At 43.0% G+C, this 65,360-nt stretch overlaps 2 protein-coding genes across 2 annotated transcripts; both read right to left on the bottom strand.

Moving 5' to 3' along the window:
- Positions 1-13,602: 13,602 nt before the first annotated feature.
- umps (uridine monophosphate synthetase) lies at positions 13,603-19,206 on the bottom strand. Its single transcript, XM_004566020.6, has 10 exons — positions 18,751-19,206; positions 17,960-18,113; positions 17,488-17,612; positions 17,191-17,378; positions 17,008-17,099; positions 16,712-16,872; positions 16,515-16,632; positions 16,244-16,419; positions 16,040-16,154; positions 13,603-15,579 (listed from the first exon to the last, which is right to left on the bottom strand). Exons 1-10 carry the CDS (start codon positions 18,898-18,900, stop codon positions 15,401-15,403), a joined length of 1,458 nt encoding a protein of 485 aa, XP_004566077.3. The 5' UTR covers positions 18,901-19,206; the 3' UTR covers positions 13,603-15,400.
- Positions 19,207-20,907: 1,701 nt separating this feature from the next.
- On the bottom strand, positions 20,908-47,313 carry fn1a (fibronectin 1a). The gene is made up of 49 exons (XM_004566019.4): positions 46,999-47,313; positions 46,233-46,358; positions 45,984-46,118; positions 45,605-45,736; positions 45,358-45,495; positions 44,348-44,506; positions 43,712-43,909; positions 43,386-43,568; positions 42,244-42,420; positions 40,002-40,157; positions 38,765-38,893; positions 38,356-38,499; positions 35,709-35,830; positions 35,419-35,587; positions 35,151-35,336; positions 34,895-35,023; positions 34,670-34,759; positions 34,391-34,585; positions 33,057-33,335; positions 32,242-32,505; positions 31,934-32,028; positions 31,441-31,609; positions 31,251-31,337; positions 30,973-31,164; positions 30,154-30,426; positions 29,513-29,627; positions 29,360-29,436; positions 29,178-29,267; positions 28,809-29,075; positions 28,598-28,714; positions 28,303-28,467; positions 28,064-28,219; positions 27,865-27,978; positions 27,498-27,767; positions 27,134-27,345; positions 26,654-26,741; positions 26,371-26,556; positions 26,206-26,295; positions 25,923-26,114; positions 25,746-25,835; positions 24,990-25,098; positions 24,651-24,867; positions 24,271-24,441; positions 24,041-24,179; positions 23,719-23,880; positions 22,895-23,020; positions 22,629-22,735; positions 22,400-22,519; positions 20,908-22,270 (listed from the first exon to the last, which is right to left on the bottom strand). The coding sequence occupies exons 1-49, from the start codon at positions 47,126-47,128 to the stop codon at positions 22,202-22,204; spliced, it is 7,506 nt and encodes a 2,501-aa protein (XP_004566076.3). The 5' UTR covers positions 47,129-47,313; the 3' UTR covers positions 20,908-22,201.
- Positions 47,314-65,360: the final 18,047 nt, after the last annotated feature.

The following is a 65,360-nucleotide window of genomic DNA, read 5'->3' as shown; positions in this document are numbered from 1 at the left end:
TACACTGAAGAACAAACATGATCTAAACGGTTATGTTGTACGTTTTGTTGAAAAAAGAAGCTTATTCAGGTTTATTCTACTTTTAAATGTCATCTGGCTTTTTAACAATACTGATCAAAGCTGTATTACAGATGTAGTAATTATATTTGCATGTTTTGCCCCATTTTTCCTATTTTTATTTTTATTCTTTGAAGCTCCAAAAATGTGTATGAATGGCCTTTGACATTTAATGTTATAAATAAAACAAGCTCAACGTACTTTGTATACCTTTTTCACCTCTTATTAACAGAACAGGCTTTATTGTCTGTCTGTCTTTATTTGTCTAACAGCTCCACTGCTGACTGAAAACTGTTGAACAGTTCATCACATGCGGACCACGTTAAACCTACAGGCATCACCTGTCCATGTGCATCTCTTACATTTACATTTTTGCAGGTTTGAACACCTGATCATAACAACAATGATTAAAGAAGCGGTTGAGTTTTCCTTCATCATTGGTGACATCTAGTGGCTAAAATGGTTATTACACAGAAGCTGGCAAACATAATAAAGTGAACATCATGAATTAAGGTTGACAGTTAGTTGAGTCCGTTTCTCCGGTTAATTCAGTGAAAACTTTCCAGTTTGTGTGGGAAGAGGAGGAGTAAATATTCCTCTTTTCTCACTAAACATACAGTAAAGAGCTCATTTTGCTATGACTGGGTACACGCTGTGTGTCTGTGCTGCTTACTTGTACAAACAGCTCTCTCATTGTCTGCTGATAGCCCATTCATTGCCCCTCACTCCACATGTGTGTGTGCATTAGCCTGTGTCACCCAGCCTGCCTTCAGAGCAGGTGATGGCAGGTGAAAGGAAAGGCTTATAAAGACACAGATGCTCTGTGTGCAGGCGCACATACTACATCATGAACTGTTTACACAGACATGTTGTGGGGACCTGCCTCCCTTTTGGGCACAAAATCCATATGAATTGTTCAGTTTTGTTTGAAGCATAATGACCCGGTGTACCCGAACACGCTAAAACCGAGGTAAAATAAATGATATATCCTTACCTATGAACACAAACCTGACACTGACACACACCTTATTTCCCTGTTAAATGCAGCTGGTGGGGATTTGCATACATGAGGGGCAGTGTAGTCCAGCTCAGAGCCAGTACAGTACAGTTCTACTTTGAATCCTTATCTGTCTGTATAACAAATCCATTCATTTCTTCCTGCTGGTCATACGATAGCTCTGCTCTGCTGACCGGCTGTGGGTCAAGTTTAATAATAGTTCGTCAAGCAAATTCCCTCTCCTCTGTAGCTTCAGCGCTGCCTCTGCTAACTTATAAATGGTTTGTCTAAGCGGCTACGAGCTGCACCAGCTACACAGCACACAGTGATGTCGTTTAACCGCTTTAACTCATCTTTCCTCAAATGATATTTTCACACTGGCAACACAGAAAGAAAGTTTAACATGAAGCTTAGTTTAGAGTGAAAGACAAACACAATTATCATAAAATAACCGTCATGAAATTAGTTAAGACGATGAGTCACGATATGCACAGTACTGTAGTACACAGAGGATATATTTATTTTATTTTCTCCTCCTCTTTTATCAAAGGAAACGCTTGCTTCTTCCAGATCCCACAATGACCCGTGATTGGCAGAGGTCACAAGTTCACCCCTTCATTCATTCACCCAGTCAAATGCAAAATATCGGTGGCAAATACACTGAGAGCTATTATCTGATGACCGCTCTGCATTGCTGGCTAAAGGTCATGGAACATTTGATTATTTCACAGGACTCGGTGCCAGCTACCACCCCCACGTACGCTTTCCTGAGGCTTAAATTTGGTATTACACAATATTAACACACATCCACGTGTGTTTTTTTATTTAACAATAATTAAATAAATAACAAAATAATAATAAATAATAAATAATAACAATAATTATTTAAATAATTGAAGTAGATTCTGGTGGTAATTTTTATGCACCAGCAAACTGCTTGGTATAACGGTCCTTTTTACTATTAAACAGAGGCACCGAGGGGCGTGATGGAGCGAGGAGTAGTATTTACTGGGAAAGTGTAAATAAATGTTTCAGTGTTGTTTACCAGCCCTGTCCTTCCAATTCTGCATTCTGCATTGGGATAAAAGTGACGTTTGTGAAACTAATGGCAAAAATAGATATTAAACACATAGTTTAATATTTAAATACAACTTCTCAAACATATCTACATTTAAATAGATCAGTACCTATATTTTGGAGTATAATGTTATATTCCAGATGTCTGTCCCTGAGTGTATTAACACTGCTTGTTTTCTGGGTCAATTTGAGTATGGACTATTTGAATAGTGAGTGAACGCACCTGCGCACACACGCACACACACACACTGCCCTGAATAAATGCCCTCCTTCAGGTGGAACGTTACCCTGGAGACTAATCCAGGTGAGGATGATGTGAACAGGACATCTGCTGTAACGCCTCCTCTTGCCCCCGCTGCTCTGACAGGAGGGACATCCAAGTAGTTGATTTACACAGTAAAATAAAAAAAAAAATAAAAAAATACATATATATATATAGTAATTGTTTTCTGTAGACAATTACGATTAAATTGTGACGACAGGCTCACGCGCGCACGCTGCTGTTATCATTCAGGTGTCTGAGCAGACAGATCAAACACAAAAGAAGCAAGTTTGCCTGAGGGAGTTAGACAAAGTGCCGAGATAAAACTCATTTTCTTTTATTTGAGTTCAAAATAGAAACCCAGCAGCTTGTTCAGCCAACTCTTCAGAGACTGAGGACTTAAAATATTAACACTCACCCTGCCACGACAGAGCCGAGGCAAGGACCAGCCGAGGGAGCGAGAGAACAGGCCTTGGGCATTTGCATGAGTTTTCATTATCAGTAACTGTCAGAGGAAACAGCACATAGCCTACAGGCAGCACATACACGCAGCCCCTCACTCCGCTCATCCATTTACAGATAGTACTGAGCAGTTTGGCAGACGGCACAAATGTAATCATGTTCCTGCTGAACAGACACAAACGCTTGTCTTAATAGCACTAATACAGTATAACCCTGCAGAGGGTCACAGCAGAGGCAGCTAGGAAACAGACAAGCCCAGTGAAGTTTTATTCATAAAGTCAATATAAAATGTTGTAGCTGCCCCTTTTTTTCTATATGCAGCACTTACTGCGCTGTGGATCAGGACAAAACATGAGGAAGAGCAAAACAGGATGTAACTGTAACAACAGGATGACTCCAGAACAGCCTAAAAATAAACAATATGCTAATGATACATGTGCTTGGGCATTTCACTCGGGCATTTGCATGAGCGGATCAATACTGGAAAACAGTGAATGAGTTAGTAACATTTACAGAGAATAACTCACGCACGTGTTTAAATACACTGCAAAGTAAATTGCAAAGGTATAAACAGCAGCTCCAGCAGACATGCTGAGTACCATTCAAATACTATGTTTGCTGTGCGCTAATGTTTGCTTCCTCTCACACAGACTCTGCAGATGAGGTGGCCTGAAAACGGTGTATTTTAAAGGAAATTGTATGTTCAGATAAGAAAATATGACCCATGTCTGGTAGGCAGGGCTTTTTCAAGCAAGAAGGCCTGAAAGTTTCCACCATAAGCTGCGATTACAAGCAGAGTTTCAGATTGCTTTGACCTTTGTTTGCTTGCATTAGTGTAAGCCACTTGAATTAAGTATGAAATATAGGAATGTCATACAGTGGAGGTGTGAGGTGTAGAGATCTACAGGTTGAGAAGTAAGCTCGTTACCAACATGGTAACTTTCTCAGCAGGTAAAATACATTTCATTTATTTATTTCTAACAGTTTAAGTGAGATACAGAGTGGCATAATGTAGATACTAATGTTAGCATATTTGCATGTTATCTGTGTTACTCTGATTGGGCAGACAAACTTACCCAGGTGGACGGTAACCAGTCAGCTTAACCAACAATGATACAGCAAGCAGGTACAAGGAGAGCCCCAGAGTAAGTCAAGGAAGTAATGTAGTAAGGTGTGCCAGGTTGGCACATGCACCAACTCTCCAAGACACCCTGACATTCAGACCCAGCAAGCTGTACGTTGAAAAGATGATATGAAAGAAGGAGGGACTTACAAAGATGCCACAGTGGGCTCGAGGTGAAAAAATGTGAGACACAGTTAGTAATGCTGACAGGTAGCCTAGCTCCACAGCTGTTTTAGTCGATGACATCGTTCTTGTAACTTTGCTTCTGCACAGCACACCACGTTTTATATCAGATAATCAAGCTGTGATTGAAGTGCAGCCTTCCAGGTTTAGCCAAAATCATTTCATCAAGTCTTCCAAAATAAAGCCTGTTTATGTGTAGAGGCTCAAGAGTAATTGGACAAACTTCATCCTTTGCATGAATGCAGGAATTCTTAAACCCATGAACGTTACTATATGCCTACTTCAGTTGCTGCTTATTTGCGTGTGTCTCCATGTCTTCAGATTTGTCTTCAGTTTCTGTAAAGCACTGATGAACTCTAGGGTTGGATCATTGTCCAGCTGCACTATGAAGTGCTGTCCTATCAGCAGGTATTTCTCTCCTCCTCCAACCTTTTCCAGTTATTCTGGTACAAGTGAATCTTTCATTTATTTAGGTTTTTTAGTCAAATGAAAGCCTCCATTTGCAACAGTCGCTGTTTGAAACTGAGTGAACTGCTACCATATTCCCTTTCTCTCCTACAGTAACTGCTCACTGTTCAGCAGGACAGCGTGGTCAGTACGTATCTGTTTGAGCCAGATGTTTCATAAGAGACTGGTGCTGAATTTTGGATCATTGTCCTGCTGCATAACCCAAGTGCTCTTGAGCTTCAGGGCACAAACTGGTGGCCCACTCCTCTGGCAGAGAGCAGAATCCATGTTGTCCCGGTCCTGAAGCAGCAAAGCAGCCACAGACCATCTCACAACCACCACCATGTTCAACTGTTGCTCTGATGTTCTTGTTATGAAATTCTGTTGATTTGATCCAGTTGTAACGGAACTCAAACCTTCTAGAAAGTTCAGCCTTTCTCGTCAGTCCACAGAATATTTTCCCAGGAGTCTCGGGGATTATCCAGATGTTTTTTGGCAGAAAAATCAGCAGTGCTTTTCTCCTTGGACTCTCCCACGGAGGATATTTTTTCCCGGTCCCTTTCTGAGCCAAGTGAGGCCTGAAGTTCTTTAGATGTTGTTCTGGGCTCTTCTCTGAGCTCCTGGAAAGCTTCAGCACTGTTCACTGGAGCCACAAAGCCTTATTACTTCCAGGCTGGACGACTGCAATTCATTATTATCAGGATGTCCAAAAAACTCACTGAAAAGCCTTCAGCTAATCCAAAGTGCTGCAGCAAGAGTCGTGACAGGGACTAGAAAGAGAGCAGATTTCTCCTGTTTTGGCTTCCTGCTAAATCCAGAATTCAAAATCCTGCTCCTCACATACAAGGTCTTAAATAATCAGGCCCCATCTTATCTCAATGACCTTGTAGTACCATATCACCCTATTAGAGCACTTCGCTCTCGCTCTGCAGGCCTACTTGTTGTTCCTAGAGTATTTAAAAGTAGAATGGGAGGCAGAGCCTTCAGTTTTCAGGCCCCTCTTCTGTGGAACCAGCTTCCAGTTTGGATTCAGGAGACAGACACTATCTCTACTTTCAAGATTAGGCTTCAAACTTTCCTTTTTGCTAAAGCATATAGTTAGGGCTGGACCAGGTGACCCTGAATCCTCCCTTAGTTATGCTGCAATAGGTGTAGGCTGCTGGGGATTCCCATGATGCATTGAGTTTTTCCTTTCCAGTCACCTTTCTCACTCACTATGTGTTAACAGACCTCTCTGCACTGAATCATATCTGTTATTAATCTCTGTCTCTCTTCCACAGCATGTCTTTATCCTGTCTTCCTTCTCTCACCCCAACCAATCACAGCAGATGGCCCCGCCCCTCCCTGAGCCTGGTGCTGCTGGAGGTTTCTTCCTGTTAAAAGGGAGTTTTTCCTTCCCACTGTCGCCAAAGTGCTGCTCATAGGGGGTCATATGATTGTTGGGTTTTTCTCTGTATCTATGAAGCGCCTTGAGGCGACTTTTATTGTGATTTGGCGCTATATAAATAAAATTGAATTGAATTAGACTGGCTTTGTGACTCTTCCCAGACCGACAGGTGTCAGTGACTTTGTTTCTCAGCTGTTTCTTTAGATTGTGGCATGATGTGCTGCTCTTTGAGTTCTTATGGCCTACTTCACTTTGTTAGACAGCTTCTGTTTAAGTGATTTCTTGATTTAATGGGGACTCATTAAGCTAATAACTAATAATTATATTACAAATTATTTGATCTGAAACTTGTAAATGTGACAAATATGCAAAATTAAATTATCAGTGGGGAAAAGAGCAAATACTTTTTCACAGTACTGTTTCTAACTGCTAGCAACATGAGTGAGGGGCTACATGATATACGAACATGCTTTAAATCTTCAGTAAAAAACTAAATTCATCGTGAGGAGCAATAACAGGACTGAGCTACTGAGTAACGTACACAATATGCATTTGTGATACAAATAAAATTCTCCTTCATCTTCTGTGGAGGAAATATGTTAGTGAGGGAGCCGCTGGTGATAAAACCAACAGGTCCAAACTCATGACTGTGGCATTATGTTTATTTCAACTCGTTCCAGCCAGGTGGCCCGGCCTCCACGGTGACTCCTAAACAAATTACCTGCAACTAATGCAGCTGCTGGAGCTGCTTGGAAGGGTGCAGCAGCAGCAGGACCAGTCGGGACAAGGTAACCAGGATACTGAGGAGTGTGAGCTTACCCTTCCTCTGGTTTTAAACAAATATTGACTGGCGATTCGAGCTGAGGCAAATAGGCTCTCAGGTAAAGAATGACATGCAGGACAGGCTTTCTCATGATGTTGCTCACAAGCCATCCTGCAAAAATGAGGTATTTTTGGAGTTTATTAGGAGTGTGTGCTATTTAGCAGGGACAATATAGCAAAAGGAGCACAAAAGAGCTTAATTACAAAATTATACAGTCTTTAACATTTGAGCCACAAGGAAGTCCTAGAAATCCTAGAAAGAATATACAACTGTATCTGTATAATTAAGGTTCAATGCATTTTTCTCTGATGTTAAACAAAGTTTGTATGTTTTAATTAAGTGTTTGGTAGATTTAGGGGTTTTTTTTGGGGGGGGGGGGGGGTACTATAGTTGAACTAGATGTGTAAACTTTTTTTTTAAAATATGTAATAAAAATTTGTGTTTTTAGCTCTTTATTCGTCACCCAGGGCACAGCTTATAGCTCTGCCTTCAGGCTAGTGGATCAAAACAGCACTTTATGCTACAAAGGTGTAAATAATGTTCAGTGTAAGACAAAATAACGAAAACATGAATATTAGGATTGGGGTGGCTTAATAATGCATCACAGTTTCTAAATAACAGATGGCTTCTATCAGATGTCTGCCATGTGTGTGTGTGTGTGTGTGTGTGGTTAATGTTTAGTCAATGGCTAACATAACGTCCCATTAAGCCCATCTCTCTGCTCTCTGGTGCTTGCCTGCAGTCTCTCTTTATGACGTAAGAGATGGATGGTGACATACAGACCCCCAGTGGAAAACACGTTCTGTCATCATGAATGTGCCAGTAGGAAAATGATTATCAAAAAAAGCACTAAAGGGAATTACGGATCCCTGCCGCTGTAAATGTCAGCCTTCTCCGTGCGTACTCGTGTCACTCTGAGGCAGTTTAGGCAAACACACAAAGACAGGTTCAACCACTGACTGACCCCCCCCCCCTCCCCCCGCCAAAAAAACAAAAAAAACAGTGAGTGATTATTACTTGGACCCAGTCCCAGTGTCAGTTACCCACGTTTGCAGCAGTGATAGCGTGTGTCACTGACGCTGTTACTGCTGCTGTGAGCAGACAGGTGTGTCTGTTTAAGGCGGCTGCTTTTGACAGAACATGTGGATTGAGTTGAGTCTGGGATACATAGTCTTACTTAGATATCTTTACTTTTTCAGTAAAAAAAAAATAAAAGACATATACAGTACATGTCAGATTTAAACTGCAACATCTATTATAGCATCAGAGCACCTTTGTTCCTTTCTAAACAAACACAGAGGCAACAAAAGAGTCTTTGCCCGTCAGACTTTGAATGATTGTTACTTGTTCAGTCAGGTAGTGAGCTGCTTCTGCTGCCACTGCTTTCTTTAGAGCGTTGCCTGCTGCCAGCTGTATGCAAATGAGACAATCTACCTGTTCAGTGATATGTACAACACCCTGGAGTTACTAAAACAAAGGCCACACTTTGACTCAGCTACCTGTCCTTACCCCTTTGGGACATTCAATGAAAACACCTTGAACTGGTTGCAGGAAACAACATTATCATTCGTCTCATTTAAAGGCTTCCCAGTGATCTTCCCTAACTAAAAGTCATCCTTGTGCCTTTTCCGGTTGCCAACCCGTACCTGCGTAACGCGAGCCGAACGAACAAAACTTCATCTTCAGGTATTGTACGTGAGGCTCAACGTGAAGCAAATACGGACAAACGGGGAAAGGTCACAGCGTAAGTCGGTCCAGAGAGGGATGTGATGGGCATAAATCAGCTGGCTTCTTCATGTTCAGCCTTTAGGAGAAGATTTTAAAAAGTTACAGCACCAAGCAAAAGTTGTCAGAATGGATTCTCTGAAAGGGAACGAGTGAGGAGCTTCAAAGCTTACCTTTAGAAGAAGCAAAGAAATAATAGCAGGCGCAGCCTCAGACCTCACCTTTTATACCTCTACACGCTCTCTCTCTCCACTGGCTCACTCTTTTCCTTTCTCCACCCCTCAAAGTGGATCCTCGGGGCAGGCACAGACACCTGTCGCATGGTGCGTTACTCTGATCCAATATTGACATAAAGGGGGAGGGTTGTCTCTACGTGTGTGTGTGTGTGTGTTGATGGGAGGTCACACCAAACACCCACACAAAATGAATTATTCTTACTAACGCCTTTTCTCCATCCAAAGCCCCCCCTCCCTCCTCTTCTCCGTGCCGGGCAACGACCTTTGTGCCTGCACTGAACTGTAAAAGGGCTCATTGTAACGTAGCTACCTGCCAACCTGCTCGTTTTGTCTCATTCAGCGTCCGTGTGGGAATCATTTTCATATTATCTGCCTTGCAAATAACTTTCTGCTGCAGAGCGACACACCTTGCTCTGTAACTCTGAGGGAAAATCGTCTCAGAGTTAGTGGAGGAAAAGTTTGGTGTTTAAATTTGGTGGGAAATCCACCAGGAAACATATCTTCATACACATTTACCCAAAGAGAACACTGGAAAGGATATTAGTGTTTAGATGTATTCATTCATTCAGATATTTCAGTGAGTCCAGTATATCTAAATCTGAAAACTACAACGTCAGGAAAAAAATAGATACAAATGATTTTGGATTATTGTACTAAAGCTCCCGCTCATCTATATCGCTGAACTGTCCCTACCAGCCCACCCACCTGTTTATTCTCATGTTGTTGTCTCTCAGTGCTCTTCTATTCACACGGCTTTCTTCTCACTCCACTGGAAAGGCAGATGGCTACCCTTCAGAGGCTTCCTGTTCAAAGGGACCTTTTTCTACCCTCTGTAGCCAAGTTCTTCCTCATAGGTAATCATCCAGGTTCTCTGAATAATATTATAGGCTCTCACCTGTACAATACAAAGTGCACTGATATAAATTTATGATATAAAAAGTGAGGAAGTGTGTAGTGAAGTGTGTGTTTGGGTGATGATTTCTTTGCTGTAACTGCTTCTTGGCAGTAAATCTTGTACTGTTGGAAGGTCTGTTTGTTTCCCCTTTAATGGAGCTACATTTGTGGGAAAATGCATTTGTGGGTTGAGCAGCAGAGCTGCGTATGTAGGTTGTGCCCATGAAAACCTCGTTAAATCTTCTCTGCCAATGTCAAACAGCTTATTCTGCTGTGGACTCTAGTTTTAACTCCTTGTTATGATCTTGTGATAAACTTGTTTTCCTATTTTCATGTTTCTATAGGTTAAAAGGAGAGATCCTTGGAAAGACTTTTATCTTTTGTGGCTGTTATAGAGAAAATTTGACACCACAAGGCTTTTCTTTAATAAGGCTGCTTCACACTGATAAGCAATTTGCTTTAGAAAGTATTAAAAAGGTATTACTAACAAAACACATTAAGTTGTGTTATGGGTTTGTAAGATTCAGTGGTTGATGAGGACTGCTTGTATACTTGCCACTACTCTCAGAAACATTATGGTTCTTAAATGGTTCTTCAGATGTCTTCGTGGTTCTTTAAAGAACCATCCTACGTCAAAGAACCTTTTTATTTTGTAGATGGTTCTTCAGCTATTACAAATGGTTCTTTAAAGAACCAAAGGTTCTTCATCCTTAGCTGTCTAAGTTTGATGGTGTAAAATGGCATAAATATTTATTCACTATAATGAGGCTGTGAATTCTACTGTGTTTTGTTTGTGTGCATGTGTGTGCGAAGGGGGAGGGTGGGTTACCTCCCTCAGGTTACCCTTTAAGAGCAGATGGTAGGAAACTGAATATTCAATTAAAAGTTAGAAATACTTGCTTAAAAATATACTGGTGGCAGGTGTGGGGGCCAAAGCCTAAAGACCCCCCCCCCACACACACACACACACACACACACACACACACACACACACACACACACCCCTAACCCCGCCAACCCATTGATCACAAATAATGTGGTAATAGAATATGGAATTTGTTATTAAGATGTTTATGAATATTGTCAGTTAACAAACAGTAGACACAATGCACACATTCAAATACTGTACTTTAGTTTGAAATTTTAATAAAATATTACTATTTACTATACTATTTGCATGCGCAAAAGAAGACGTCACACACAACGCGCTCAGTTTAGACCCAGAACAACAGTTTGACTGATGCACCTTAATATGAAGACTTGTTTCGGACTTTACGTTTCCCAATTTTGCTTTAAGTTATAAAGTTATTTTGTTATTTACATTTGGCCTAATAATGACCCTTGTTGCTGTTTTAGAGGAGCGCTGCTTCAAAGGATAGCTGCAGATTATACAGTACAAAGAAAATGTTCACGTTTCTCCAACGTCGTCTTCTCAACAGTTTCACTGGATGGACAGGAAGCGTTCACGTCGTCTTCTCTGGCGCTGATAGTTGGCGTCTGTCTTGTGTCAGTGACATAAAAGACGGATTTAATGCGACCTGACCATCAAACAGCAGTCGCTTTCTAAAACATCAGATATGTGTCGGATTCAGGACCACATACGAAAGTGACCCAGATCGGATTTAAAACTATCGAACTTGTACAGTTGACACTGTCATAGCATGATCGGATATGGGTCGCATAGGGTCAGAAAAGTCGGATTTGATGCGCTTTCGCCTGCAGTGTGAACGTAGCCTTTGATTAAATTACAGTGGGATGGAAGTCGAGGACAAGGAGAAGGAAGCTTAGGATGAGGAGGAAGAAAAGCAGCAGGAGCATCTTTAGTGATCTCTATGGTGTCATTGGGGTTGGTTTCATTAATATGGTCCTCTCACAGAGAAAGATGACTTGTTTTAGTTCACCTACTTCCTGTATTAGATAGTGATGTGCAAAACGTTGTGGAAAGCGGAGCAGTCAGGTAAAGTGCACCTGCAGGCGAATGAACATCAAATCTCTCAGACTAAAATCCGTATTATACTTTTAGTCTTACGACAATATGTTATATATTTATCACCCCTATGATAAAACCCATGTCAGCCATTGGTTTATGAACTTTGTATTTTGAAGCCTCAACATTTGCTTTATTGCTGTTGCTATGGTGTTTTTTGTGAGCCTTTTGGGACCATGTTAGGACGAGGGATCAGAATCTGGAGTCGTGCACACTATTGTTTCATTTAGTGTGTATCCATAAGATTTGTACAGCAGCTCCAAGTTGTGCCTTGAAAACAGGAAAGTTGTCTGCATAGAGGAGAACTGTAATAGCAGGCTGGTACAAAGTGAGGCTTTGTGCTCACATTTGCTGCAAACACTCGTTTTAATTCTGTTACCCTGTTTTGATGCAGAATTCACTTAAAATCAGGCAAGAACTGGACTTGTTTTAATAATGTGTTCTTGTGAAGTGATTGTGTATCGCATACATTTGATTTGACTTTCTGCAAGACAACAATCTCGCCAGAAAAGTTTTCCAAATACCTCCACGTGATCAAGCCTGGATTTAGAAAAGAATAGCAAAACAAAAAAAAAGCTGCAGCCCCTGCTTCAGATGCAATTTGTGCTTGTGTGTTCAGAGGCGGCGAGAGGCAGGACCTCGGCTCATCCAGCTGGAGAGCCTGACCAGGAGGAGTCGAACAGGGGCACCCTGCAGACTCGGCTGCTGGCATTGGCGAGGGAGTGCGGCCGCCACTGGGATGACGTGAACGCCAAACTGGAGTCCATCACAGGTCGACTGCAGGTATGCGAGTCAGACCTTCTGAGGAGGGTTTCACTCTTCTCTCTTCTTTATAACTGACCCCGTTTCTCTCTCTCTCAGCTCTTTGTCTCAGAAGGAGCACAGAGGGAGGAGCTTGTCGTTTGGTTGGCTGATATGGATGTCCACCTGAGTGAGGTTGACCAGCTGACAGGAAACACCTGTGAAAAACTGAAACAACTGCAGGTGTTATTAATACATGTAATAATTGTTGCGTTATCTATAGATATAGTATTTATATATATTTATTTATAGTATAGTAAAAATATTGAATTATTACTGTTTAAATAATATGTGACATGTATTAGTAGTGATGTTGTGCTGAGGGTTAAAATGCGTTTTTAGCTTTTGGTAACTACGAAACCATTGATATATGTCTATGCTGTGCTCGTATTTATTTTACTGTACTCAGATCCAATTTATGATACATTTTATTTTGAAAGATTTAAAATTGTTCTTTAAAGAACCACTCAAAAAAGGTTCTTTAAAATGGTTTTTAAAGAACCTTTTGAAAAAAAGGTTCTTTGAAAAACCATTAAAGGCATCCCAAAGAACCTTTTCTTGATGGTTCTTTGGGGTGCCTTTAAAAGTTCTTCAACGAACCACTGAAAGAAATGGTTCTTCAAAGAACCATTGTTTGAAAGGTTCTTTGTGGCATCTTCTATGGCATCAGTCTAAAGAACCACTTTTGGGTCCAGTTGGCACCTTTAGTTTTCTGAGTGTAGAGGTCCAAGAAAAGACAACCGGTGAACCGGTGCCAAGGGTCATGGACACCCAGAGCTCATGAGTGTGCATGGACAGTACAATCCCACAGGAGCAGCACCACACAGTGAAACCCTCAGTGCTGGTGTCACAGTGCATATTAGCACACACAGAGTTTTTAATTACATGACCAAACGACCTACACTGGGCATGTGAGAGACCTGACTGTTTGACTGTGTCCATCTAGACATTCTTTGACATCATATGGGTGACGAGGTGACTGCGCATCACAGCAGTTTGCATTATGGGAAGAAGGAAAGCCAGCACAAGAAGCATGATGTTCCATGGCACGACGTACGCTTCCACATGGGGAAAAAAACATTGTGGTTTCCAAAAAAAGAAAAATTCAAAAAGACTTCAAGGTGTTATTGTGGCCTCCAAATTCCCCACATTTTAATCTAAACGGACATCTGCAGGGTTTTTCCTGCCTCAAAATGGGCCTTTGCATACTGACGGTGAACGTAACCACAACCAGGTCACATATGATTAAGACAAGAGACACTTTATTTAAATGCAAGTCTCTGCATTTGCCTGTTTTTTATAACCATATGATACACACTGTTTCCATGCTTTTATTTGATGGCTTAGTAAGAGAAACCCTTTTCTAAATTATTATTATTGGTGAAGTTACACTTGGGGAAGTTTAAAACCAGTGGGCACCATTTCTTTTGTATGCAGGAACCGTCACCTGTGAGAGGAACTGGAAAAACCCGTGAGAGTCACAGAAGCACCACCTTCGACTTTGAGGACAACAAACAGGGATCATCATCAACATCATCTCTGTGCTCTAAACAATGGCATATTCATGAATGATTCCTCTTCCTGAAATGCATTTCTTCGTCCTACTTATTTACAGTTACTGTTCTTACAGTTCATTGAAAAAGAATTTGCCTGTGGTGTGAAAACCATCTGCAGAGGTGAAAAGCATCAAAAGAATAAAACTACTGACTCTAATATGAAGCTCCTTTATCTCATGTAGTGCCTGCCCTGCAACCGCCGTGGCTCCAAGGCACAATCTAGCTAATGTCTTTAGAAAGAAGAGTCATAAATTTATATAAAGATCATTTATTTATGTATGTGAAACGATAAGGACGGCAGACAATAGATCTAATAGAGACAGGTATGAGCTCCATTCAGCTTTCCCTCGTCCAAGTCACAGTAATCTGAGGTTAATAATCAACTAATAACCAAACAAGTGCAGGGGTTAAAACACTGTTGAGTGGGTCCGTAGTACCTAAAATTAAGTATTTCCCAAAATCAAGAGTTAAATCATCATTCAGTTTGTTCAGCACTGTTCAGCGCTGTGACTAACTGCAAAATCCACCAACAGTACACGCAGGTGCAGTTAAAAGGCTCCTTCATGGGATTTACGCTGTTTGTGAACACGTGAAGACTAATGAAGAACCTCTGTGAATTAAAAATGCCCTGAACTTGAAGCTTGAACTATTAGTGTCCTCCTTCTTCTTCTTCTTCTTCTTCTTCTTCTTCTTCTTCTTCTTCTTCTCCTCCTCCTCCTCCTCCAACTCAGGGTCACGCAGGGATTGGAGGGTATCCCAAGTTTGTGGAGTGCGGGAGGAAGTCGGAGAGAACCCCTGGAAGCCCAGAAAGAAGGAACAAACCCCAAACAGAGCCCCCTGCTGGCTGGTGATTCAAACGCAGGAGACAGAGCTCACAGTCACACCACCCCCACAAAATATTGTAGCATTTCTATCTAGTGTTTTAGCACTGATATAACAGCATGCAAGGGGTGGTGGTTTTGTGACATACACAGAGCTACTTTTTCGTGCTGTAAGAGACATCCTGCACTATTTTAACTGAATCTCCATTTCGAAATCGTCACTGTAGTACTCAGACCGGAGGAATGACCTCAATCCATTATTTAAAACCAACTACTGAAACCTGATCAGAAAAAACATTGAGATTACAAATCAGTTCAAGTTGTGCAACAAATTTAAAAGGAATGAATCACAAACATTTAAAGCAGCAGATCAACAGTAAAACGCACACCTGCCAAGAACACGCTCCAAGTGTCAAACACTGTAGTGTTGCACACTGATGTGGCAGTGATACCTGAAGTGAACGGTAGCGTGTGCATAATTACACGCTGCCTTCAAAACACTCTGATCAGCTGCACAGGTCCTCGTCACAGGTGCACTCTGAAACTCGAGTCAGAGAGTTACTTAGATGCTGCTCTGGCCCACTCTCTTTCTGTAAGCATCCCAGCCCGACTTCCTGTACAACTCCGCAGCTTCCACCCTATCAGATGCTGCCAAAATGCCTCGTCCCACGATGATGACATCAGAGGCTTTGCTGTAGATAACTTCCTCTGGAGTGGTGTACTGCTGGCCCAGCAAATCTCCTGTAAGGGGGGAGGGAGGCCGAGAGAAGGGAAAGTAGGTTTAGAGGAGACTGATACAGACTTTGGGAGATCAGCAATAGCAGGGGCGGCACTAGTTTCATGTACTACAGCACCACCCTGTGTTAGAAATGAGTCATGGCACCATAAAGAGGCAAAAAGCGGAGTGCAAGGCTGCCTGAGGTGCAGTTTGGCCTGAACTTTATAAAAACCTCGAACGAGTTAACACAACTCTCTGAATCTCCTGATGGGACGTGTGTGATTCCTCGGGTTACAACAACAAGGGATGTAGCACTGAGTGCATGCACTGTGTATCCATGTATCTTCAGTAGGGTGGATTTCATATAGACAGTGCATTCACAACTCACTTCGTAGTTCTTTTAGTATGATGAATATAAGTGGAAAAAATGATGATAAACAAAGAAACGTCAGCTCAAAGTTCAGTAAAAGCTGTCAGACTTACCTCCAGCCTGCATCTGCACCCCGGGGGTCATGTGGATGAACTCTGGCCTCTCTGTGAGCTTAGTGCCACAGATAAACCCAATCACAAAGTCCGAGTGCTCCTCTGCCATTTGCACCTATGAAAACACAAAGCAGCTGTAAACTGAAAAGAACACAAAGCACATGTAAACAAACTTAGAAGAAGAGCACACAGAAATGAGCTCACCACAGCCTTCGTGTATTCACCAGCAGCCAGCGATCCCTGGGAGCTCATCTGAGCTATGAGCAAACAGCCTCGGGCCAGAGGCTTCCCTACAGCGCTCAGACCTTTCACCACTCCCGGCCCCGGCACTGCGTGGGCATTCACTATGTGGGACCACGATGAAATCTGGTACAAACCACCTGGAGAAAAGACAAGATCACAGCGTTCGACTACTTTGGAGACATTTTTAAGTCACCTTGAATTTACACGACCAAAAGACGTGAAATCGTCTCACCCTCATACTGATGCTTGACTGTGTTCCCGATGTCAGCGAACTTGCGATCTTCAAAGATAAGAAAGTTGTGCTTTTCTGCCAAGGCCTGCATTTTCTGAATAAAGGCTAATGTGTAGTCCTGTTAACACATATGGAAAAAAACCATCAGTTTGTTTGTTGCATGTACAGATTTGAGGTTTTAGTTGATCCCGCTGTACCTGGAGGATGTCTACGTGGGTCTTCAGCATGCAGATCTTTGGACCGAGCGACTCGGCCAGCTGGAGCAGCTCATCGCTGCTGGTTACATCAGCAGACACACAAAGATTGGACTGTTTCTCCTCCATAATCTTCAGCAGCTTTGATGCTAGAGGATGGATGTCTGCAGACAACAGAAGGAACAGAAAATGAGAAAAGAAAAGAGCAAGAGCAGACACAGCACGTGTGTGGAGCTCAGTGAAAACACCACCAGTCTCTGTTTTGACGTGAAATAACTAAATAATTTAAGACTACATACTTGGTAACTTGGCTCTTTCTGAATAACTGAGCTCCAGCTTCTGTTCCACACACAGCTTCTTGCTGGCTGGAGAGTCTGTGCCATTCTTGGGCCTGAGAGTGAGTCAAGGTGACAGTTTCTAGATTGTAGCGTAATGCAAGCAGACACACCAGCTACACCGGGAAAACATCTGGAGAGTTGTACCTGAAAGTGTTGTTGTCCCGGATGAACTCGAGGACAATCTGGGCGGTTTGGGCGTCGATGCGTTCGGCTGCCTGCAGCACACGGAGCAGCTGAGATATGGAGATGATGGGATGGAGCTTGATTCCCTTTGATGCCAACATCTCCACGCCACCTTGCTCTCTGTCCATTAGCACAATTGCATCCGTCACCTTGAATAAAAACATGTCAGAGGTCATTCTTGTGTATTGCTGCTCTTGATGACATCAGTACAGCGTAACTATGATATTATTATCTTTACTGTAAGGTTAGATTCTGGACCTTCAGTCCCTCTTTGTAGAGCACTTCGGCAGTCTCCAGGATGCTGGTGCCGCTGGTCACCGTGTCCTCAATGATCAGGCACGTATCCCCCTGACGGAACGACCCCTCCACCAGCCGTTTGGTTCCTGAAGCAGAGATACAGAAGGCAAATACTGAAGGACAAACTTACAGTAATTCTCAAACTATGAAATATTAACCAACAATACAGCATGCAAGATGAAGCATGCACTTTCTTGCTTTGCATTTTATTTTTTTGGGTTGGTTTACGCAGGTTCTGTACCATTGAACTGGGATTTCAGAGAGTTTAATGTCTGCCTACACCGGACACCTGTGTATTCATGCACACCTCAGCGGGGGTACTGCCGGAGGCTTCAGGTTTTTCAAACATCTGGACAGCAAGTTTAATCAGAGCCTGTAGTGGCAGCATTGTTTTTTATTTTTTTGAAAACCTGATCAGCTGAGAGCGGCTCACCGTAGTCCTTGGCCTCCTTCCGCCTGATGAGCATGGGCAGTTCATGTCGTGAGCAGATAATTGTGGCCAAAGGCAAGGCTGTGTAAGGAACCCCACACACAGAGTCGAACTGCAGACCCTCTTCCTGCACTCGCTCGTAGATGAGATTTGCCACCTGGAAGTAAAAAACAGTAGTTTGGGTCTGTTGTCAGAAAAAAAGACCAGTTTAGAGTGATGTGTTGCAGATGATGAACTTCTAATAAAATGTTAAAAAGCTGATACAGTTAAATGACCGGCTGTTTAAGGCTGAATGGTTTGAAACGCTCATCAAATCAAATCAATTTATTTATATAGCACTTTTCACAGGATAAAAACCACAAAGTGCTTCACAGTAATATAAAACAGAAATACATAAAATACATTAACAATAAAACACACAGCACAAATCTAATTAAAAGCCAATTTAAATAAATGAGTCTTATCCTGAGTGACTTGAAGAGCGGTTTTGCTTCAGAAAGCTGCTGATTCCTGTAACGATTATTGAGGCTGGAGTGAGTGATTAGCTGGTGAGAGGTCCAGTCTTATCTGTTTTAACTGTTATTTTCCGTGAAAGGAGGGGATCCCTGAAACTCAGTCATTGTGTCTGCTGCATTACCGTGAAATAAACCACGTGAGTATGAATATTACACAGGAACTGACGAGTGCCTACACAGATACTTTTGCCTTTAAAAGGTGCATCCGGCAGACGTTTCGTGTGTCCGGTATCGCTTTAAGCTGTTCTGTTCTGCAGTCACGAAGACAGCACGTGTTACCTGGTTCATGAGCGCGGGGTGGGACACGAGCACCCTCAGGTCGATATAAATGGGTGTCATCAGGCCGCTCTTCAGCTTGTATTCCCCGAACTTCACTCCGTTCACGTCGTGGAGCTTCAGGATTAAACTATCAATTGAAGCGCCGTCCATTCTCTCCGTATTTACGAGCTTCGGCTGCACTTTCACTCGTCCTCAAAACTTGCTCGTCCAATTCGCGCTACCCCAGTTACGGTAACACAAAAACTCCCGCTAAACCTTTCAGAATAAAAGCGTCAATGTCCGTTTTAAGAGCTTTTAATGTTTACAGATCAAATGTCGCGTAGCTCAGTGAAGAAACGTGAAGAAGCCTGGTAGAAAGAATCGTTGTTTGTGAAAGTTCAAAAATGAAGACTCGAATAAATAACGTTGCGACAGGCTGCTGTCCAGCCTCTCAGCTGTGATAGGCTCCAGCACATCCAGAAGAAGACGTATGGATGAGAAAAGTACGCCCTAACCGGAAGTAAATACCCGCGTCAGCGTAATAGCCCTTCAAAATAAAAGCACAGACCTCCGCCATGCTCATAAGCCATGTATTCAAAAAATAACGTCAAATCGATTTGGTTGGTGAAAACATATTGTATGTTTTATTATCTTTTAACTTTAAGAGTTTCGGTCATAAAAGGGCTTCCTGCAAGCCCATGATTCCAGGGGCGGATCGAGAAAGGTGGCATGGAGTGGCGTGGGGTGGCGTGGGGTGGGTGGTGCCACCCTAAAATGATCTCTTGCCACCCCACGTGCCACCCTAGTTTTGCATATGACAGTTTTATTTATTAAAATAAGATAGAATTAACACTTTGAGCGTAGTTACAGTTAACAGTGAACATAAATTCTTAAACTGAATATATTGCTCTGTGTTACCCCCTTTTGTTTTCAGTAGCAAGCGATGCTTATGATAGTAAGAATACACCAGTTTTTAAAGTCAGCAGTGAGACAGCAAGCGAGTGAGAGAGAGAGAGAGTTTTGAGATGTGGGAGATTTGTGACGTTCAGCGTGGAGTGTGTAGTTAGCGTGTTGTGTAGTCGTTGTTTTGTTTTGTGTGTCAGTGAGGGCACTTACGAATGTCACAAAGGCAGATTGCAATGTAAACACTGTCTCTAGGTGGAAAAGAGAAGTGATACACCTGCTGTTATTGGGCCTACAGGGTTTTGGTCTGTGGTGTTCTTCTCTGTCTTGTGGCGGACAAACATTTTTTTTTACTGGCACAAATAATTTGTGTTATTCTTATTGCGACACCTGATTGTTCTCTCATTTTAGTTATTGTAACATTTTTAAATGGCTGTACAATAAAAAAAAAAAACGCTACTAGGATTTTATGTTTTTTGTGTGATTTCAGATCAGTTGCATTAATACAGTATGTCAATGAAAAAACAACTAAATTCAGACCCGTGAGGTTGAGCTATAAAGAATGATACCAAGCAAGGCAGGGGAAACAATAAAATAAAGCAATTTAAAGGTGAAATACAAATGTAAAATCAAAAATGGCCAGTTATATTTTGGACCTCAGATGGTTAACTCAGCAAATCATGAAAAATTAGGCTTAAGTTTTTGTTCATGACAGTGCAGATTTCTGACATGGTGTATAAATTTAAGCATGTAACAATTTGATTTTTTTCTAACAAAAAAGTATGAAACGCAAGTGAGACTCTTTGTAAACGAACCGCCCCATAGCTTTGTGGATTTTATACTTCTTAGGCTACATATTATATATTTATTATACAGGCTGTACAGTACATAAGATCAAAATCTGCATGTTTTATGTAACTAAAGCGTTTAATTATGTGAGCTGCAGAAAATAATAATAAACTATATTTATATGAAAAACGCATTTACTTACTGCATTTGAATTATTGTAACAATATGTAACCACCTCCATATGTGTCTGAAAAAAAAGGCTTTGATTTTGCCACACCAGAAAATTTCTCTAGATCCGCCCCGCATGATTCTCTGATTTAGGCTTTTTAAACAAAGTCTTTACCAAGGTTTTAATAGGTAACTGACTAAAACTACAGCGTTTGCTGACCAAACTAAGTAAGTAAAATTTCACTGAAGTAAAAGTGACTTCAGGCACTGTATAAAACAAGAGATAACTAGGAATGAATTCAGTCTCACTAACAGGCATGTGTTTTTATCAGTTTATTAAAAAGATCAGTCCACAGTAGTTCAGAGTCTGGCACCAACAACATAAAAAACAAATGAATCAAAAATAAAGTGTACACCCTAAAATAGCACTGAACAAAATGCCTGAATAACAAGGGATAAATAAAAGAACTGAATTAAAAAATAAAAAAACACTAAAATGTAATCCACGGGGAAATGATGGTGAATTCTCCAACTTATTTTTGAAACAACAGTTACATTTCTAGGTGAGCCAGTTCTGGGTTTACTTTTCAATTTTTTATAGGTTCTATAATTTGTACTCATATTGCTGATGACGACCGTCTGCATGGTGAATTAAAGATTAATAGCAGACACATCAAAAGTAACAGAAAGGCTGTTTCCAATCTTTCTGTCATTTAAAAAGATCAGCTGATCTTCAAACTAGCAGACCACAGATATACACAGGATACTTACAGGAGTGCTTTCCTCGTAACAAAGGGAATTACACTTCACTACAAAGAATGTAGATTCACGCTAATAAAAACTGTCATAGCAGTTTTATTTTAATCGGATTGTGACGGTCATTTCTGTATATGTCACTAAAACTGACCCACAGGAGCTAAAAGTTATTTTGGGGGTACAATAGCAATACTGCATGGCTTTGAAACTGCCTTTGCAAAACAGCTCTCCCTCTTTCTATTGATATGGAAGGACCCACAAAATGCATTCCACCATTATCTAAATGCATTTGAAAAAAACGGATATGGCAACAAAAGGTGGCTGCAGACATTTAGAGATTTGCATAAATGCATTCTGTGTTTGAAAGAGGAATGTTCTGAAAACAAAAGCACCAATACAACGGTCAAAACACACATAACAATACTGCTTCTGTGTGTGTGTGTGTGTGTGTGTGTGTGTGTGTGTGTGTGTGTGTGTGTGTGTGTGTGTGTGTGTGTGTGTGTGTGTGTGTGAGAAAGAGCGATTTAGGGAATGAACGTTCAAGGGGGTGAAGCAGCAGGATTTGTGCTCTGACAGATTTGTCTAAAATTACTCTGATGGAAGAAATCCCTGGTTCTGTTGAAGAAAAGAGGCTCAAAACCCACAAAGAAAGCTGCTACAGGTCTTTGAAAGGCACAAGGATTGGAGTAGAAAAGTGTTGTTAAGGCACTACAATTTGGTGGGAAATAATTAAGGCACAAATCTGATGGAATATTTCCTTTTCACAAAAGCGAGCGGGGGCTTCCATCTTGAAGCGATGCTGACGCTGTTAGGGATCTCGTCATTTTGTCCTCCTTTACTCGTACTCCTTTCATCTCTACTCTTGTGGGCTGATAGCGTCTGCAAGCAGCTCTGGCCTCAAACATTCAATCGGACACTGGATGTTCTGGGGAACAGAGAAGGGCACGTCACAGGGAGAAGGGAGAGGAAACATGCATGTTGTATGGGCTACAGCTACATTTTTATCTGATGTAAATCTTCATTGGAACGATTACTATTAGAAAAAGACACTGACCAGTTTGCGAAGAGCATTTTCTCTGTAACGATCAAAGACGTCTGGGCGAACAGGCTGGAGGAGGTCAGCCTCCAGCTCAGGCTGCCCTCCTGGCCTCCTGCAGTTCTCACATCGCCAGCCCTGAAGAGAAGAGAGAGAGATGTTGCTCACACACACAGCCAGCCTGGCCTTGAGTGCACACAAACACCTTTAAAGAGCTTTAAAGCAACACTACAGGTGGCGTTCTCACCTGTAGTCCTCCATAGCAAGTACAGGTGCAGATGGCTCCCTGGTACTCCTTCTGCCACTGCCTCCCGACCTGGTACATTTTCCCATCGTCATAGCAAGTCGACTCATCTGGAGAAGGATAGAAATTAAAGAAGCATGAGAGTAAACTCAACACGTTAAAAAAATCCTGACATAGACCTCGTCACTTTATTCACACCAAACGTGTTCTCGTATCATTAACCTAACACGACACCCGGCTCTGGTGTGTGTCCGGCAGTCAGCACTCACGAGGTTCACATTTGAATTCTCCTTTGCCGTTGCCCAGACAGGTGCAGCTCATCATGTGACCATCCTCACCGCGGCGATCCCACCTTTCTCCAATAGGGTAGTTATTGCCGCCATCATGGCACCACTCTGAAGAAGGGAGAGGCAGCAAAGAGAGGGACAGACACGGAAAAAGAAAGGGACGAGGAAATGATGCAGAGAGGGAGTGAATGCACAGATGTGCAAAAGATGAAGAAAGCAGTTCATCAGTCGAGCCCATTCACAGATACATATTTATGCAGCGTGTGCAGACACATAATAAATATACAGAAAAATGAAATGCTCTCAGCTTCTCATATCGTCGTGTTAGCTTTGCAGTTATGGACAATACAAATAACTGAGTGCGAGGCTCAGTCGGGCAGATCAGTTTGATGTGAGGTTTTCACAGTTTGCAGAGAAGGATCAGAGGGATCCACATGGGCAGGCTACAGCTGACTCACACACAGTAAAGTCATTTTCTTTATGATTAACTGAAACAGTAAATACATTTAAACCTGAGGCAAAAAATGTTCTATGCAAAGGTCTATTTCTCATTGCCGTGGCTGCCCATGCTGACATTTTATTACTGCATGCTGCTGCACATCCACTGATTCTATGACTCAGGAATTTATAATGTGCATAAAGGCAAATGGCATCATTTTATGTGTTTAACTGAATTTCCATTTGCTTGTTTTATGCCTCCCTATTATAAATTCCTCGTGTTTAAATCACATAGAATTATTACTGGACTTTAATTCCATGGTAGGGTTTTGCAAAGCATGCTGGGATGGGGTTAATAAGCCACTCACTGGATGAATCACACCTAAAATGCCCACTGCCCAGCCCCAGGCAGCGGCACCACAGCTTGAAGCCCGTCTCTGACATGCGCTCCCACTCTGAGCCCACTTCATGGTAGGCGTGTGTGAACGTGTCGTAGCACACGTCCCGTTTGGGGGTGATGGGGATGCCACCTTTGAAGACAAAAAACCAATTTTTTTTATTGCTCATTAAGAAACTCATCGGGTTATTGATTTAATATTTTCCCATTTTTCACTTCAGACTCTTTGAATCTTTTCTACTTTTCAATTTTCTGTGATCAAAGAATAAAATTGCGAGTGTAAACTGCTGTACCAGCATCGCCAGCGATTACGACTTCCTCCAAAACCTTCTCTTTAGCCCCGCCCTTCATGGCCTCCACAATGACATTATAGGAAGCTCCAGACGTCAGTCCAATCAGAGTGGCGCTGGTGGAGTTGCCAGGGAGACGCATCTGTGTGGAGAAAGATAAAGCAGCTGAATGAGGAACGTCCTCTCATATCAAACGAGCTCGCGTGTGGATGTGTGTGCACACGCGTCTGTACCTGGAAGCCTCCTTCCTCCAGGTCTGTGATAGGATTACAGGACACCTCGTACTCTGTCGTGTGAGGGATGGGTTTCCAGGAGATGGTTGTGATTGTCTGAGCTTCTTGGGGAATCTCTGTTTCACTGTCAGAAAAACCAAACGCGAGACCAGGCAGAGGGCCGTCGCTCACCTACAGGAGCCACATGGAACAAAGTGTGAGCACATGAATATTAATTAGGGTCATGTATTTGTACCTGCTCTGAAATCAAAAACCAGCATGCATAAGACATAAGATTTGTTTTTACTTTGATTTCATCAAATAAAGCTGATGTAACGTGTTGGAGATGCTTTCACTGCTTTACTGAAACAAGATTATAGCTACGTCAGGGCCTCACCCACCTTGACCAAAGGTACTCTGTTTCCATCAGGGCCTGCCACAGGAATATAAATTAAGGGCTCTTTGAGAGTGGGTCTCTGGCCTTCCTTGGGTCCACTGTAGGGGCCGAATCCATTATTGGGGCCCAGACCCTGATACTCTGTATAGATATGCTGACCCTGCTGGCCTGGCTGGTTCTGGCCGCTGGTGCCAGCCAGGTGGACGTGGTTGGAGTTAAAACTGGAGAAACAAAAAGAAAGGGATGATAAAACAGCAAAAACCAAGAGGTGCGAAATCAGAAAACACTGTTAAGGTGGTTAAAGAAATGTCCTTCCTTTCCATATGACTGTGGCAATGCTTACATTTTGTCGTCAAAGGACTCGGGAACATCCAGAATGTCAGTGGTGGGGCGATGAGGAACAGGAAGCTGAGGCAGCTCAGGGAACAACAGCTGAGAATCTGGAGCTGGTTCTGATTGGATCAAAGACAAACGTGTGCTGGCTGTTAGATTCTTAGATTCCAGTACTTAGGTTGGATTGGTTTCATTGTATAACGGTTAAAAGAGCTTTGGACGGCTAAACTCAGACCCTCCGGCAAGCATAAATTGCCCAACATATTTACAGCAGTGCTGCATGGCCAGCAGAGGGCAGCACAGCACAGCCCATGTAGCAGTTATTACTGCTGGTTTTGTCTCTCTGAGAGAAGTTACTCTTAACAACAATCGTGAAAAATAATCAAAGTCAAAGTTCTCATTACATCATCTAACTGCTGCAAGTGGGAAACTTTAAAAAAATAACCTTTAAGGCTTTTATTTAATGGTGTAATCTGTAAGTCTTTGTAGAAGTACTCATAAACTGAGTATATTATTCCACAACACCATGTCCCACCTTCAGCATATCACATTTTAAAAAGTTGATGGGAATAGTTTTTCTTTTTTCCCTTTAATGCAAGAGAAATAACTTTGCAATGTTCAGTTTCTCTTAAGTGATACCAGAAGTCAGAATAAAAGCGTTTAATACATTCGACACACAGTGAAACGTAGAAACATCTGTAGCTGAACTGTAACAAAAGAAGTTACAGTCGATAAACGGCTGCAGGTGGACGACGTCTGCACTTACGGGTTCTGGCTTTCCCCACCAGCGGTGTGCTTCTCAAAGCATTCTGCAGGGCTACGATCTTAATGACATACTCCGTTCCTGGTTTCAGACCTATTGTCAAACAAAAAGTCAAAAAGATTCATCTTTTTTTTAAAATAAATGTTTACATGACATGTAGTAACACTCATGCACACTTACCATTGATGGTAACAAAGTCCTGGCCTGCATGGGGTCTAGGAAGGACCTCTCGAGGCACACCACCCGCCTCCTCATAGGTGACGTAGTACCCTGTAATGCCTGGGCTGCGTGACGGCTCCCACATGAAAGAAATGCTGTTCGGATTCAGGGAGGTGAAGCGAATATTTGTGGGTGGGATGACCAGAGGCTGAGCTACAAGACAGACAGAAAAGTGATTACTCAGGAAATATGGAGAAAGTCTTTCTTAAGTAAATACATAATACTGTGTGATGTGCACAGTTACCTGTGTTCGCTGTGAGTGTGTAAGGTACGCTGCGCCCATGTCCTTTCAGCGTATAGATGTTGATCTTATAACTGGTGCCAGGCTCCAGACCTAGAGTGTGAATACAGACATGTTAGCGAGAGTCTGTATGTGCAGAAACACATGTTTAACTCTGCTGTCTCGTACCTGTAATAGTGTATAAGCGCAAATCAGGGCTGATGGTGTTTTGGATGGGTGTGTAGCCGGAAGAGGGGTGGGTGGGCGTGGCCTCAACCAGGAAACCAGAGATGGGGTCTGGCTTGGCCCGCCATGTCAGCGTGATGGTGGAATCATTAACATCAGCGATACGCACACGACGAGGCGGGCTGATATCTTGAAGCAAAGCAGCACCAGAGAAAAAGTATTAATAAGATGGAATAAAAGCAGCTCCTCATTTTTATGCGTCAAATTATCCATTTTATAAACTCACTCTCCAGGGTGGTGACCTCTCCCAGGACGGGCCTGCTGGTTAGAGAGTTCTTCAGCGCATAAACGTTGACTTCATAGGTGGTTGCAATCTAACGGGACCCAAAGAGATACGGTTACATTCTCCACAAGGCTGAGAGTCAAAATAGCGACTGAAGCTGCGAGATTATATGTCTGTGCATGTTTGTGCACAGGTATGGGTGTGCCTGGGAAAGCCTCGTTAAACAGAGTCGTTATCAGCAAGTGTGCAGACCTCCACGTGTGTGTGCTCGTGTGTTACTGCACATGTAAACGCACTAAAGCTGATCGAGCGGGCTAAATGCTTACAATTACATCATGTACAGAATTATTCCCAACTTATCAGTGAGCACATTTTTCTTTCTCGTCTGGTATCGATGCTTAAGAGAGACTGAAAAAGTGTCAGTATCTGTGATGGCTAAGCTATTGAAGTTTAAGGCACTGGAAATTTATTTAATTTACTCACCATGAGCCCAGAAATGTGTGCCTGAGTGGTGTCTGGGGCCAGGTTGATCTCTTTGGTAGGCCCGCTCTTGTTCTTTGGATTTACCACCACACGGTAGCCCGTGAGGCCCCTGAGCCCTGTTAGCTGATTGTCCTGACCCGGCATGTCCCAGCGCATAATGAAAGAAGTAGGGCTGACCTGGGAGAACTGGAGGTTAGTTGGAGGAGAGATTGCTGGAAGGAGGGAAAAAAGAAAAATAAGTGTTATTAGGAAACAGAAGAGGAAAGCTGGGTTTTTCACTTGAACTGCTGTTTCGCATTAATTAGAAAGCTTTGACGCTGGAAAATGTTCTCAAACATGTAGTTATAAATGTTCCCTTCCCTACCTGTAGCTTGTGTCCCAACCACGGCTGTGCTCTCTGTGTCATCGTACAGAGCAATGACCTTCACGGTGTATTCGGTGCCGGGCTGGAGACCGTATATGTCGGCTGACTCGGCGTCTCCTGTGGGAGCAGGAAGCAGCTCTCTCTCCCCCTCCTCAGAACTTGAATAAAACACTCGGTAAGACGTGACGGTTCCCTCGGGACTGTCCCAGGTGATCCGCAGTGAGGTTGAATCAACGTCTGAGAAGGTCAGGTCTTTGGGGCGGTCTACATCTAAAGGGAATGAGAGAGGATAAGAAAGACAAGTATGAGAAGGTGATGTCGTTTAAGTAAACTTTCAGTTAAAAGTTTCCACAAGGCAAATCCTTACTCGTTGAAGCCGTCACCACCTGTGGAGAGCTCTCCCCGTCTTGTACTTGAGCAACCACACTAAAGGTATACTCCGACGTTGGCATCAGGCCTGAAAAAGTAAACTCTGTCTGATCTGGAAACAACAAAAAAGGGAAAATCAACACGGCTCAAAGTTTACAGCTAAACTTCACAACACGCTGTGAATGTGGGAAACGTACCTGGAGCCACCACCTCGGTAAAAGATGGTCCCAGTCCATTTCTAGGAGCCCCAGTCACCCTGTAACCCTTGATGGGGCCTGCGGCGGGGCTCCACCTTACTGTGATGCTGTTGTCATTCACATCTGTCACCTCCATCTCAGAGGGAGAGTCGACACCTGCAAGAGAAGAAAACAGATGTGAAAAGGAAAGTGTAACGCTGTTATGTCTCAGAGAGATTGTGCACTTTGTGTGTCCGTACTTGTCTTATGAGTGACATAGATTGGGACGCTGGATGCGGGGCTGTCTCCTCTGCCCGTCACAGCGTACACAGTGATAGTGTAGTCAGTTCCAGGCTTCAGGTTAGAGATTGTGGCGGTGGACTGAGAGCCAGGAACCGTGAACTCCTTAGGATTACCATGACCACCTGAGGCAAAAAGACCTTCCGTTTGCAAGTGTAACGATTTACTAATGACTGGCCAAAAAAATTTGCAAAAAGGAATAATATAGTCAGAAAAATATACAGTTCTTGGTACAAATTAAATCTGTAAGTCTACCTGACTCTCCATGGGTGATCCTGTAGTAGCGCACAGTAACTGGGGGAGCAGCCCAGCGGACAGTGATGCTTGTCGGGTTCGAGTCTAGCACTTCCAGGTCAGTGGGAGCATCAGAGACTGGACAAAGACGCCAGAAAGAAAAATAAATACATATCCGACGTGTTGGCGTTAACGTCGTGAGTGGATAAAACATTGAAAGTGGCGTTCATACTTGTTTTCTGTGTCCCGCTGAGCGGCAGGCTCTCCTGTGTCCCGCTCACGGCGAAGATGTTGACCAAGTACTCTGTGTCAGGAGTGAGTCCTGTCAGAGTGAAGTGCTTCCTGGACGGGGGCAGCCTCTCGTCTTTGGACCTCCCACCCGTCACCATCTGGTAACGGATGCGGTAGCCGCTGATCTTACTCTGCGGAGCGAACCAGTGGATGGTGAAGGAGTTGGTCATGATCTCAGAGAACTGCAGGCCGACGGGTGAGTCCAGAGCTGCAGGTCGGGACAAAGAAGGATAAAGATGATTTCACTGGCTCTTATGATGCCAGTGGCTGATTCTAGGCTGATGCACAGTTGCTCCTGACTTAGAATCACCTGTTTTCTGAGAGCCAACCACAGGCGAGCTCTCCCTCTCCTCATAAACACACATCACGCTCACCAGGTACTCGGTGTTGGGCAGCAAATCTGCAGACAGCAACAACACCACAGATGTGAATGCAGCCCTTTCTTCTGTGACTGTACCTGGCTTTGTGTTAATCATGATTACTACAGCTTACTTCTTAGCACCACACTGTTAGCCGTCCCTCCTACGCTGGTCTCTGTGATCTCATCTTCATCATCGATGGGATGATACCTGAATGATACAGAGACCGACATCAGCTATATTCACAAGCTACTGCATGAGGACATTTTTGTGTTTCTTCACCTACCTGATACGAAAACTGTTAATGTCAGCAGTGTTTGGGACTGGGGGAGAGACCCAGGTGACCTCCATGGTGTCTGGCCCAACCTGCCCAAAGGCTAAATCAGTGGGAGCTGGCACAGCTGCGGGAAAGACAGAGCAGACTGTTGGATTTATGAGATTTCTTATTGGTTGTGAAACGGGATTCGGGAAATTTAATAACTCCACGAAAGGATGCAAGAGAAAAGACAAACATAAGGGAACAACTAAAAGAGAAAGTGAAATATTTACACGACCGTCTTTTAAAAGACGAGTCTGTGATGTGTTTGTGTGTCAGTGCAAATCCTCTTCTGAAGTTTTACAACATCTTCAAGCTGGGAGAACAAGCACTGTTTGCACTGGTGGGGGGTGGGAGGGCAAGCCTTAGTATGATAAACCTCTCAACTAATACCAGATGGTCCCCACACACACACACACACACACTCAGGGCTATTAAACTGACAACAAAACACGCACAGCAGTTACATCAGCAACCTAAAGGTTTCTGTTGTTTAAAGAGCCGTGTCAAAGGTTTAATGAGAGCTTTATTACATTATATAACCTAAACAGTGAATTCACACTGAACGTGTGTGTATTTTTAGTTCAGCTTGGTAGAAACACGGCTCTTACAGGTCTGCTGAGTGAGCGTGGTGGGCTCGCTCTCGCCATTCTCCGTCAGAGTGGTAACGCTGATGTCGTAGTCGATGCCCGGTTCCAGTCCGTAGACCGTGTACTGACCGGTTGTGGGCAGCACCTGGTCTTCAAAGATCGGCACGCTCTCGCCGGCTGCAACTACAGTGATCCTGTAACCAGTGATGGCTTTGGTGTCGAACGGTGTCCAGCGTAGACTGATAGTGGTGTCGCTCACATCCTCAAAGCTGAGGTCAGTCAGCTGTGGTACTTCTGGATGGATGGGAAGAGATTTGGGGGCAGAGAAAGAAAGAGAGAAAAACCCAGAAACGCCAAACAAAGAAACAAAGAGCCAAACGTGAGGAAAAAGAAAAAGGAGAGAAAGGATACAAACTGGTTAATCTGGGCCACAAACACTGGACTTCCAGCAGGGTGACACTGATGGAAGCCCTAATGTTAAGTTTGCGTCTCCTGATATACAGATATATATATCACCAAATGGTAATATACCTATGTTACCATTTGGTGATATATAAAGTTAACATTAAAAGCATTAGTGTTACCTATGAGTCACTTTAGCATAGGCACTTAGCTGCTGGTGCCTATGCAGAGAGCAACAGTTTCAGAAAAGAGCTGGTAGGTGTTAAAAGTTGAAGGTTGATGTTTTATTTGAAAACATCAACCTTCAACATGTTGCTTCTGCAGCTGATTAGAGAATGACTTTCCATACATGCACATCCTGTCTGCATGGACTGATGGACCGGGAAGAAAACCCATTCAAACCTCTGAGAGGCCTTCTTATGAAATTAAACATCTCACCTGGTGTAATGACAGTCGATACCGGAGTGCTCTCCATCTCATCTTTAACAGCGACAACACTGATGTTGTACTCCACACCAGGGCTCAGGTTTTCCAGGGTGCAGGAGTTCTCACCACCTTCCACAAATTCCTCCACACTGTTTCCTTGTTGTCCGTCAGTGGGAGTGCATGTCACTCTGTACCCGGTGATGTCTTAGAGGGATAAGGTATTTAGTTGTTAGACTGGCTATTCATGATTTGCTTGTTGGGATTCTTCTTTTTATTGCACATGTGTGTACCTGGAGTACTGGCTCCGTTCCATTCCACTGTGACACCACCGGTGCCTGGGTTAGGCTTCAGATTGAGATCGGTTGGAGGAGACAGAGCTGGAGAGGAAAGAGGATAGAAGATCAGAGGAGGACGTGTGGAAAAAGAATGCAAAACAGAGAAAAAAAGGTTTGGAAAGTGGAATGAAAAGAGTCCACTTACGTGTGACAACGCGGCGTGTGATCGGAGTTCCCTGCTCGTATCCATTAATGACCGGCTGGACGCTGTAGGTGTACTCCACTCCTGGAGTCAGACCGGAAACGTAGATACTTCCTGACTCAGAGGTCACATCTCTCGGGGCTTCCCCACCCTGACTGGGCCGTACTGTCAGCTGAAAGATAAATGCACACAGTCAGACAGACTGAGCAGAGGAGGTAAAGGTCAGAGGTCAGTGCTTTCCCAAGAACACTGAAGCCAGCAGAACATTCTCATCTCTGGTGCGACATCTTCTAACCAATCAGATATATCTCAGAGGGTTCAAGTTCCCATGTTAGTAGCTAACTCTGAGAGGCGCACACTCAAGTAAGAATAACTGGAATGTGCTTTGCACAGCAAACAGGAAAATGCATTTAAACAGTCAGAATTACACACGTAAAGAAGAAAACCTGCACCCAAAAAGGCAAATGATGCAAAAATATACTGTAAGTGAGGGTACCTTGTAGCCAACGCGGGGAACTGGAGTCCAGGTGATTATAATGGAGGAATCAGTCACATCAGTGTTGAAATGAGGAGCATTACCCATCGCTGGGGCTACAAACACAGAAGGTGAAGGTGTGTTCTTATCAATTTTAGTGTCTTGGAGTATAAATACAGCAAAAACTTCAATATTCATGCGTTGGTGTTTGAAGGAGGCCACGCCTCATTGACTCGACTTATCCAGAAAAATCTTTTTTAATAGCAAAACGCACAAAAGTTTGAAGTATAAGCTCGGTGGCCACAAAGCTCAATGCACTGGATACTCACTGGTTGTAAACAAAGCTGTCTCTCCCGCACTCATGGTGTTGGCTTGCTCCGCGTGCAGAGTCACTGTGTATTCGGTATCTGGCTGCAGGTTGAGGAGGGTGTACTGGGTGAGGCGGGCAGGCAGGCGCAGCTGCTTGGGGTTGGAGCCCTCAACAGTGAGGAAGAGACGGTAGCCGGTAATTTTGGCACGGGGTGCAAACCACAGCACCACTGCACTGTCCTCGGTCACATTGGCAAAATGGATGTCTGTGGGGGCATCGGGCTCTGAGAAGACAGATAATGAACACTGTTAGATTCAGAGCAGTTTGATCTAAAAGACTGTCGGGAGCAGTATGAACAGTTTCAGTTCTGGTAAAAAAGCCATTCTTGTTTCACGCTTCATCTCCGTCTGCTTTATCCCATATTCAAACAGCCAGTCGTATCAAACCATCTTCAGAAACAAAGGGTCCTATAACAGATGGAATGGCCCCCGCAGAGCCCCCACAGTCTGGACCAGAGCCCAGGCTGCTTGGAAGAACTAAATCCCCAGACGCCCTGACAAAATGCAAAAAACTCTACCACAGGAAATACGTGCCACTGGAAAAATAAGCACTTGTTTATTATGGTTTCTGGTCAGTAATCATGATTTCATGCATTTGTAGGATAACTAAAACATGTGCACATTGTATTGTCTGTTTCACAGTGTGGTTGTGTTAGGGTTAATGCCTCTTTACCCAGATTTTAGTCATGCAAAGAAGAGAGGCTGTGTATATTCACATCCAGTTTTGGCATGTAAATGATTTCCCTGTAGTCTGGAGGCCATCTGTCATACTCACTGGTAGATTGCTCTCCAATAAGTGGCAAACTTTCGTGTCCATTATGAACAGCATAGACACTGAATCGGTACAGTGTTCCTGGCTGTAGATGCGTCACTTCAGTGTAGGCGTTCTGACTGACGGGCAGATTCATCTCTGGCTGAGAAGAACCAGACTCATCGACGGGCATCACGGTGACCCGGTAACCAGAGATTTCACCAGAGGGTCTGGACCAAGTCAGAACGATTTTTTTGTCAGACACCTCAAAGAACTGCAGGTCGGTCGGGGAATCCACTTCATCTGTGGGTACGACACAAACAAATGTCAGTATGTGTTCTTTAAAACTGAAGTTAGACTAAAAACGTTGGGTTAAAATGATTTAAAAATGCTGAGCAGAAAAAAATGCACGTATAATGCAATGGATGGAGTCTGTGATCACTCAGCACATGCAGCTGAATGTGTATGACCATCTTCCCCTTAATAAAGGAAACATGCATTTGAGGGAAGAACCCAGAGAGCCTGACTTCTTTACCACTTATAGGCAGGAGACAAAAGCGCTGGACAAAATTAGTAAGAGAAGAAATAAATCTGACCCGAGCAGAATAAAAGAAGGGAAATAACACAAACCAGATCAAGTTAAGTAGTTGGCGATTTGATTCATAGCAAACTTTGAGTTATTGTACAAAGTTTTTTAGGTTGGGTCTTTGCAGAGCCCCGAATGTCGCTCTGAAGCTAAATGACTACTGCATTTCCAAAAACATCTGACCTTCATTGCTTGTTGCATAAATCCAGTCTAATCCAGCTGATGTGTTTAACATGTGTGTAAATAATTATAAATGATTCCTGTTACAGGACGCTCACTGAGACGAGTACTTCCAACCCTGCACCCAACCCCAATGGCAACCAACAAACAGCCTAAAACTGACTAATATGAGCTGCGGTGTGAGGTGGAGTTTCACTTTTCTGCCTTATATTAAACTCGGCCAGCTAATTTACACATCTTCAGTCCATCACACAAACTGTACACACACTCTTCCAACATCTGTTTGACCTGGCAGACTAACAGGTTTTACATAACTCCATCCCAACAGCTGTGAACTCAGTGACTTGACTTGCCTTGGAAAGTTCGTCTTGCTTCTACTGAGGATTGGAAACAGGCATAAATCTCTAAATACGCCACAGGACAACTTGCAGGTTATGATAGGTGCCCTCATGGCAAGTGTATTAATTCAAAATGTATGGAGGCACAGGCGGAAGATCAAATTATGATATGCAAAGATTAGAGGTGCTGACATGAACCATCGTGGATTATTCCTTACATCTTTTAGACCAATCAGCCAGTAGCACTCATTTACCTGGCAGTGGTTCCCCAGAGGTGCTGACTTGTACAAAGATGGGTTCACTCTCCAGGGTGTCCTCAATGGCGTAGATGCTGATGTTGTACAGGCTCCCTGGTAGAAGGTCACTCAGAGTCACGGACGTTGCTGTATCAGGGAGATTCAGCTCCGTGCTTTCACCTTCTACTGATGGAGTGTAGACCACACGATAACCTGCACAGAGGAAGAGGAAACAGTTACCCGTGTGTAGGCAGATGAGTTCAATAGCCAGCGACTGAAAATGTTAGCGTAGCTTACCAGTGATGGGAGCCAGCGGTTTTTCCCAGCTGATCATGATGGATGTATCTCCCACTTCCCCCACTTCGTGCTCCTTGGGAGCATCAGGTACTATGAAACAAGGTGTAAAAACGACGTTATAACCACTGTGGTGTGCGTGTTGATGCATGACACGAACTGTATCTCAGTGCTGCATTTAGTTGTAAAATCAAGGTGATGATGACGACAAATAATGTGTGTTCGCACCAGTTGTTTGTGAAGTAGTAAGAATGAGGTTGTCCTCTCCTCCCTCAGTGACCTCATAGACGTTAACAGTGTACTTCCTCCCAGGGAGAAGCTCATTAATGTTCACAGAGGTAGCTGTGCGGGGCAGATCTGACAGGAAGGAAATATTTTGGATCAACAAATCTGTGACGAACGAGGGAATTGCTGTGATTCTGAAATCAAGCAAAACGTCAGATTTTTTTGATCTTAAAGTGTAAATATCTGTATCGGCGCCTACCAAGAACGATAGGTTGTCCAGTGCCTTGTCCCTGCTCGATGAGCTCGTACTCCACTCTGAAACCCGAAACTGTGTCCGAGGCAGAAACCCAGGAGATGACGAAGCTGCTGGAGGTAATTTCGGTTACAGACTCTGAGATGTCAACCACAGGCGGAAGAGGGGTGGTCTCGCCTTGTGTTGTAGCCACTACAGGGAACGTCATTGATTGGTTATTCAGGACAGTCCCATACACATTCCTCCAAAACCATCAGTGACTTCGTTAACTTACAGGATCCATAAGTGGTGGTGAAGTCAAAACGTGTGACCTCTTTGCGCCCAAAATGCAGCACGCTGATCAGCTGACCCTCGTAGGTGATGCCGGGTTTCAGACCAGAGATGGTGTACGAGTTTAGATGGCCAGGAATTGCCACCTCCCTCCACGGGCTGTGAGAGTTTTTCTGTAAAATCACATGAGATGTAAGATCTGAGGGACAGTTTACAGGCTGACATTGTTTTAATGGTTAATTAAGTTTAGGCCAAACAGGGAGGAAGAGGAAACATCTCCAAAAAAACCCTTACCACTCTCCATTTAAGGATGTACTGGGTGATGTGTGCAGACGACTGGGCGTTCCACTGAATAGGGTGGGAGTCTGGTTGGTTTCCAGATTCTGCGATGATCACCTGGACGGGACGGTGACCACCTGAGACAGAGACAGAGCTGCTTTACCAGCCGCTGTGCAGTGAGTGACCAGTGTGCAGGAGAGCAGGCACATCTGTGCTCCAGTGTGGGATATCATTTTGTAAAACCAACGGCTTTATATAACCCAGTTTAACAGCGAGTGGGTGTGTGGGAGGATTTTCCTGAACACGGCAGAGAAAAAGCGTGAAAAACTAGCAGGTCTGTGTGAGATTCCAGCGCAGACTCTCAACAGTTTCTGCTTCCACCGTAGTTTAAGATTTTTCCTGTTGTCTCAGAAGCTAAAAAAGTGCAAAAACATGTTAAAAACTGACACTAGTATGAAGCTTGTAATTCTCACACAGTGTAATTTGACATACAGAACTTATTCCTCCACTATGTAGTCTCTTTTCCATCCAAGAAACATGTTTCGCTGCTTAATTAACCAACAAATTTCCCCATATTCACCCAAACAACAGTTACCACCTGAGCCGTCGCATTAGTGCTCGTCTGTGAGGGGCCAACCATGCTGTGGTGAGATCTGGTGGTCATTACACCATCTGAGAGAAAACTGTAAGGGTTTGAGTCTGCACTATAAAAAGCTGCAGACGTGCAGGAGTTCACCGAACGATGCACAAATTATACAAGATGACTTTGCAGGTTAGAAGACACAAAAGAAGAGAAGTGGTATAAGCAGAGGCAGAAATCCAAAGGGGATACATCGAGTCATCCTGAATGTAAACAGAAGTCATGTGGTGCGCAGACTCCTGACATAAGCTGGGCTCATAGAAACTGGTAGCTTCTATAAAGAACTGAGGTTTTCTAACTGCTTTTTCCAAATAGCAGACCTGTAATCACAGTTTCTGAGCAAGTGGCGTGGTTAACCATAAGTTTCTAGCAGATACGCAAACCTCAAAAACAATCTGGGACCTATTACTGCCTATTACAACCCCACAGGCCACTGGCGAGGGTAAGGGTTATACAGAATCAGATGTGGGAGGTGCACGAACGGATGCACACTCACTGCAGAGCGGCTATACAACGAGCCTCACAAATGCGCTCTCCCCAGCTTTACTTATGTCTCTTTAACGTACAAGCATGTGCATGCAGACCTGACCCTTCACTCTTCACACTTAGACACAACATTCATTCTTGATACCGACAGACGCACCGCGAGGTGGTGATAAGGACAGCGGCAAAAGGAAGTCATTCTGGGAGTCATCCTAACAATAAGAAATGCATCAAAAGATTCAATTACACCCCAGACAAGAAGACGTAAACAAAGATGGCAGACAAGAAAACATATTTTCTAGATCTTATCAACGCATGTGCCAAATCAGAAGCTTTAGAAAGTCCTGCAAGACTGTTGCTTTTCCATTTTTACCTTTTATGGTTTTTCCCAGTTCGAGTCTGGATCTGGTTCATGCTGCCCTTAAATCTTAGCATGCTGTATTTTGTATGCCAAAGAGCATGCATGCACATGCACGCGGAGCTAGTTCACAGCTGGTTGCGATTATGGCCACTTACGGTAGAACGATGCCCTACATTTCGTATCTTCTGTCAACCTGCTTCAGATACAGAGCAAACCAGTAACAGTCCATTTAAACCTGGAACAGTCACCATTTGCACAAAGTTACAGCCTCACTTGGAACTAACCTGATAAATTTATCCAAGCTGCAGGAGATGGAAATGTTTCTGCTCCTCGAAACACTAAAGCCACCACACAAGCTCACACGTGTGCATGACTCTTTTCTTTTATAGAGTTGGAGAAAAGTTTGGAAAAGCACCTGAAAAACATTAAACGTGCACGACAGACACACCGGAGTCTGTTATGAAGGTAATAGTGATAGATTATAAAAGGGAACACAAAGTGTACTAAGAGGGAACTTAAATCCAGCTAAAATCTGTGATTTTGAAAGGTGTGTGCTGAGATTACGGTCCAGGTAACTGAATGTGAAGTAGTGTCTTGCTCTGAGTGACGCTGGTTTAAACTTTACGAGATGAGATTTGAATTAACGTGACACCAAAATCCACAAACTGAAACCTGCTGTTCAGGGAGCTCGGTGTGCAGTAGGTGTGTCTGGGCTGGATACACGCTCTGCACTGTGGCGTTTGGTACAGCTGTAGCAACAACACAGGGGCTGTACCACATGCTGGCAAGAACAAAGGCTCAGAGTGGGGGTGCACTCGTAAAAGAGGAAATCACACCCACTCCCGGCTCTGTCTACTTCACATCAAAGTCAACAGCCTCTTTCCCAAAGGGACTTGAACAAACATTTTTCAAGAGTTGGAGCACAAAGTGATGCTGGAAAAGGTGCCCAGGTGAGGAAAAAGCGAGCATGCTCGGGACAGGCGAGCGTGTGATAGTCCTTTACGGCTTCCTGTTATTCTTTGGACTTTTAATAAACTGAAAATGTTTTTTAAGCTGAAGTAAATTAAATCGCACTCAAAAATATTTGTATCACAGTCCTGGGAATTTTCCTTTGCTCCTGCTGTTACAGCCGCACGTCAGCCCAAAATATACGAACAAAAGCACATTTAAAACCTCACCAGGGTACGTCTGCTGGGGCTCGCAGCTCAGCTCTCCAACACCATTGCCATAGCAGTAGCACTTGTACATGATTCCATGGATGACTTTATCCCAGGAGTCTCCAATCTGATAAAAGGCTCTCGTCTCTGGCTCCTGGCACTGGTCTGAGGGCACAAAGCAGAAGTGTAACAGTATGCAAAAAACAAGGGCACTGAAACTCATGAAAGTCATATATATTTACAGTTCAGAGCCTGCACTTGCTGTGAGTTATTATATTTTAACTACTAATAAAAATTAAGAGGATTCTCCGTCCATTTAACAAATACGCAGCATAAGCTTAGTCGATAAGTCGTGTCTGTTCTTCGACCCTACACTGAAGCAAGGATTAGGATGATTGGAAAAATGCAAAGTGTGCAATGACAAACCCACCAATGGCGTCACACTTCCAGCGGCCACGGCCTTGGCCAAAGCAGGTGCAGTTCATCATGTATCCCTCATCGTGCCGCTTGGTGAAGGTCTGGTTAACCTCGTATGTCAAGCCATCCACGCTACACTCGTCTGAAACAGACATTCAACAAAATGCTGAGCACCGTTTGTGTGCAGTGCAGGGTTTGTGTGTGTCTGTGTGCAGTGCAGGGTTTGTGTGTGTCTGTGTGCAATGCAGGGTTTGTGTGTATCTGTGTGCAGTGCGGGGTTTGTGTGTATCTGTGTGCAGTGCAGGGTTTGTGTGTGTCTGTGTGCAGTGCGGGGTTTGTGTGTATCTGTGTGCAGTGCAGGGTTTGTGTGTGTCTGTGTGCAATGCAGGGTTTGTGTGTATCTGTGTGCAGTGCAGGGTTTGTGTGTGTCTGTGTGCAGTGCGGGGTTTGTGTGTCTGTGTGCAGTGCAGGGTTTGTGTGTATCTGTGTGCAGTGCAGGGTTTGTGTGTATCTGTGTGCAGTGCGGGGTTTGTGTGTGTCTGTGTGCAGTGCGGGGTTTGTGTATCTGTGTGCAGTGCAGGGTTTGTGTATCTGTGTGCAGTGCGGGGTTTGTGTGTGTCTGTGTGCAGTGCGGGGTTTGTGTGTGTCTGTGTGCAATGCAGGGTTTGTGTGTATCTGTGTGCAGTGCAGGGTTTGTGTGTATCTGTGTGCAGTGCAGGGTTTGTGTGTATCTGTGTGCAGTGCAGGGTTTGTGTGTGTCTGTGTGCAGTGCAGGGTTTGTGTGTCTGTGTGCAGTGCAGGGTTTGTGTGTATCTGTGTGCAGTGCGGGGTTTGTGTGTGTCTGTGTGCAGTGCAGGGTTTGTGTGTCTGTGTGCAGTGCAGGGTTTGTGTATCTGTGTGCAGTGCGGGGTTTGTGTGTGTCTGTGTGCAGTGCGGGGTTTGTGTGTCTGTGTGCAGTGCGGGGTTTGTGTGTGTCTGTGTGCAGTGCAGGGTTTGTGTGTGTCTGTGAGCAGTGCAGGGTTTGTGTGTCTGTGTGCAGTGCAGGGTTTGTGTATCTGTGTGCAGTGCAGGGTTTGTGTGTCTGTGTGCAGTGCAGGTGCAGCTAAGGGCCCATAAAGTGCAGCTGTGCAGGTGAGGGATTTTTATCTAGCACGACCTTTCACCTTTACACTCAGGGAGATCTAATACCAGTCTGTAGCCCCTTGCTTGTTGCCACGGTGTATCCTGCAGCTACACGTGTGGACACCTACCGTTTAGCTGAGAGTAAGCAATGCAGCTCCATTCTCCTCTGCCATTGCCAACACAGGTACACCGCATCATGTGACCCAGAACCTCGTGACGCTTGTCCCACTGGTCGCCTACACGGTACATCGCCCCTTCATTCGATGTGCACACCTCTTCATGAGCTGGGACACACAAAAGTAACTGAATGTTACACCTCCTGCTGGTCTTAATGGGGAGGAAATACTAAAAAAAATTAGATGCACGGATCCACACACACACACACAGCATACTTTTATCATGATCAAAACAAACACATTAACATGACCGATGCCCTTTGGACATCACTGACTCAACCCTGCTATTACTGCACAGGGTGGGAGAGGATGCAGACCCCACAGAATACCTGTCTTTGTCTCCATAGCAAAGAAAATTTGATTAAAAGCTAGAAACAGCTGTCGTGTGCTCTCGTATGTATGAAATCTGCCATAATTAAAGAGAGTGAGTGGTTTGGGTTTTTTCCAGAGAGATATACGTTTGAAAAAGTGTCTGATGCAAGTAAAGACCTGCTTCCATGTGTGAGTGTGCATGTGTGGAAAGAAAGCGTGTGGCCTTTTTTACTTTACTGCATTCTGATTGGTCGATTCTGACCAATCACTGCACATGAAGGCTGTAGCTAGGACATAAGTACAGGAATGATTAGAACGTGGCTTAGGAAGGCTTTGCTGTGGGTTTAAATAAATTAAAATATTTGCATGTTGTATGTCACTAACACTAAACCTTTGTGTATGCTTTTGTTAAAAACATGCAAAAACTTTCATACGAATCCTGTTCAAAATAAATATGCATGAAAGCCTGAGTGAGTAGATGACGAGAAGCTATTTTTAGTTTCTCCCTGATTCACAACAAACGGGTCAGCGCAGCGAGCAGCTCTGCATGTTTGATTTGGGAGATTTTTCATGTATTTATTTATTTGACTAAACTCCGGATATCCTTTCTGACACAAAGGGATCTGTGTCTCTTCCTGGGACTGAACCACAGATCTTTCATTTCTTAAGTGGAAAGTTCAAAATTGAGCCAAAAAAAAAAAAAGACACTCATTTTTTTGTCCATATATATGTGTTTTTGTTTCTGGGTTCAGTGGTCCTGACCAGTTGAAATAATTAATTATATTGTTGGATTTTTGTTTGAATTCATGCTGGACGCGTTTCTACCCTCACAGTTAAAATGAGCCTTTCCTTCAGACCGTGTAAAATGTGGATCTGTTCCAGTTACAAACCCATTAACAGCTGCCTAAATGTCAGTCTGCATTCCATCAGCAGTCATCTATTTAAAATTAATAAAACTAATAGTCTTTAGTGTAATTTAAACCCTGGTTTGATGACTTCAAAGTGGCTATTTAAAAAGCTTCTGGCTGATTTGTGGGAACTAAATTAAATTCCTGCCAAAGAGATTTATCAGCAGCTGAGAGGCTGATTGCAGTTTAACCAGGCACGGGGGCTGAATTTGAGAAAGGGATTACTTTGTTTTGTTTGGTTTTTAGATTGTGGATCTAACCAAGTAAATGATGACATTTGCATAATGGAGGTTAAATTCTGACTGTGGGTCACAGCTGGAGGCTGTCCCGCGGGCACACGGCAGACGGTGCAGAAAGCTTTGAAGAAGATTGCCACAGGTGGAGGCGAGGGGGCTCCGGACCTGATTAAACGTCACCATTAACACCTCAACGACCGTGTTTGTTTTAACGATGCCTGTGAAGTCATTACTGTCAATATAAAGGAGCCCTGCGCTCTGAATGTATTCACTGCGATGCCAAAAACACACATTTGTTGTGACAGCTCAGCTGCTTTGTATAAAGTGACTTTTACGTCTCCAAAGTTTAAATTGATCAGATTTTTCTCTTTTTACAGCACGATGGCACCAACGTCATCGCTGTCATTACTGCTTCAGACATTAGTGTGGTTTTAACGACCCCTCCCACAGTTTCACTGGCTTCAGTCTCCTTTGTTACCCACAGAGACTAAATGGCACCAAGCTGTAAACAAAAGGTGTAAGAAGTGTAAACAGATTTTGCCTGTGATATCAGCGCAGGCTGCTTTCTAGCATCACGCTGATAATCGCCTCCATGCTAATTCAATCAGCTTTAAAGGTCAGGTAAGCATTCAGACTGGGGTGGAGGTTAGACTTTGCAATTAGCAATTAGCTGCCATCATTGTTAGGAAACTGCTGAGCCACGAGCTAACAGCCCTCTCTCACTCTGCACACACTTACCCGCCATGGGACAGAACCCGAAACGCCGCTCGTCATCATAGTTTGTTGTGGTGCCGCACCACTTCATGCCATCCCTTCGTCCATCTGCGGTACAGTCGGTATAGTTTCTGCCATTGTAGAGGAAAGGGAACTGGCAGAGAGCGCCGTTAGAATTACCGCCACGTGTTGCCACAATTGCTAAAGAAGAAGAAAAAAAGCAATAATAAGTAATAAGTTTAATAAACATCTCCTTGACAGACTGTGCATCTTGCTTTGGACGCAAGCTTGTGACAACTGGGCAAATGTAAACGTAGCAGCTCATTGTTAACACGTTTCAGGGTCTTTGTTTAACACATTAGGAGAACAGCAGGTCTGGGTGCTGCAATGAAAACCATCTCACAGCTGGCCAGCTGCCTGTCATTACACAGGAGGAGGCACATGGTCAGCTGCCTCCTTCTCACTGCAGCCTCGCTGTTATTGCACATCAGAAAACCTGTATGAGGTCTTAAAGTTAAGAGATGGGAAAAGCCTCACATTCAAAGGAAACATGTCATGTTCACGCCCTTTTGTTTGATTACCTGCACTGACCAGGAGATGCCCTACTGTCGATAAAACGCAACTCCTGTCTTTTTCAACAGCGCACACTCATTTTCTTCAAATATCAAAGACATGATACACTCCACACTGTATATAAATGCCACTTGTTTTGCACATATTCAACTCTGTATATTTTATATATTTTATTATTATTATTATTATTATTATTTTATTTTATTTTTTTACTATTTAATTTGTAAAAATGTGTATACACACACACACACACACACACACACACACACACGTAGGAAAATATTTAGTATACACATCCAGAAATGCATACACTATTATATATTGTACATATATTTATTAGTTTCAGGTTGGCCATTCTTGTATTTTGCTCGTTTGTGTTGTTGTGTTTGCACATCTCTGTTGCTTGTGGGGCTCGCACACAAGAATTTCACTCGCATGTGCTGTGCCAGTGTGCCTGCACATGTGATGTGACAATAAAAAGTGATTTGATTTGATTTGATTTGATTTGATTTGATATTTCTATCTGAAGCACACAATCACCACCACAGAAGAAAAAACATGTCAACACGTCAGCGCTCCAGCATTTAGCTCACCGTTCTTCTCTGTGCAGAAAGAAAATTTCTGCTCTGTCTCGAAGTCAGACGAGGTGGAGCACCACAGCTGCCCGTCAGCACGTCCATCTGAGGTACAAGAGTGGTAGGTCTTTCCCTTGTAAACAAAAGGGAACACACAGGGCAGACCACCGGAGTTGCCACCGTATACTGGAGCAGGTCCATCTGAAGGAGGACGGGAAAACAAACAGAGGCATAAACACCACTTGAGTCGTTTTTGTGTGTCTGACTGTGCCGTCAGCCTAATTATGCTTAACTCTGCAGGTGAACTTTGTAATTTGCAAATTTGTAAAGAAATAATTCATTACCCCATGGGTTGCAGCTGGACCCGGTGCCAAGGCAGGTACAGATCATCTGCGTAGTTCCCTGTTTCTTAATCCAGCGCTGGCCAACAGAATACATCAGCCCTGTCTCCGTCTGACAGGCTCCATTCTGGGCATGCTCGGGCACAGCGTCGGGCTGGTAGACCACGGGGTGGATGTTGGTGACAACACGGGAGCCAGTGCCTAAAACACAACACGTTACACCAGTCAGATATCAGAGCAACAGCTCAAGTTAGATAAAAAGCACGAATAAAGAACAACTGAAATTATTAGTAGTTCTAAAGACTTACTTCATGTGCATACATGAGTCAACTTAAGTATATGAGTAACGCCTACACTACAATAAAAAGACTGTCTTACTGTCTCTAAGTCACAATGAGCATGTTTCTGTCTCACACCCTGTCATCACTTTCCCCCTACATTTGCACATCTACTTTCCATTTCTGCCTCTGCTTCTCATGAGGTCACGATCACGAGTTCCAAGCTGCGTTTTTCTCACTTCATCACTTGGACACTTGGCACCTCTTATCTCTCTCGCCTCACAACATGTGTCTCTGGTACGCATTCCTCTCCTCGCACAGAGCCGGGGAGAATAGACACAGGGATATTGTCAGTTCTCACCCAGGCCCGTGGTGTGAAGTGAGGCATGTCGTTCGCACTTCCACTCTCCTCGGCCGTTCCCCGTGCACAGACACTTGAGCAGGTGACCCCGGGCGTCGGTCTTGGTCCAGGTATCTCCAATACGGTAGGAGGACAGAGTATCCTGGTCATTACAGCGATCTAGGAGAGAAGGAAATGAGAAGTAGAATATAAAATAAAAGGAAACTCTAAGCAGTCTGGTGACTTGGGGGAAACTCTCTGCAGCGACTGAGTGGGGCCTGAATCACTGGCTAGCAGCTGGTTGCATGTTTGTGCACACATGGGGAAATTTATTGATGAACTCTACGAAGTGTCCAAGGCCACCCTGAGCACTTGGATAAAACAACAAACTAATTGAGAAAAGCATTCATTATTACCTGATGCACCAGCCAACATAATAAAGGACTGGAGTGACGGTTTAAACTGTCGACACAGCTGGAAAACATTTCCTCCCCAGCCTCTTAAAATTCTCCAAGAAATAACAAGCTCACTTTACCATTAGTCCTTCTTAGAAGACTCCATGCTACGTGGATGGCATTCACTGAGGGTTTAAAGGATGTGCAGACATGTGTGATTCAAAACAGCAGCAATAAATTCAGATTTTCTGCTCGTGTGACTTTCTGAGGGTCGGCAGACAAGCTTACGTATCCATGGAGATCATGCAAAACAAGAAAAATCTCGAAAACAAATGAATAAAAGTAGGACGGCAGGAAATTAGATGGCTGCCCCTTCCTGAGGATGGTCCTTACAGAGGTTCTTCCTTTTGAAAGGGAGTTTTTCCTTCCCACTGTCTCCAACTGCTTAGTCATAGTTGCTTGTCTGATTGCTGGGTTTTCCCTGTATTACTGTGGGGTCCTTCACTTACAGTATAAAGCACCTAGAGGCGACTGTTGCTGTAATTTGGTGCTGAATTTCATTTTTCTTAGCTAAAGCTGAAAGCAAAGCAGAAGTGTAGATGGGGCAGACAAAGCAAAGCAAATAAGTTGTCTCACTCCTGGAGGTGCATGTGATGCGTCCATTTCCCTCCCCGACGCAGGTGCAGTCCATGACCATCCATCCCTGATACGGCTTCTCCCACGTCTCCCCAACAACATACGATGCTCCCGCCGAATTGTCGTAACAGCGCTCAGCTGCAGGGTACAAACTCATTAATTACTTGTTCAGCACTGTCTATGAAACACACATATGGCTGATGCAGAAGAATGCATCTGTTAGTCACTGCCTGTCTGAATGACTCACCAACAGGTTTGCAGGCCCACTCTCCTTTGCCGTTACCCAGACAGACACACTCCAGCATGTAGCCTCCTGTGTCGTGGGGTCTCCTCCAGGTGTCACCGATCTTATATGAAGCCCCGCCCTCATGACAGCGATCTAGGTGCAGAGAAGGAGAAGACATGATTTTAGAGATGATTTCAGGCTCATCAGCATAAGCAAACAAAGGGAACTGAAAAAATGTGATGCTTCATTATTTAACCACTAACTGCAAATAGCTGCATGGCACCAGGTTCTAATCAACTGTGGAGAGCGTGGGGGGTTAACCAGTTTACTGTTTGGCAGTCCTAGACGTGTGGTCTGAGGTTAGAGCAGTTAAAACAGGCACACAGTATCACACACTTACTGGCAATGGTGCAGCTGATTTTGCCCCTCCCAGATCCAATACAGGTACAGTCCCAGATCATGCCGTCCTTGGGTCTCTCATAAGTTTCTCCCACAGTGTAGTACCGCTCGTTGACTTTATCGTGGCACCTTTCCTCTTTAAGAGCAACAGCAGAAAAGATGTTTTTGGTACATGTTTTGTTCTTTTCTCAGACAGAAGTGAAGAATAGATGTGATTTTTGTGGACGCAGCTAACAGCCCACAAACTAACCTTGGGGTTTGCTTTTACACTTGATTCCTGCAACTCCGTGGCAGGTACAGACCAGAGTGCTGTCCAAAAACTGCCGCTCCCACTGTTCATTGATTCCATAGAACTGACCATTCTCCATACAACCCTCTGACACGTGAAAATGGAAACAAGACAGAGAGAAAAAACAATTGAGTGATACAGATCAAAGCTGCTTGGTAAAGATTAAAGCAAGAGATCTTTTTAAAATTTGAAAGACAAATGCAGCCACTGGAAACTTGTCCAGCCCCAACCACAGCTAAAAACAGACACGGGATAAGCAAACCCTAAATTGGAATCACCACTCTGCTGGAGGACAAGGCTTCTCCCCTGCCTGTGAAAGTGCCTGGATGTGTTAACTTGACTTCAAAGGAGCCTAATGCCGAGTGATAAATCACTTGCACAGCGAATAATAACCTTCCACTTTTACTCTCTATCTCCATCTTCTTTGTTCACATCTGATTCCCTTTCGACTTTTTCCAGCTTTTAAACAGATGGCGTGCTTTGTATTTTCATTCCCTTCTCATTCTTAGACCCAGTCTGGGGAGGACAGGAGGTTTTCTGGTGACTGAGGTTAATCCAGAGTTTTATGACTGCACAATCCAGGAAGGACCACCAAGGACCCCCCTCCCCCCCAAAAAAGTGCGCAAACTTTGCAGTTTAATTAAAATGTCCTCACCCCCACCCCCCACTCCGGCCTCAGATTGGAAGCTCACAGGCTGCTACACTCCCTCACTCACAAACGGCTTACCTTGAGAGACTGAGGGGACGTGATGCTGATGCGCCTGACGCCGATCCCTGTGCGTCCCTCTGGGCATACAGTTCACTGCGCTCCCGATACACAGGGCAACCAGCACCCTGGCGATGGTGCTGCCAGTCATACTGTCGAAGAGTGACTCAATGAAAGCAGAATGAAGCTGCAGGTGTCCCGCTGTTATTATATGCGTATATGAAAGTGTTATTTCAAATACACCCAGAGAACTCGGCTCCAATCAGACTGTGCGCTTTCTGCCGCGTCCCAGCCTGCTCCCTCTGTCCTCTGCAGTCTGCGGCCCCAGTGTGCAGGTTACCACTCTGTGCTGGGAGTGATTTATCTGGGCATGGCTTACTTTCAGGCGGAGGAGGGAGGTGCAACAATGAGAGGGACTACCCACGCAGACGTGGGGCAGGCAGGCTTTTGCGAAACAAAGATCATTCATATGTAATGTTGCTTTGTCTTGCTTTTGCTTCGTTTATTTGTTTGTTTGCTTGTTTGTTTTTATGTTTGAAGAAGAATTGCTCTAAAATAACCTTTCATCACGCAGATTACCAAACTTAACAAACTGTGTGTGGGGGTGGGAGTGGGAGAGGTGGGGACTGGTGGTTACAGGGGAGCAGCACTGCCTCTAGGTTCAAGACCAAACTTCGCCTCTTTTCTCCAGAGATAAAAAGCATCTCATGTGAAGCTTCTTCCTCTGCTTCATTTGCACCAACCAGACTTCGCTTTCCTGCAGGGCACTGATGCAATGCAGTGTTTTGGCATATAGGTTTTATACAGTCTGAGCAGCGATCTGCAGGAATTAGGTCACATGGCGTCAGTGTCTGGAAAGTCTCCAGTAGCCTACAGTTTCAGTGTCTGGAAAGTGTTTATGTCCAGGTGTTTTACTGAAACGAGTCCACTGTGATACAGGCTAACTCCTGTAATGTGCAAATCCAGAGGTTTGCCATTCTGTCTCACCCACCGTCCATCCTCTTGATTCGTAGCTTCCACATTTCATTGGTTTTTGATTGGATTTAATTTCGGTCGAACTCATAAAAAGCAAGGATTACATCTGACCAGGAGTTTCTTTTGGGGATTGCTAACGGGGAGCGGCGGCACTGCAAACGGATACCTATCTTTAGAAGAAAAAAACTCCAAGTGAATCAGACTTTTGTGTTTTTTACAGTGAAATTAGAATCTGGAAACTTATTCAACGTCAAAACTTAATGGTTTAATAAAAGGAAAGCCCTCATAGTTAACTGCACCCAAGTCTCCAGCTTAGGATATTAACCGCATTAACAGCTTTGATTCGACAGCAGTTCTGCTGCGCACTTAGCTTTTATGTGGACATGTCCTGACACCTTTATGGTACAAAGACTGGAGTTACATGGGTTACCGCTTGATGTGTACTTCACGCTCCAGGCCCTGCTAGAAATGAAAAACAGCTCACAGGGTGTCATTATTTCCTCTGCGATGTCATGAGCTCAACAGTTACAGCAGTAAAGCAGATTAATCGGCAGCCAGCTGGTAATTTAAGCCAATCAAGCCACGGTGAAATGTGAGCGAAGGCGCTCTGACTGCGATGTTATGTGCGTCAGGAAATCTGGGCACATTTTTGAGGCGTTAGAGAGATTTTATGTTGGCATCATTTGGCTCTGTGACATCTGTCGTAACACTTCATTTTATTGAGCATTTGCTTCACACCGGGAGACAGTGATTAGTTACAGGGGAACTGATTATGATGCACCACAGTGTGCCCGTTACGTTTTGGCTCATGCATGGGAAGTTTGTCGGCGTGTGCTGCATGACCGTAAACGTATTTTCTTTTCAAAAATTTAGAAATATGAAACAGATTCAACAGCTGTCAGCATAAAAGTCCGAGTCATTGTATGTCGACATACACGGACTCGGCTGCTGATCAACAGACACACAGGTCATCCTATCCCATGAGCTGAATCCAGTGTTTCCGCAGAACTGAGGAAAGATCGCTCCTGAGCGCAGAAAGCCTCACATGTGTTTTTGGTTACGGACCGACAACATGATGCGCTGTGCTTCTTCGTCTCTCCGTATGGCTTTGGGACAGCGAGCTGTTCGTTCTTTCTTCTTTAATGTACAACTCGTGACAACAGAAAACCATAAAAATGTTTAAAGCAGAGGAACAAACAACTTCAGGCGTGTAGCAAAGGACAGGAAAACAACATGCGTCATCTAATCATGCCAGCGTCATGAGCTAATCATTTTTAAACCAACCTTATGCAGTGAGATAATTATGTGACATTAAAATGCTGTTACACACAAACTGAGGCTAACCATAGGAAACTGCCAACAATAAATGGGATGCTTCCGCTCTGTGGTTACTTTTCCCCTCACTGATGCTTTCATCTCAAACAAAACTTTTAACTTTAATAATCCACTTTTGTTTTTTGGTTTTCATAAAACTCCCCCCCCAAAAAATCAACTTGTGTACAGCAGTGATTCAACCTGTGCCCCCCCCATCTCTGGTTAACTTAATCTCTCCCTGCTACTGCTCTGCTGTGATGAGTGACAATGATGAAGCTGGAAATCCAACCTAACATCATTATCTTGTTATTGTGCAAACCAAATGCCCGATGTGGCTTTGCATTTCAATGCAAGAACATCATTACGGTTAAAGTGACTGGTTTCAAAGGGTAATTTGCTATTAAAAGAAAATTAAGCAGGATGACCAGAATTTCAGGAAATGTTTCCATTATGTGACCTGTGGAATAAAGGAAAGCATGGATACAGACACCACACCTCCTTTTATTTGTAAAAGTATACAATTTGTATTATAAAACATATGAAACACTGTATGCTGTTTAATCTTTTCATCCCGGATTTAGCTGAAAGGATGAAGAAACCAGAGCAGAGCTGAAGAAGGAAAGTGGAAGGTCTGTGAGAGCGCATAAAAAGTCAAGAAAAAGGTGAACGAAAGTTGGAAAGTGTAAAAGCGAAAGAAGGAAGGTTGGAAATTTTTTCCAGAAGATTTCAGTCTTCTGCAGACGATATGAGTAAGCTCCAGGCAGCGGGGGCGTCGTGAGAGCTGATAATAAAAGTGAATATAGAGTTGAGAAATTTGGGATGTGCAAATACAGGGTTAATGCTGAGGTGTGGAAAGCATACTGTAACTCTATGAATGCATTACACAACACATGCACAATGATCATTTTGAGAAGGAGGACAAGTGTGAGGAAAGAGGTCACAGCTGCAAAGTCTCTGCAAAGCAACTGCACATTCCCATCCAGCTTTTCCTGTTTCCTTCTCCTTCGTCCTCTCGGCACGCTCGTCCGAAAGCCTTTTGGTGCCGTCTGCTTGTGCAGGCAATCGTTCATTCTTCTCTGCCTCCTTCTTTCTTATAATCATTAAGTGTGTTAGTGTGTCTTGAGCAACGGTCATTCCTTGCATACTACTGTAATGTCTCAGAGGAGTCTCCTTTGGCTCTTAACAACGATTCTTGAGAGTTCGGAGCTCCTTTCTGTCCTCTTGCCTGGAGTTTTGTGTGTGTGATTATTTTTAAATGATTTGATTTTGTCCAGACGTTTGGGAGATCACCTTTCACAATGAGCTCAAGCAATGAAGTATGAATGTCTGTAACAATTTTTGTGCTCATCCATCAACAGCAATGACACATCAGAAAAGAACGTGGCACGATGGCACGATGACACAGAAACCTGTAATTGTCTACATGTATTCACCTTTTTCTCTCAGTAGGTCTTAAAGCGTTGTGTGCACTAAATGTACAATACTGTATGATTTTATGTAATTCATAAATAACCTTGGACCTCGACGACATGCTTTATTGAATATAAGCTTTGTGAATTGTTGCTGCTGCTCCCTGCCACACATTGTGTAATATTGTACATGTATTAAGATCAGTTATTATATTTTACTACTTGGTTTTCATATTTAATTTACTCGTTCTAGTTTTTAGTGCCATTTTATATATTGTTTAGTAGCATGCTGTATGTACACAGACCCAAATTTCATATTAAAAATGTGAATTATACAAAAAAAAAAATCACTTAAAGTCTCTCTTAACTTTTTTTCTTTGTTTCCAGCTTCTTGCCTTCATCTTTCTCCTCCGGGGAGATGACTTCACAGTCTAAGGAAAGATGGAGTGATTAGACGCTCAGGCCCAACACGATTCTCACTTCTGTTAGTTTTGGATATCTTCAGATCTCACAGTTTGTACCTGTTCAGATCTGGGTTGAAATATACCATGAATATCTGCAGCTGAGTTGTTATTGTACCGGGATCCTTCACAGCCACCAGTAAAGGTTTTACATTTGGATCTTACTTTCACAATCTCAGTATTTTAGTAGTAAACTGTCACAAATGTAAATCAAACAACATTTTATTTTTCCCACAGTGTGTTTGCTCATTTATTTGACTGTTCTTGAGTTTTAGACACATATAAGATGCTTGGTTCAAAAAAGCAAATGAAAATGGTTGTAAAAATGTGGATTATATGCGGGTGGCACCCCCCCAGGAGAGGCTGATATCTACCCTTTCTGTGTAAACCCAACCACAGCCATTTGCTGTGGAGACGTGCAGGAAAACTGCATGACAACCCGAGAGAGCGTGAGAGCAGAATGGCCTCGGTCATCTCCACCACCACGAGCTTCAGCGCACCGTAGATATGAATGATTCAGATCCACAACCACCGGATTAGAACAAGCGGCAGGAAACATGCTAATGTGTCATATACACCTCACGTACCACATCCACTGTTACAGTCATGGGGATACACGTGTTTTTGTCGTCTTACCCACTTGGAAAGTGTGACACACAGGGTCTGGTGAAAGTAGCAGACACAGATGGTCAAACATGAACAAAAACAAACATATTTATTTGAACTGATGCTCCTCATATAGGAGGACTACGAGGTGTAGTCCATGGTGATCACTAAGGAGAAGCTAACAGGGCTCATCTATGGCAGCTTAAAGTATAGAAGCTTCAACACTTCATCACAAAGACTGAAGTGATTCTGAGTGTATATGTCAGACTGTATGTGCTTTTGAAATACTGTTTGAAGTACATACATGCAGATTTTCTCTGATTCTGTGTGAATGAAATAAATTCGAAATAAATTCAAACGTGCATCCATTTCTTGGTTTTTAAAGTCATTAATGATGTGTGCTGTACAATCATAGTTCAGTTGGTTAAACAGAATGAAAAAGTCGAAATGAAACTGTAAGTGCTGAACGAAAAACAGATGTTACTGTGCATGATGTAGCTAAAGATCATTTTAAATGTTTCAAGGTAAATACGTTAGACAGGAAACCATGTAGCCACGTTGTTTTAGTGCTTAGGGCAGTTTGTCCTCGACCTGTAACACGCTGAGAAGGGATTAAAGGGAAATCTCAGAAGTGCCATCACATGAAAAACCTGGAACACTTTCGAAGTGTAAAAGTAAAAGGGCACTAGCAGGTGAGCATAACCACCAGATGTTTTTGGACTTTCCAGATGAGGTGGCTTTCCGCACATGATACGTGATATTTCCTAGATTTTCTTCCTTTTCCTCTTCCATGTGTTGGGCATCTTTCTTCATATGTTTTTAGGGTAATTCCATGAAAAATCATTCACTGCTTCCCATCTGACCTCCCAGAAAAGACTGTTTGATTTGTTTTTGTGTATTTTTGTGCAATAACTTAGTAAATAAAGTTTTATTACATATTAAGAAACATGTAGTTCAAGTACATAAGGAGATTTTATGCCTTTGAATTTATTTTTCCAGCATATTCGACCCCTCGTGACTGACGATACTCTAAAGCCAAAATCTTGTTTTTATTCAGCGTGATTTTCTATAACCAACATTGAGCATTGATATCATGGGCTGTATGAACAATGTTTCCCAGTTTAATTCATAATCTGTAGTTCTGTATGTTTACAAATATAAATGATGGCTTTAGTGAAAACAGTGTTAAAACTCTGGTTGGTTAATTGCAAACAGAATGACCTCCTGTTACCTTTAAAGCTGACAGATAACACAGTAATGTGATGCTTTCAAGTTCTCACTTTGATGTTTTGTTTCAGTGAAATCTCTGCGTTATTTACTGTTTCTGAAGTTAAGTTATGCATTAACTATAACATGACACGTAATAATATTTATCTGATTACCTGATTAGAAATACTTTTTTCTGTACATCTGATTTTTCTTTTTCTTTTCTTTGGATAAAACCACAAAAGATTAGAGGATGCATTTGGATACATTTTTACTTTGTGAAATCCTGAGCACAGCAGCTTTCAGAGGTTTAAGAGTCCAAATAATCCTGCTGGTAAGGACGTTACTGTTAACTTCTAAGAATAATACACAGATGAGCTGCAGTTAATTGAAAAGTCCATCCAGACTAAGCAGCTGTCCTCTGAAAGCAAACGACGAGGAAGTGCAAACTGCGAGTGTTTGATTATTCAGCGCACTTACTGAGGGCTGAACAAACTCAGAAGACAACGTGGGTTAAAGCTGCTTATTCTGGAATTTTTTAATGTCTGCTGTTTTATTAAACTTCCTCTTTCTCCATGTTTCTCCTTCTTTTTTTAAAACTCCACTTTTCTCTTTGGCTTCCAATCCCTCCTTCCTTTATCCCATCTCTTCAATTCCCCAGTGACAACCCAACAAACAAACAGACAGATGATGTCACCACTGCAGCATTCAGTTTATCTCTTGGTGACAGCCCATAATCCAGTGGGCCGTGGACCCCCACAGGGAACTGATGCTGGATGGGAGGAAGTTACAAGAGTCACAAGGGGGTCTGTGTGTGTGTGTGTGTGTGTGTGTGTGTGTGTGTGTGTGTGTGTGTGTGTGTGTGTGTGTGTGTGTGTGTGTGTGTGTTGCAGCTGGAAAACCTCACAGACAGATGTGATTTGTGTCCTAACACCACCATAAAAGCTTGTTCTTTACAGCGTCGGTTTTCAAACTTAAACTCGAGATTGAAATATTTTTGCAGATCTTTCTCAGTGAGGAGGGAATTATGCTGTTTTCCAGTATCTCTTTATATTTAGTCACTATAAATATTCATGAATAATGTGTTATTGACCTCAGCAGTCATAAATGTGCATTAAGCACGTACATTGAAAATGTTTAACGTTTCCAGATAAATACATTTAACCATAAAAAGCTACCTGTACAAAGCTAACCATGTAGTTTTGGCGTTTTTGGTCACCCCTGCAAAACAGCAGCTTTATCCAACAGCTGAGAAGGACTTAAAGGGATTTCTCAGAAGGACTGTTTCCCTGTAAAAAGGAACATTTATTTTCAGGAGCCTGAAAGTTGGACAGCAGCCAGTGAACGTAAAAATAAAACCTTTCTGGACTTTCCGGATCAAGTTTTCCACATAACACATGATATTTCCTAGATGACGGTTCTTTTATTTCTACTCTCCTTGTGGTCACTGGGGTGGAAAGGGAAAGTTTAATCTGAGTTGTTAACTTCTTGGTAACTTGATAAATATTAGCATTTATCAGAGGCTGAATGGACAATGTGCTCTTTGGATAACTTAACCGAGATGTATTACCCCACAGAGTGACCCGTCTCACCCTGCTGTCCCCTCTCCGACCTGCTCCTATTTAATCTGCACATTTACATGTGTATGTACGAGTTTCTGAACAATGCTTTAATGACCTTTCCCTCACATAAAAATTTATTTATCTTTTTAGTTTCTTTTCTAAAATAAAACCTGAAAAAAAAGAACAGATCACGGGAGGCTGTTTGCCAAATTTAACGTTTAAAGGGAATAAAAATAACTAATATTGTGAGACTTATATGAAGCATCAGTCTAGTTACCATGGGATATTCAGACTGGGGTTGCCATGGTTACACCATAACACTGGTGAGGAATTCCTAAGTCATAACTCGAATGCAGAACAGGGCACCCGAAAGAGGAACCAGAGAAATGAAGAAACGAGGGACAAGAAAAAGTAAAAAAACAAAACAAAAAAAAGACAAAGCAATGAAATTAAAGAAGGCAAAGTCTCCAACAGCCTCGCTTCCAGATATGTGTTGTTGAGTCACTGCAATGCTGTAGAGAAACAGTTACTAAGCACAGAGGGCATGGAAACAGGAGAGCTGGGAAATGATGACTTCTCTCTGATGTGAGTCACACACAGTCATGTTCTAATTAGAGGCACATAACTACAGATGGAGATGTTTTTGGAAGGTCCCTACGTGTGTGTGTGTGTGTGTGTGTGTGTGTGTGTGTGTGTGTGTGTGTGTGTGTGTGTGTGTGTGTGTGTGTGTGTGTGTGTGTGTGTGTGTGTGTGTGTGTGCAAAGTATCACGACAACAATGTAGTCTACAAGGGACCCTCAAGGTTTGGGCCGGAGGCTAAAGACACCTCATCATTTTTCCATCTGTCATCCACAGCTGAGCAGAAACATTCACTGCAACTTGTTGCATTACAAATTGCTGCTGGAAAGGCAGCAACTACGCAGGGATTACCCCATGCAGTCACTTTGCTTTGTACTTGAGATTAACATTAGTATGGATTACTGCAGACATGCTTGTCTCACAGGTGTGTGTGATCCTTCCATTCATGCTGAATTTCTATCAAATGTCCTCTTTCAGAGCTGTCAATGGCACAATTTAAAAAGTTCATTCGCTCTGTTTCACTCACATCAAACAGAAATCTCACAGACTGATGGATTTCACTGGAAGCAGGAAGTGTTTTTAATGACTGGGTGCCAGTTTACAGACCCAGCACACACATCAAACTCTGCTTCTTCATCTTTGTAGTGTGTCTGTTCAGAGGATGGTGGGCTTTCCTCATTTCATTCATTCTTTCATTTTTTTCCCCTAGTTTATAGCCGCTCGGCTTCATTTAGCATTTAGTGATGTGGCTGTTAGATTTGTTTCGGTCCAGTGTTAGTGCTGCATGTTTGAGACACAGTGGCAGCTACCTGTAATAGTTAAAGTTAAAGGGTTAATAAAAAAGGAAAGGAAACACCCGACACCAGCTCTTGATCCCACACCCATGAGTTCCACTAGCTTCTCAGTAAGCTGCTTAAAAACATTAAGCGTGCTCTGGAGGTTTGCTGCCCACACTGAGGAAAAGTGTAGTGGATTATGAGGGACTGGACTCGTACTCAGAGCTCTTTCTACTACAAGCTTCATTCGCTTTGAATGGAAGAGAGGCTCTGTAAGATGTTATCAAGGCTTGCCACAGTCTGAGAACCCTGGATTTAAATCATCTGTGTGGAAAACCCCTCTAGAAGCGAGTATCACAGGGTATGTCGTGTAATATGAGTGAGCTGGTCTTTTAATGATCTTAGAGTTGAGTTTTGGTCCTGCAGTCAGGCATTGTGGCGCTGTTTCAGTACTCTCTGTCATACGTTTGGTTTTTGAGAGAAAGAAGTATAAAACGATACTGCAGCTCTGTTTCCTTTCCTCCTCTCTCTGAGTCGGCGTGTTATGTCATAACCTGCATGAGTCAGTTTGGCCTGACTGGAAACCAGTGAATGGAAACACACTGGGAGATGCATATTCTCTATGCAACTTCTCCAGTAGTATTGGAAAGACATCAGTTGTTTTGGGTGGAGCGAGCGAGGGATGGGATGCAAAGAGAGATAGGTAGTGTGTGTTTCTGCTGACATCAGATCGGTGTGTTTGTTCTCATTTTACTTCTTAAGGAAACATCTGGAGACATCTGGATATGCCATAAACAGAACATAAAATCCTTGTTTGGTGAGAAAAAAGGAACGAATGACAACACATCATGAAAATAAGAGAGCTGATTCATGAACGGATGAATTATGTAATAACTTGGCAAACATTTGTGTAAATAAATATGAAAGTCTCCTTCTGAATTGTGTTCGGACTCCAGATGATCATGTCTTACCCCAGGAGGGGGATTTAAATCTACTGCTCCATGACAACAGAGAGCGATATGTGTGTGTGCAGGAGGTAGACGAGCCTGAGAGGAGGACTACGTTCCTTTTATGTCTCTAGACGGGCGGCGTTATTGGGACACACTACCTGTCCACTGAACCGGGGCAGATATACCAGGTCAGGTCTTTGATGTTGTGCAGTGACCTGCCCCAAATATCTAATCTCATATCAGAACAGAAGAGTGACTGTTAGCCTATGCAGCCCACTCTCCTTTGGGTCTTTATTAATCTGCCTAATAATGTGGCGTGTAGAGAGACGTGGAAATTAGAAGGGAAAAATACCACATGACAGAAAACTCAGCTGAGAGGTATTACAGCTCGCTAAGGTGCAGCTGCAGTACTGTTTGAGCTAGAAGTTAAAAGGAAAAAACAAAGAACGCTTTTTCTCACCAGGCACCAGCTCCTGGTCCAGCTGGCAGCTCCTGGTCCAGCTGGCATCCATCCATCCATTTTCCAAACTGCTTACCCATCTCAGGGTTGTCAAGTGGGCGGCTGTGGACAGGTCGCTAGTCACAGACGTTGGTTTTACACTGTATATACGACTCCTTTCCTTTTGTGATCGTAGCATTATAGAGTTTTTTTCAACTCCCTCATAGAAGGATTAGCCATTCTGCTTTTATATTTCCGTTCACTGCTAACTCTGTTTGCCTGTGACAGTAAACCTTTGTGTACTTTAATCCAGGTACTTATTCCTTTGTATTATTGTGGGGTCTTTACCTTGCAATCCGGTCGTAAAGTCTGACGTCAATAGCCGTGTCTGGGCCTAAACTGCAGGTCCATATATCAAACGATCACTATGGCATTACTGAGAGTTGAAAAACTGTCTAAAGTCTTTCATCTTTAATAAAATGATCAGCGTTCTGCTCTACCAGGTGTAACAATTGAGTTTAACATCCAGGCATCCATGAAAACGGAATTTAGAAGTTAGCAGGAAGTTAGCTCGCTAGCTTCTATCTAAATACAATATAGCATGTCCTGACTGCGGGGTTTTGGAAACAAATTCAAACGTACAGCTCTGCTATCACTTCCAGCATAAATGAAGACAGAAAACTAAACAGCAGTGACGTTTGTAGGGTTACTGAAGTTTGGCTAGCTGGTATATAATGATGTGCTACGTGACCGCTAGCGACACAGATATGTTAGCATAATATAAACAAGCTAACTTTTTTTCCACTCGATAAAAGTTAACGTGAGTGTTCTCGGTGGTCAGGAACAAATGTAATCGCATGGCAGGATGCTGTAAAAGGACCAAACTTCAGCCAGGAGAACAACTGAGATAATCCATCCACAATACGAGGTTAGTCATTCATATACTGCTGCATGGGCTGGGCTGTAGTTACATCCTAAGGTTTTAAAAACTGAGCTTAAATAAATGATTAGCGGTAATAAAAGCCGAGGGAGGTCAACAGGGATCACTGACTGTTTTAGGAGCTTTTTGAGATCAAATAGAAGAAAATACAAAACATTAAACATGTTAACAACACAAAAGCCATATTAAACGCAGACTACTTTACGCCTCATCACGCCTCCCCTGCATTAAAGTCTGCGCTGGATCCTGACTGTCTGTTGTTGTTGATGTGCATGGCTGGCGGCTGAAAAGCTGCAGCCGAAAGTGTAAAAGTACGACAACTGGACATAAAAGTGTGCGCTGAAAGCGTTGGAATGTGGTCTGGTCCGCCATTCGTCTTTTACAGGTACTACTTAATAAAGTTGAATTAAACTGAAGTGCGTTTTCTGCAGTCTTCAACTTTCTGCAGCATTTGAAACTCATTACAGACAAGTGAGTTTCAAGCCCCTCATTTAATTGTCATATTCGTCTAGACACACAAAGGAAACCACAAAGCAAGAATGATGAGCCCAGAAGTCGTTCTTTCACTCTGACTTTCAATAGCTGTTTAAAATTCAATTTACTTTGTGCCCCATTTGACATTTGGCTCTAAGATCTGGTCATATTTCATTGAACAGAGTTTTTAAAGTGGGGAAAAGGCTCCAAGTTGTACAGTCTACAAACTCAGAACCAGTCTTGTTTAGTCAGGGACTTTTAATTTGGATAAATGAGGTTTAAAGTAGGGTACAACAGCACAGCACTAATTAACTACTTCCCCCATTCTAGACTCTGGCTCTTTTAAAATGTTTACAGAATTAACCAGAAAAGCAACAGCGCTGTTTTTTTATAATGTTTACAGCTGTGTGAATAAGTTCATGCAGCATCTCTGAGCTTTTCAAAAAGAGGTTGATCTTTTTCCAGTGAGGAGACTCGTACCTGTGAACACCAGGAAAATAAAGGAGAAGCTTCTTCTTCTGCTTGTTGTTCAGGAAGAACTGCACCCTTTAGTTACACTGTAATGGGTGTAGGCAGGGTGTTTCTTCTTCACCCACTATGTGTTTATACACCTCTCTGCATTTAATCATTAGTTATTATTAATTCCTGTCTTCTTCATCCAACCTCAGCTCAATGAGAGAAAGAGCAGAAGCACCAGAAACCTTACATGTTGTTCTGGGTCTTACTGCACATGCACATATGCTGTGTGCACTGTATAAGTGCATACAAGTTCTAAATGTATTAATGAAAATACAGATAAAACCATCTCCTGTTTCAAATTGTTTGCAGGGTCTTTGAATCACAGCTTTCAAACTTTGATGCTGCCATGAATATTTTGCACTTTCCAAAAGTCCCGTCTTGAGAAACAAGAACTGATTCATTCAAACTGTCGCGCCACCTTTCCTGAATTTTGATGATTTCACTGGGTTTTAGTTTAGGTTAGCATTTTGAAATCCATATGTGACGCAGATCTGCAACGTGTATGTGGCCCGAGTGCTAACAAACAGAGGAAACAACAAAACTGATCACTTGGGTTTGATTGTCTGGCTCGGCTAAAGGGAAAATCACAGAGGAAAGAATTCAAAGGAGAGTCTTTGCACTGATTTCAGTTCACTTCTTTGTAACTGTGTGTACTGTTGTCATCAGCTGAGCAGTTTGACAACCAACACAAGACAGGATACAACAAAAAGAAGAAAAAAGAACTTGCTGCTTGTATGTCTGTGGAAAAAAACAATGATTCACCACTTCATGTTCTCAAGACTCTGAGACCCTTTCACCACCATAGAAGGACATGGTCTGGTGTGTGTGTGTGTGTGTGTGTGTGTGTGTGTGTGTGTGTGTGTGTGTGTGTGTGTGTGTGTGTGTGTGTGTGTGTGTGTGTGTGCGTGCCTCAGACGTTGCAACATTAACGTTCTGTTGTTTGAAACAACATATGTCCACCGTAAAATGACACCCATTGAAAACAAACCCTTTGCTTTGCCCACCAACTCGTGTTTATCCAAATGATCCCACCAATGAAAAAGAAAGCCACAAACACCAGACATCGGTGTACTCACAAAGTCTTAAATAATATGGGATTAGCAAAGCATTGTGTCCCTTAATATGTAATTGTACAGACTTGAAATAGAGTGCAGAAACACAACAGTGGCTGTGTAAACACTTCCAGAGATCCCCTCCATAGTTTCCTTTAGAGACATATTTCCATAATGGTGCATGAAGGAAAACACTGAAGGCAATAAAAAGCAACTATTAGAAATTCAAGCTACTGACTTACTGCTCAGATTTACTACAAATGACTCTAAAATCACTGTTTTAGCATATCTTATATCACAGGCTAAGGTTATACTGTGTGCAAACAAACAAAGAGCAGGCGCAGACACATGTAAAAGCTATTCATTATATAAGACTGGCTGGTATTTTCACACATGCCCTCTTCTGTCTTTTCCAGGCCAGGTTCCCACTCTGGCTCACTTGGTTTCTCACATCCATTTTCTCACACTAAACTCTTTCCTCGTTCTTCAGTATAATGTTTTTTTAACCAACAACCTCGTCTGTTTGAGTCAACCCTAATTTCTTCTTGATTTCTGCTGATCAGATTTGATAGCGACCACCACATCTGCCAAACACATTTATCCAAACAGCCACGGGGGGGATTACAGGGACTTTTGGGAGTTGCAGAGGAGGGAGTTGGTCTCACACAAAACTTGACCCACTCTTCTTTTCAGTTTTTCCCTCTTTGCTTTTTGCTCCTTATGGTCTCTCTTATATTTTCTACAACTGCTGTCCCTTTCTTTTCCTGCCCATTGTCTCTTCTTCTTCTCCTCTGTAATCATTCTCATACTCCTCCCAGTCTGGATGACCCGAGTTGATCTGAGAGCTTTTATGTTTTTATTCATCCTTCAGCTAAAACCTTTAATCAGTCAATCTGCCTCGCAGTAACTATAAAAAGAAATGATTTGTGTAAATGTGCGCATTGATCTTTGTGAATCAGTGCGTGCTTTTGTGTGCGTCTACCATATTTCCATCGCCCTGTAAGTCACTACAATTAGTACAGCATGATAACATAACAGCAGGATGGGCTCTGGCCTTGGAGTTAAAGGAAGTCTGTGTGCGTGTGTGTGTGTGCGCGCACGTACATACACACAAATTTCAGCCAGTAAAACCATCTCTTCTCAAGCTAGCCATTACCAGTCGAGATAAACTCTTAATTAGCCTTCTTCTGGGGTTGCTAGGCAGAAAACAAATTTCTCCTTTGAGAATTTTTGAAGATCAAAGACAAACAGATGAGGCCCTAATTTGTCATGTTTTAATCTTCTGTCCCTTTTAATCTTTTTGTATCCTCCCCTCAGCTTTCTCTCTCCTTCTCTCTGTCCCCCCTTTCTCCGGTTTCAATCAGTGGCTTCATCCTCTCCTTTATAAACAAACAAAGAGAAGCTGTTTCCGCACCCCGGACTTTATGCTATTTGAAACTGAATCTGTAAATCATATCCACTGTAATCCGTTCTGCAAATACGCCAGAGCAACTGCAATAACTTCAAGGATTTGCTTAACATTTGACAGAGTGACACAGTGACATCTCCTCAGGGCTCCAACTGAACTGAAAATGTTACCTCTAAGCAGAAAAGAGTCGTCTAATACAGTCGTCTGAAAACGTTCTTCTTTACATGACTGTATATAGATTTATTATATTTTCCAATGGCCATTTATGGCTGGATTTATGTATCCTCACAGTCCCAGGGGGCCTGTGACCATGTTTTGTTTTTGGGAGCCAGAAGTTACCTTATTTGGACAAAAGGCTGGAGCACCAAATTATCAGCTAGCTACTGAGCTTACTTAGCAAAGTGTACCCTGGGCACTACTCCAGCACAGTTTCCTGAAAATGAGTGAAAATTGACATAAATCATCAGTTTTTCATCACAAACCTGAAGTGAAAACTTCTGGACAATCTCTAAAATAAACTGCAGACCAAGCCTTATAATTTCCCGTATAACATCATCAAAAAATATCAATTACCAACCAATGAAAGCACAGATAAGAGGTCGAGTGAGGTTTCTCAGTTAGCTGGAGAAACAGGTAGAAGCATAATAACTGCAACAGTTGCCACCAACAACACTGTTAAGAACCGCAATCATTTTTTGTCCCGTGCTGTAAACACGTTTCTTTCTTCGGGAACAGTTGAATCTTTTGCCATGGGAGCCAACAAGAGCTGACTCACTTCTGAAGCCGGCCTCAGCCATTTAAGGAACTGTTGTCTTTGGCACAATCTTTGCTGTTTGGGTGCAATTTAAGAATCAACAACATAAATTACTGAACTCTCGCTAAGGCAGTTTGATTTTACTTACTGATACAGAAGTATTAAAGCTACTTTCAGCTTATTCGCCAGGGGCTGCTCCACATGTTTGATTTGGCACATTTTTAATGCCAGATGCTTTTCCTGAGAGAGCCCAAAGCGATTTGTGCTTCATCCTGGGATCAAACCAGGGCTCTTTCACATGTTATGTACATGAGAGAGCGTAATCCACAACACTTTGTGTAAGAATACAGACCTTTCACATTTCCAAAAAGGATGCATGAAATACATTTTGATTTTCTGATTTTACAGCACAGAAATCCACAAAAACCTCCCGAAAGCATTTTTTTCTCATTTTCTGTAATTCCAGAACTACTGAACCACATTGTAAAGAAAGACTGAACTAGACTTTTACCCAGGAGCATACATATGTACGCCCATGCACAAAGGGGTGTGCAAAATGAGCATGTTAATTGCACTGACCTAAAAACATCACGAAGCCCTCCTCCCCACAGGACTTGTTTTCTGATGATGCCTGTACCAAAGATAATAAGGAGGCCCAGTTTTAGAAAGTAAAGATTCAGAGGTGTAGCACGGCTCAGCTTGGCAGCTTCTCTGAGCAAACAGAGGCTTTACGAAAAGAGAAGAGAATGACCCCAAGCATGGTTTTCCCCCTTTGTCACAGGGTTGGAAGTTTTCCAGACTAAACTTGAGTCCACAATCAGTATATCAGACTCCCTCCTCCTCCTCCACTCTGTTTCTCTTTTTCAGACATCTCTCTTATCCACGCTCACTTCCTCTACTCTCACCTCCTCCCCCTCCTCCAGCCCTTCTCTAATCTCTATCTTTTGCCTGCCCCCATCTCATCGTGCTTCTCCTTCGCATCAGCGATTTAGACAAAGATGAGTCAGTTAAGTTTGGCCTGTAAGCGTTCCTTAAATCCAGGAATATTCCATTTCACATTCAAGGCTGTGTGTACAAAGGCTAACACCGACATCACCCATGAGCACTATTATGTTCTTAAGAGATACTGAAAGAATAAATCAGCATCATGCTTTTCAAATCTGTTGGTAAATGGAGGGTTCAAACTGTAGGAGAACCTCTTATCAGCCTCTCCCAGCACATCGTCAAGATAATTACTGTCAAAGTCAAACAACGTGCAGGCAACAGACAAAAACACACAAAGTAGTATCACCTGTCAAACTGGCTGTAAAGCTTAAATGACTTGTTGAGGATCAAACCGATTCAGCGCAGCGCTGTGATATCTCAGTGATGTCATGAATGTGACAGAGTTATAACTTCCAGTTACACATGTAAACCTAATCTCACCGAACTCTCAGCCCAACATGATGTCAGTGAGAATGTGAGACCCTTTCGAGGGACCTGGAGTCAGTCACGGTTCATTTATGCTAAAGGGTTTATGAATCATAGCCAGAAATAACAAACCAAAGATCCCTCGCTGTGTTGTCTTAAACACTGCGATCCCCACTGTGGGTCATTAGAGGAGGGGGTTCATATATGTAGCTCTTGTATCAACACTAAGCAGAGTTCAAACACAGAGGAGAGAAGGAGGTGAGCATAGGGAAGAGGAGGAGGAGGAGGGACAGAGTGTGCTCACACAGAAAAGATCATATAAAGAAGAAAGAAAAGCAGCAACTTATGAACATTTCTTCAGTGGTGTCAAAATCTTTCTACTTCCTGTCAATAGCATAGCACACACATGCAAGCAGTAATCATGCAAATGGCCTCAAAACGTCAGTCTACACAAAATCCACAATATGAGCTTTCAGCGGTGGATTTGGAGTCTAACCCTCAGTCATGAGGTTGTGGCATGATAGAAACACGTGTGTGGATAAAATAAACTCAAATCTGAACTGCATAGCAGTGCCTTCTTTCCTCTCTGCATCTATCCATCCCTTGTTCTCCTCTTTCTCTGTGTAGATTCATCACTCCCTCTTTGCCTTCATATCCAAGCAGCTGACTGTTTTTCCTCTTTGCCCTCCAGTCCTCTGCCTAACCGCCGCTGAGCTCATGCTCTATCATTTAACCATACCACACTGGGAAAAGCCTGCCGTTTGATGGGCCCACCTCTGTGTGTGTGTGTGTGTGATGTGTTTCTCCCAGAGGGAAGGGAGGAGAAAAGTTTTTGAGTTAGATAGGATGCTGAGCCAAATGAAATGCATGCAAAGAAACATGCAGAAACACACACATTTACAGGAGCAAACATGCACATGTTTTTTTTGTGATTAAATTCATTTACATAATGCATTCCCAACCTCTTAAGGCCAATTTAACGTCCCCTCTTGATAGATTATAGGTTTTAGCATCAAGTGTGTACACGCCAACGTTACTGTAGAGCTGACAGAAAGAGTTAAATAACCGCACTGGTTTTAAACACAATGCAGCCTCTGCCTTACCAACATCCAAACTAGCTTACAAACTAGAGTCCTGGTTCAGTTTTCATCCACCATGTGTTCACAAGTTTCCAAATTCAGTGAGTAAATATTATCAACATTTCAAAACTGTGTGGTTTGATTACAGTTAACTTGCTGCTCCACTGGTTTTGTCGTTAACACCCCAGCTACTAAACGAAGATGTAGGTTCAGCTAAACCAAACTCGTTCTTTGACTAACAGAAAGAAAAAGTAAATGCAGCTGGGAGGACAAAGCAGAATACTGATGCATATTTAGGAATATATTCCGATAAGGAGACAGACAGGCAGTATGGTTTCTCCCTAATTTGACCTCAGTGAGCAAATGGCAGCTGTTTTTCAGTGAGCTCATGACGGTGGAAGCCCAGGATTTGTCATGTCTGTATATGTGTGCGAATGTGTGTGCGAAGACCTACCAGAGTGGATTTCTGG

The sequence above is a fragment of the Maylandia zebra genome, linkage group LG16 (genome assembly GCF_041146795.1).
Source record: "Maylandia zebra isolate NMK-2024a linkage group LG16, Mzebra_GT3a, whole genome shotgun sequence".
NCBI classification, from domain to species: Eukaryota; Metazoa; Chordata; class Actinopteri; order Cichliformes; family Cichlidae; genus Maylandia; species Maylandia zebra.
Note: the sequence above shows the minus strand (reverse complement) of the source record. Positions and strands in the feature narration are given on the sequence as shown.

Bases quoted from the DNA above. Each gene is read 5' to 3' on its own strand.
- umps (XM_004566020.6), bottom strand. From the start codon at position 18,900: ATGGACGGCGCTTCAATTGATAGTTTAATCCTGAAGCTCCACGACGTG. The intron at 17,100-17,190 runs GTACAACTCTCC...ACTCACTCTCAG, and splicing joins CGGGACAACAACACTTTCAG to GCCCAAGAATGGCACAGACT. The intron at 16,420-16,514 runs GTGAGACGATTT...TCTTTTCTCCAG, and splicing joins AGTCAAGCATCAGTATGAGG to GTGGTTTGTACCAGATTTCA.
- fn1a (XM_004566019.4), bottom strand. From the start codon at position 47,128: ATGACTGGCAGCACCATCGCCAGGGTGCTGGTTGCCCTGTGTATCGGG. The intron at 38,894-40,001 runs GTAGGTGTCCAC...TGTCTGTTTCAG, and splicing joins TGCTTACTCTCAGCTAAACG to ACGAGTGTAGCGTGGATGGC. The intron at 25,099-25,745 runs GTAAGTGCAGAC...TGATCCAATCAG, and splicing joins GGTGGGGAAAGCCAGAACCC to AACCAGCTCCAGATTCTCAG.